This window comes from Micropterus salmoides, unplaced genomic scaffold, assembly GCF_014851395.1.
Source record: "Micropterus salmoides isolate LMB-PRFRI ecotype aquatic unplaced genomic scaffold, ASM1485139v1 Ms_hic_scaffold_15, whole genome shotgun sequence".
Taxonomy (NCBI): Eukaryota; Metazoa; Chordata; class Actinopteri; order Centrarchiformes; family Centrarchidae; genus Micropterus; species Micropterus salmoides.
In genome coordinates, this window is record NW_024040596.1 from 13,110,737 (window position 1) to 13,182,825 (window position 72,089).

The 72,089-nt window shown below is 40.2% G+C and overlaps 1 protein-coding gene across 1 annotated transcript; it reads right to left on the minus strand.

Moving 5' to 3' along the window:
• Positions 1-27,480: 27,480 nt before the first annotated feature.
• On the minus strand, positions 27,481-32,571 carry nr4a2a (nuclear receptor subfamily 4, group A, member 2a). Its single transcript, XM_038720691.1, has 8 exons — positions 32,418-32,571; positions 31,815-31,916; positions 30,730-31,601; positions 30,095-30,224; positions 29,748-29,911; positions 29,098-29,300; positions 28,754-28,932; positions 27,481-28,637 (listed from the first exon to the last, which is right to left on the minus strand). The coding sequence occupies exons 3-8, from the start codon at positions 31,597-31,599 to the stop codon at positions 28,381-28,383; spliced, it is 1,803 nt and encodes a 600-aa protein (XP_038576619.1). The 5' UTR covers positions 31,600-31,601; positions 31,815-31,916; positions 32,418-32,571; the 3' UTR covers positions 27,481-28,380.
• Positions 32,572-72,089: the final 39,518 nt, after the last annotated feature.

Genomic DNA, 72,089 nt, shown 5'->3' on the forward strand with positions numbered 1-72,089 from the left:
TGCTTGAAACCATAGCCTGCAATCAATACACTAATTCTGTAATTTATACTCGCAGCAATTCAGGAGGAAGGAAGCTCTGATATGGTATTTCTTGGCTCACTGACCAACTTTGACCTTCAATAGAAGTGAGAGTGGGATTATTGTGTTGTTCGGCTCAAAGAAATCACCTACAAGAGTTGAGAGGCAATGTCTGACATTTTATGTTCAGGACCAAAACCTAAACTGATTAATTCTTGGTAAGCACCAGCTCTTGAGCTTTCACTATCTTTATGACAGCAAATCCCTGACACTCAGCTGACAGAGTGAAACATAAAAGCTGGCCAGTGATTTTCTCTAACTTATTTCTTTTATCCTTTCTCTTTTATGGAGGGGGAGGTACCTTTCTTTTTCACCCTAGTGCAAGAAAATTTTTTCACCATTGCCAGAACTCATTATCAGTTCTTCATTCTGTCTGTTTCACTTTCCAGCAGTTGCCAATCACAGGCGACCCATTTTCTATTAATTATATCTTCCTATGGGTCATTCCGGCCTGCACTTTATGGCTAAGGCTGTGTGCAGAGCAGTACTTAAATAGCTCTTGTAGATACTGACAATATTTATCTGTATATCCTCAGACATGTTTCAACAGATCCCTTCTCAGTGGCCAACAACGCTGTTGCTGTTGTTGTTAGTTAGGGATCCATGAAGCCCCCCGTGAAATCCATGAAGAGCAGAATACCGGAAGGCATCAGAAGTTTCTCTGAAAGGAGAAATTGATTGCAATTAGCAGAGAGATTTTTTCGAAGTGTTTTTCTGCCCCCTCTTGTGATGCTAATAACTTAATGATCCCTAAAAATGCATGCAATTTACCTCAATTGGATTTAACCATATTGTATACTTATGTGCTACAGATTTCCAATCACTGAAGGTCTGATTGAACGTCAGACATTGTATTGTTGATAATGGCATCAACAGACAGGAAATACTACAGCTATTCTACAGTACATCCTCAGATTTCTGTAAATATTATATATATTATATCTTTTCATGTGACAACACTGCAGAAATGACATTTTGCTACAATGTAAAGTAGTGAGTGTACAGCTTGTATAACAGTGTAAAATGTCCCCTCAAAATAAAACATCACACAGCCATTAATGTTTAAACCGCTGGCAACAAAAGTGAGACACCACTAAGTGAAAATGTCCAAATTGGGCCCAAAATGTCAATATTTTGTGTGGCCACCATTATTTTCCAGCACTGCCTTAACCCTCTTGGGCATGGAGTTCACCAGAGCTTCACAAGTTGCCACTGGAGTCCTCTTCCACTCCGCCATGATGACATCACAGAGCTGGTGGATGTTAGAGACCTTGCGCTCCTCCACCTTCAGTTCGTCCGTGGGATGCCCCACAGATGCTCAGTTGGGTTTAGGTCTGGAGACATGCTGAGCCAGTCCATCACCTTTACCCTCACCTTCTTTAGCGAGGCAGTGGTGTTCTTGGAGGAGTGTTTGGGGTCGTTGTTGTTGTTGGAATACTGCCCTTGGGCCCTGTCTAATGGAGGGGATTGTGCTCTGCTTCAGTATGTCACAGTACATGTTGGCATTCATGGTTCCCTCAGTGAACTGTAGCTCCTCAGTGCCTGCAGCACCCAGACCATGACACTCCCACCACCATGCTTGACTATAGGCAAGACACACTTGTCTTTGTACTCCTCATCTGGTTGCCACCACACACGCTTGACACCATTTGAATCAAATAAGTTTATCTTGGTCTCATCAAAGGACTTAGTCTGCTTGTCTTCAACAAACTGCTTGTGGGCTTTCTTGTACAATGACTTTTTAATGTCTGCTGATGAAGGTGTGTGCTCAGTCCTGGTACTCCTGGACCTTAGCGCTGCTTTTGACACCATTGATCACAACATCATGTTAGACAGACTGAGACACTGGGTGGGGATCTCTGGTACTGCCCTAGAATGGTTTTCATCCTACCTGTCAATTAGGAAGTTCTGTGTGTCTGTAAACAACTCTGGCCATGTCTCTTCGTTCTATCCAGATAAATATGGTGTGCCCCAGGGGTCGGTCTTAGGACCCATTTTGTTTTCCTTGTATCTGCTTCCCCTTGGACATATTATCCATAAACATGTTATTTCTTTTCATATTTATGCTGATGACACACAAATGTACTTGCCCGTCAGATGCACAGACCCTGGAATGCTGAGTTCACTTAACAACTGCCTTTGGGAAGTTAAAAAATGGATGTCAAATAATGAACTCAGACAAAACAGAAATCCTGGTCATTGGGTCCCAGCAGATGGCAAAGCTTGTTCAATCATGTTTTTATCAACTTAGAAATATAGCAAAAATCCGATCAATTTTAACTTTTAAGGACACCGAGACCATTTTACACACCTTCATCTCATCACGCCTGGATTACTGCAACAGCCTTTTCACTTGTTTAACCCAAAAATCTACTGATCAACTCCAGACTGTCCAGAACTCAGCTGCCAGGCTTTTAACCAGAACAAAGAAATATGACCACATTACCCCTATTTTAGCTTCACTACACTGGCTCCCAGTATGTTTTAGAATTGACTTTAAAATTTTATTGATCACTTTTAAAGCTCTTCATGGCCTCTCGCCTTGTTATATTTCTGACCTTTTAGTCCCACCAACACGTACCTTGAGATCTTCGGGCAGAGGTCTGTTGTCTGTTCCAGAGTCTCGTCGAAAACTAAAGGGGACAGAGCGTTTGCTGTCAGGGCCCTGAGGCTCTGGAACAGCCTGCCCGAGGAAATCAGGTCGGTGGAGTCAGTGAACTCTTTTAAGTCCCTTCTTAAAACATACTTTTATAGGAGAGCCTTTCCCGATTTTATTTGACTTTATTTTATCCCTTTTATTTTATTCTATTTTACTTATTTTATATTTATCTTAAACATGTATTTTAGTCTTTTCAGTGTTTTCTGCTTTTATCATGTATTGTTTTTGTATTATTGTCTTTACACTTGTTAAAGCACTTTGTAACTTGTTTTTGAAAAGTGCTCTACAAATAAAGATTATTATTATATTATTACATTATCTTTAGAAGTGGCTTCCTTCTAGGACGACAGCCATACAGACCAATTTGATGCAGTGTGCGCACGGTCTGAGCACTGGCAGGGTGACCCCCCACCCCTTCAACCTCTGCAGCAATGCTGGCAGCACTCATACGTCTATTTCCCAAAGACAACCTCTGGATATCATGCTGAGCATGTGCACTCAACTTCTTTGGTCAACCATGGTGAGGCCTGTTCTGAGTGGAACCTGTCCTGTTGAATGGTCTTCGCCACCTTGCTGCAGGTCAGTTTCAGGGTCTTGGCAATCTTCTTATAGCCTAGGCCGTCTTTATGTACAGCAACAATTCTTTTTTTAAGATCCTCAGAGAGTTCTTTGCCATGAGGTGCCATGTTGAACTTCCAGTGACCAGTATGAAGGAGTGTGAGAGCGATAACACCAAATTTAACACACCTGCTCCCCATTCACACCTGGGACCTGAGACCTAGTAACACTAGCGAGTCACATGACACCGGGGAGGAGAAATGGCCAATTGGGACTAATTTGGAGATTTTCACTTAGGGGTGTATTCACTTTTGTTGGCAGATGCTGTTTAGACATTAATGGCTGTGTGATGTGTTATTTTGAGGGGACTGCAAATTTACACTGTTATACAAGCTGTACACTCACTACTTTACATTGTAGCAAAGGGTAATTTCTTCAGTGTTGTCACATGAAAATATATAATAAAATATTTACAAAAAAATTTGAGGGGTGTAATCACTTTTATGAGATACTGTATAATGGTTCAATATTATGTCATAAAACTGAAGCTACAAGCAACATAAGGGCTCTTAGCCTTCAGCCAAACTTTTCTGTCCTGTCACTGCAGGTGTCTCAGGTTTAGTTCCGCTCATTGTCATGCTACAGAAATCAGAATCGGAATCACTTTTATTGGCCAGGTATGTTTACACATACGAGGAACATGCAGTGCTCTCAATGTATGTACACAGACCAAGCATAAACGGGACAACTAGCTCAACAAACACAAACTACCATGTATAGACACATGCAAACATAAACAAAAACAACATATAAAGGTACTGTAGTTCTCTTTAACCCATATAAATCTCTGAAGGCTTATATTAACCCTTCATACTTTGACTCACTTTACAGCATCAGATAATATATGTGAAGCGCTTACTCGCCCTTTATTTCTGCAGTGATCTGTCTGCAAGATATACACGCTGTCGGCTCATGCTAAATAATAGGTGAAGTCCTTCATTTGTCCAAATTTCACTTCTCTTTTTACTTCTAATAAAACCAGACGAATGCTCAGACACAGTAAATTATTATTATTTCCTCTTCTTCTTCTTCCTACGCATTCAAAGTAGTGACAAGCGTTTACTGGCGTCTACACTGCCGGAATTATACAAGCAGAAGAACACCATGGTGATGAAACGCGCTATGCAGCGCTGTTTGTCCGTTTTTGGCTACAGTAGAAACATAGCGATGCAACAGGGTGATCTCCATGAAATGGGTGACTCACGGTTATTTAGATATAAATGGCTCATTCTAAGGTAATAAAAGGTCTTGGTCTTCTTTTGGTGTAAAAACTGTGGATAGACTTGCAAGGATCTCACAAAGATCTTTCTACAGGATGGGCTTGGTAACAGTGACTCCCTTGATCTCAAAAACAAATACTTCTAATAGTTATAATGACATCTAACTTTTCCATTTCCTTCCAATCCTAATTGTGTAATGATTAACAGTTGGCATTTATTAAGAGTTTTAGTGACAGTTTGTGATCTACCAAGGCACTAAGAAACCAGGAAATTCCTTAATCTTCAAGATCAACCTTGGCAATCTCAACTCAACAATTATCAACAGCCCTTCTCGGCCAAACCCGAGCGTGGTGTCACTGCACCCTCATCAATCTAATAATCCAACCTAATAATCCAACCCAATGCAACCCACACAAACAGTAACTGTGCAGTCTGTATCACAGACAGACAGTGGTCTAACCCAGTAGGGGGTGGCAGTGGTCAGTGAGACCCCTGCCAAGCTATTCAGGACAGAAGGAACCGGAGGTGTCATAATGATCACTAAATATGTGTGGTGTTCAGTTATAGCAGGAGATTGGCAAGGAGGTGCATGACCTTTACTATATTGACCTACTAGCTGACTCCTAGTCGTGTGCTGCAACAACACAAAAAACAACATTCAAGAGAAAAAACGGCAAACAAAAATTTCAGTGGACAGATAAACTAGGTAAGCAGACTTATTAATACACTTGGTATAAATAAGTGCATTTTTGTGGGATGTATGCATGCATTTGATCATTTTATCTGTGCATGTGTGCATCCAAGCACAAGCCCATAAAATGTGTGTGGTTGTGTGGTTTTGGGGCAACGTGGTGTGGGGCAGCGGGGGGGAGGGTTGAGAGATTGTGACAGACAGGGGTCTCACCTCGCACATCACGTCCCAAATAGATTAAAGGAATTTTTCCCAGATTCTGCCTTTCCCACTGCTGCCTGAAGCAGAATGAGCACTTGTGAGGATAATTAAAATTGATGATATAGAATGACAGAGACATGATTTCTGCCTGCAGCAAGAGGTCTCTGAAGACAATGTAACCAAACTGTCATGCCACCGCTATTCTGTTTTACATGACTGTTTCACCTTACTAAATTGATCGCAAGTAAATACTCTCTACTGAATTAAAGTGTGATATATCAGTCTGAGGACTCGAGGTTACTTTCTTTTGATGGAAGTTGTCCTTTCATGACCCTTTATCATGGTTAGCTTAATGCAAGGGATTTCTATTGGACTATTGTGGATTTTAGCCTCTATTTTAAAGAGCTCACCAGTCTAGAGGTGAGTCAAGACTTCTCGAAAGAAGGCAACACTTTATTTTAACCCATTTAACCGCATTTATAAGCACCATGTAAAAATCTAATAAATAATTTTTTTAATGTATTCATGTGGATAAATGATATTAACATATGCCATATAACCCGCTAAGGATTAGGGATGTGTGTAATTATATATCATCAAATATGATAGCAGTTTTGTTATACTGTAGCTGTTTATACGCTAATTATGACTGCTTCATAGGAAGAAGGGAAATAAATACCTAAAAATGTTCTCAACTACATGTTGTGTGTTATGAACAATTTATATACTGCTGTTTAAATATTGCTTATAATTGTTCAATAGGTAGGCTAAGATTAAGAGTTAACCAAAAGGTTACAAATTTATTCCAGCTATTTAAAATGATTTGTATCCTGAATATCTGCTTTCAATTTTTTATGAATGTAGAACTTTAGATTTTTTTCCTACTTCTTGTGCACAGGTGAGAAGATAATGTCAAACTAATTATCTGACTGCAGTGTATCAAAACAGGAGAGTGCTCAGCTTTTGATTATTCATGAGTTTTGAAAGTTTCATAATATCTAAATGTGTTAGTTTGTGAGAAAAATTATGGATGTGCTGTTTTAGAATTATAGTTAATTATTGCACAATAAAGGGCAAGTTATCCCTCTATAGATAAGACTCCCCAGCAAATTGATGTATTATAGTCAACTAAACTTCTTCAGCAGGTTTAGTACTGGATCATATATTATGGTCATTTGATTATTCAGGACACATGTCATTTCAGTCCTGAGTGGGAACAGCTTGCTCTTGTTTCTGGTTTATTTGAAGGAGCTGAACAGCTGTCAGTGAGAAGAGCAGGGGGACACAGGGCTAGACATGGGCCAGGGTGGGGGGATGGTCACTAAATCCCCACCAGGGTCCGTCTAAAGATAAATATTGATTGCAGACAGTTTTAATTACTTCCTTAAATTGAGCAATTTCGGTTTTCCCAGTTGGCTCCCTGTGAAAAATCCATGTAGGATTTCACATTGAGGGAGAGGAAGAGGGTTGAGCATGGCGCACCATAAATCACTGCAGATACATAATTCATTGGAAGCATGTGAAAAGGACAAGACAAGATGCTTTGGATCATTGAAAACAGCATTTCCACAGGTCTTTCCATGTAGTGAGATCTCTCTCTTTGTTTGTGTTGGCCTCAGAAATTTGTTACCTTGTTCAACTTGGACTCTAATCTTAATGATGAATGTGTAATTTGAAAAGATCTTTGAATCGAGCAAATATTACCATTATGCACAGGGAACGGCAACAGTAAAAAGATTTTAATCAGGAATACTATCACTGCACTAGTGTGGGTTACTATTTCTGACATGCCCTATGTCCACTCCTCTTCAGAAAGCCAAGGTCAATTCTTATCTCTACTATTGTGAAGACTACTCTGATTTTGAGTCATCATTTGGCATGCCATTTGTATTACAGCATAGGGGAAACACTCACTTGGACACTGTTTCAGTATCTCCCAAATGCAGAGCAGGGATCACATCTTGTCAAGTCCTTGACTTGTCGGTAGCATTATTGCTCAGCTATTCAATAGATGGCTGGTAATAGGTTTGGTGTCAGCCTGACAGATACCATTCCTTTCAATAAAGATATGCATCATGGGATGAAATTACTGTTTAAGCCATGATTAGAATTTCATATTAGGGTTTATCTGATTCATTCCATGTCAGGAAATGTGCACTATTCAGCGCAGAACCGCAGCCCTTTACTGAGACTTTATATTATGGTATGGTAGTGCCTTCATCATATGTGATGCCTTGTGTTGATCCTTTTATCCTCCAAGAAGTTGGAACTCTGTGGGACAAATTTGATACTTAAATGATTCATGGACCAAAACAAATATTCACTGTAAAAAGGTAAGGTGCATCGACCGGGTCAGTGACCGTTGAGTGACACTCACAACAGCAAAAGCTAAATGATCTTGGGGAGATGTTCATTTCTTAAAAAATTGATCACCAAGGCTAAGAGTCTACTGGGACTCTGTGAGGCTGTATTAAGCACGGCAGTGCTTTGAGCTAAATGCAAATGCCAACATGATAACATCCTCACAATGACAACACTAAAATGCTTGTGTTTTGCAGGTATGTTTATCATGTTCACCATCGTAATTTAGCGTGTTAGCATGCTAAAACTTGCTAATCAGCAGAAAGCACAGGTGAGGCCGATGGTAATGTCATCATTTTTGCGGGTATTTTGGTTAATTTAACCTGATGCTGCTGGTATAAGAAAAGGGATCATCAACGTTTCAACAGTACATCCTGAGGGGAACATGAATGTCTGTACCAAATATCACCCATCCAATAGTGGTGAAGACATTTTACTGAAAACACAAATGTCAACTTCATGGTGGCACAAAAGGAAAATCAGAGCATCACCAAAGTCAGTAGGATTCATCCTCTGGGGAACATGTATGTATGTGCAAAATATCATGTCAGTCCAAACCAAATCAAAGTGGTGGAACAACTGAACGACAAACATGGCGTTCGTACAACATCTGTCAGCATGGCTGAAAACAATTTCACTATAATGTCCCATTGTAGCTGTTTGTGAGCTTTCGTCTTCAGCAGGTCAAGTCTGCCCAGTTGTTGTGAAAATGGAAATGTTCCAATCCTGTGCCCATTAAGGACTTCTTGTCTATTTTGGCCTACAACTTGAAATAGAGCAGTAGCCCAAGTGATGTGTGTGGCAGCTGCGTGTCTGTGTGACTGCAGCCTGTAAATGGCAGCGGGCGCCTCTTCCTTTCTCAAGACTGACCTGCAGCTTTTCTTTGGCTTACCTGTGGGAGAGACAGCACAGCTTTCACACACATCTGTCCCAAAATCACACAGCCTGACACACTCCCCCTGAGACCCAGCTCTCCATATCACCAACTAGATTGGTCACTGGAATTGCACAATTGAGGTTTCTGAGCATGGCATTACTCTGTTGTATTGTAAAGACCACTTCACTGACCTGTGCATGGAAGCATAGGAAGACACATTTTACACTCTGTTCATCAGAGATGCCACTAGCAATTGGCTTGGAGTTTTTCTCCTCCCTTTCTGGTATTATAGAGAGGAGAGTTAGAGGTAGCTGACTGAAGCACTGACCTTAATCTGAAGGGGTGTTCTGTTATAGGCAGAGGTGAGTCTGGTCAGCTGTACTACACCAGCCCCATAGTCCATCCATATCATGACGGCGGCTGGGGAATGCATACAGAGTGAAGCATTAAATGTAGATACTCAAAGTGTAGCGTCTCACTCACTCTGGAGCCAGTAAAACAGTTCCAGGGTCATGTGGTTTGTTCAAGTATTTCTCAGAGAATACGATTGTTTTCAATGGAGATGCGTGGACGCGGTGTAAAAAATACAGAGCAGATATTGCACAGGCTGCAAGCATACTGAAAGACTAGCGTGAGTGCATTTCGCATGCCTTTTCCTAGATCATTAGAATACTGCAAACAAACTGGAGAGAAATCTTGACTGGTATGTGTCAGTTATTGTTGTTTGATGTGTTGTTTTGTGCTTCCGTGGCTGTTTCACATTCTTATTCATGTGAGTGGATCAGCATATATACCATACATCAATAGTGTAAACACGGCTCAACACTTTGCCTCGCCCTGCAGATGACGAGGATTGTACTTAAACAAACTCAAATGAATAAATAATATGTCAAGGAAGTGCTTATACTCAGATCCATAAATTACCTCTGCAGGCCCCCACACTGTCCTTCATGACATTGGTGTGAATGAAAGTCCTGCCTGTGATTATGTCTCTCTTCTCCTTATGCACCAGACTGACAAGACTTATGTCGAAGAGGGGGCGTGAGGGGGGTGGAGGGGTAGACAAGCTCCTCGCTCTGAGTGGTAATGGATGATTGGAGGCAGGATAGGAGGCTTCAGTTCTCTCTTTCATCCTGGCCTGCTTTTGACCCGGAGAGCCAGCAGTAATCGGCCCGGCAGAGGGGTAATCATTCCCCGCGTGCAGACTCTGATAAGTTGGAACACCTTCCCCCGGCAGCGGAGGGAGCTCCCGCGGCCTCCCCGGTTATCGCTGTCCCCGGCACCCCTTCAAGAGGCTGCGTTGCCTCCTCTCCCAGGCTCAAAGGCTCCATCAGCAGCGGCTCTCTGCTCCGCTTTCATCTGACAGAGCACATAAGCCGGTGAAAGGGAGGAAAAATAAACTGGGTTCTATCTCTCAAATTGTGATCTTATGAATTCGATTTGGTCACTTTTAAAATGTAACTGCACAATTTGTTATTTTCCCCTGTTTCCCTTTCTCTGTTAATATCTGTGGCGATAAATTGCTTCGATTGACAGCCTCATTTTATTTGTTGTGTGCTTCTGTATTTGTGATAAGGCAGCAAACCATGGTCATCTGAAGAGGCTGGCAAGTTCTCTGAGGCTCGAGTGCTGTTGCTCAACACCTTTCATGTAAGCCACTGTGAAAATTGTTTGGCTTATTTTGTTGAGAAAAATCCCCATGTTTTGCTTGATTACATTTTGTTATGGTTTTCCTCCCATTTTTCAGAGAACTTCTTAAGCCTGCCGAGATTACTGTTTAATAGGGATGATATTGTGCTGGCTTTATTGGCTATTTGCAGCTGCACCGCCGGTTCATTTAATAGCCCCGTCGGTTGTTAAAGGGATTACACAGCTGCCACACTCTAATGTGTACAGTGGGCCTCTGGTGGAAAAAGACTATTGCCTGAAATGGGAAGACAGAAAGGAAAAGAAATGTGAAAGAAATGTGTGATCATACATGCAAAGTTTGCCGGCCACATTCAAATTACCTGCTGGCCCCATTGTGATCTGACTCTGATGATTTCCCATTCCATATCTAAGTGACCTTTAGAAGGCCAGAGGCACTACCCAACATTGATTAAATAAATTGATCCCCACACATTCAAAGGATATTAATTAGACATGGAAAACAAGTGAATGAACACAAATAGCTCTTAGTTTAAATGCAATAGCAAATAAAACAATGAGGGGGATTTGAGACAGCCCAATAACATATAAAGAGCTGAGGTCTCTTGATATCATTTGAAAATGGAGAAACTCATTCACAAACTTTCCCTCATCTGAAAATCCAGGTATCAAGGTAGTTTATCATTATACAACACAACGTGGTACAATGAAATGAACATTTGTAATCTCTTCATGCTGCACAAAACTTAAAAGGTAACTACATTTATATTAGCATATGGTATAACATATACAATATATATAAAAAACAATCTATACACGTATTTATATACATATATACATAGATGTATACACCCCAGAAATAATTCTGCAGTGCATTTTTTGAATTTGCATCTGGGGGGAAGTAAACAGAAGCAACAAAATAGTGATGATAATGTCCTTTCATCTGCACATAAAAATCTAGTTGGACTTCCCATAAAATCATTTTTAGAATGGTATTGTTTTCTCAATTAAAATTATTATTTTATGGCTTCATCAGTATGTTCTTATTAAATAGTTTATGTCCACAGCTATACAAATCAGCATGATTACTGACTTCGAGCCTTAAGATCAATACATAGCCTCACTGAATCTGTCAACGTGTGCTGAGATGTTGCACTACTTGTCCATGTCAGCAGCAGCTGCCAAATAGGTTTCAATCGAGAGGGCAGAGTCATACAATATGTGCCAAAGCTAACAGCTGTTAACTACGCAACCTGCAGGCTATGAACTGCAGCTCTGTCCATTGTCAGTCTTTCCACAGTTAAATATTCCTGGAGGAATTTGTTACAACAAGGCCATACATAACAGGTGAAAACCCTTTACACCAATATTGCTCTCAAAATTGGCAGCATGAGAGGGAGGGACATGAGGGATGCTTGAGAGCGGTACCCTATCCCTCTCAACCCCCTGGGAGCCACACGGCCAGCTTTCATCCACATAATTATAATAAATTTGACATTTCATAGATAATATTGATTTCTTTATTTTAGCATTTCACCATAGGTGACAGTCTAGTGTCAAGAATGAAATTTCTATTGATCTTCTGCGCATTAATCCCTCATGTGTATGTGATCATTTTTATAAGACCTTTTACTGCACATAAATCAATATTTCATATTTCCAGCCATGGCAGAGGAGATGTCATATTTGTAAACTGTGTCTTGACACTAGCAATTCCTTTCTTGTTCAGCTGCAACTGTGCAAGACCAGTCAATTTGGGGTGGTGGGAGCAGAGGCACAAGGGAAGAGGGGAAGGAGGGGTGGAGGACGAGGGAAGAGAATTTGCAGTCTGCGGCTTTGGTCTGGCTGGGAGGAGCTGAGCCCATCTTGAGATACTACTGCAGCACTGATGATGAAATATCATTTTTAGAATTAATTAGCTTCCAAAGTGATGGGGGACTGTTAATAATGGAAATAAACTGGTAAATCATTCAAATTGATTAGCTCAGTGCTAGGAACAGGATTTTCAACCCACTTTGTCTGTTAATTTCTCTAATTTCTGGTTACATTTTTCTCAGATTTTAAAGAGTATGCTTAACATCTTGACACTAATCAATCAGGAAAGAAAACAAACAGTAGATCTGATTGTACTTAACTTCTGACGAGTTAGTCTTTGCCCACATGCCTTTGCATGTATGTATTGTTGGACTTTTGTTGTAGCATTTTCACTGGAATTAATGATATTTTTCTGAAGTAGCCACATTTACTGGTGTGCTTGAACGATAAGATTAGTGCATTGTGATCAAATTATTTTTAAACAAAACATAGCAATATGGAATATTTTAAACACCGCAAATATTTTCAAGAGCTATGTGTCCTGTATCTTGGAAGTGTCAGAATGAGTGACTTGCATTCTGCAGTGATTCAAAATAAAATTTCCCCGCATATGCAATGTTGCTATCAGCTGCAGTGGAACATGACAATAGCCATGGAGAATGCACAACTGTTTGGTGAAAAATATGATCACCTGAATGGTGCAGACACCTGACCTTTTCTCAGTCTCCCTTAACATGTCCCTTCCATACAATCAGTGTGAGAGCGCTGCACAAGAAAGGCCAGTCCATTAAGCGAATATGCTAATTTTGCCATCCGCTCCTAATTGATGCCATTTTACCAAGTAAACAAGACTTCTGTCTACAATGGATGTGTTTCTGCCAGTTAAAAGGATATTTCAGATCGGCTTTTTCCTGTAATTTTCTCTCCGAGAGCTACTGGTGCACCATTATTGCAAATTATAAGTCTCTCCTTTTGAGGAGAAGTGCTATTCTTGTAGTGTCTTTTTCCCCTCCTTAAAGGCCATCCACTATTTTTTGTCAGCCACTGGAGAATCTTCATTCACGTGAAAAGGTGTCAGTGCCTGACCGTTTGAGCATGATGACAGACACCCAGTAGAAGTGTGAGTGACTGCCTGACACCATAGAGGTTTGTCAATGATGTCAACGGCACTCTGGCAGCTAACACAGTATTGTCCCAGACACTCTACAGGACAGCATCATAATATGGGACGTAGACAGGGCGTGATGTGTTATCTCCACAACCGCTCTCCCATCCTTCAGTCTTTACCACAGGCTATGACTGAAGGTCTAGGAGGATCCCCGATGCACAGAGTTGCCTAGATTCATCTTCCCTGTCAGCTACGTAATGCTGTATGAGCTTGTTCCTCCATTCAAGTAATGCTGATGAATCTTCTGTCCAGATGCCTTTAGCTCCACTTTGTTGAAACAGGGGGATAGACCCGTTACAATGTACCTTTTGGTCTAACCATACATGATCATTTCTCGTCTCCTGCCAAATTGTTCTTTATCAAAGAGGCTATCAAAGTGTCTGTGTGTGTGTGTGTGTTTGTGTGTGTGTGTGTGTGTGTGTGCGTGTGTGTGTGTGTGTGTGTGTGTGCATGGCCGGGCAGGCGAGGTTGACTGGCACTCAGTGCTAAGCTGTCTCTCTGAGGAAAGGGCTGTTTAAAAGGCAGGAGCTGGCAGCGGAGCACACCTCTCAGCTCCCTGTCTAAATACTGCTTCTGTGTGACTGACAGCAAGGCAACAGCACACTGGCATTCTCCTTTCAGCCACTCAGCAACCCTTTAACAAAAAACACAGGATTTAACATAAAACTCAGACCAGAGTGTCACCTAATGCAGCATTGCTGCCTTCACGGCTCTTTCAATTATTTAACATGACAGGCTGTCCTTTTGTTGTTATTCTTGTGTATGTGATATGGAGGCATTCAAGAAAAGTGCTGGTGTAACATATGAATTCATTAGGATGCTTTGAGTACTCATTATAATGTGTAATTACAAAATACCTATCCTTCACATAGCAAGATATAGTGTTTTTCTGTTTCTAATGAAATGAGCTTATGAAAACTATTCCTGTGCTTTGAATTCCTCTCCATAGAAATGATACAAGTTAGCTTCATCTTTGATTTATTGTTATTTGTTTAGAGATTGACCTTTCTAAATTAAATTTTTAGATATATAAAATGTTCTTTTCCCATATAAGGGGACAAACAAGGGTCATCAACAGGCAGAAAGAAGACATTGTAAATGTTGCAAAAGCTTAATAGCACAAAATTAACAATCTATGTGGTTTTGTTGGATTCAATTAGAGGGCTATCTTGCAATTTCATGATGCACTTAGGAATGACAAAGCACAGATATAAGTATTGATTTTTTTGTGCCTGTAACCAGATAAACAATATGTATATGTATGTATTTGCAGGGCAAATTGAATCAAAATGCACATATTACATTGAGGGCCCTGGAAGACTGACAGCAATTGAATTTGTCAGTCAAGAATTTAGTTAAAGAGTTAAAGACCTTTGATCTACCGGTGGGCAAAATGATGCGAACCATCTAGAGTAAGAGATATTAATGGCATCTTGCCTTTTCCCTGCTGCTTTTTACGCATGACTTTTTTTAAGATCCTCATTTTCACTCAGTTCTGCACTATGCATGTCTGTTTCTGTATTTTCTTATTTCAACTCGTGAATATGTGTGTGTGTGTGTGTGTGTGTGTGTGTGTGTGTGTGTGTGTGTGTGTGTGGGTGGGTGTGTGTTTGTGCATTTATGTTTGCATCTGTGTGTCTGTAGGTGTGCATGTTTGTGCTCATGTTCAAAAAAGTGTGCATTTATTCTTTATGCTGGTATGCGTATGTATGTCTGCATGCAGTGGAAGTGTGCGTGACCATGTGCAAGTGTGTGGCAGGGCAAGTGTGAAAGGGACTGTCTCAGAGGTAGCAGAGAGAACGAATGTTTGTGGATTAATAACTATTAATTCTCCTTTTGACTGTAATTGATGCTTGAATCTTCGCTCTCCGCCTCCTCTCGGCAGACCTCTTGTCCCCCCCGTCAATTCTGTCCTTCTAATAAGGGCATAATTCCAAGGGATTTCATGCATTCTGATAAATCAAATTAGAAGGCCAGTGACTTAGATAGATTGCAGCAAGTAATTAGAGAATCCTCAGTGCCTTCCTCGCTGCCATTCATTTACAAGAGTCTTTGTTATCTACCTATCTTGGCGCAGCATGAGGTGGTGTGTGTTTGCATCACTTTTCCCTCTTAAAATTCCTTCCTTATGTCACTGGAGAGACAGATCCCAGACCATATCTTGTCACCCAGGCTAGCACACCGCACAACGGACAGCGCAGTGGGACAGCCATTAATTGGAGCAACTTGGGTTGGTAAGTACCCACGTGTGTGTCAGTGACATGCACGAACAAGGAGATGGGCTGACACATGGAGACAAGGGACACCCTGGGCTGGGTTGCACCCCCACCCCCTACCCACCCATACACACACATACACACACATACACACACACACACACACACACACACACACACACACACACACACACACACACACACACACACACACACACACACACACACACACACGAACACACACATGTACATACACACACACCTCCACATGCCTCTCCTCCTTTGCCCCTCGTTCTCTCTCCTTGCCCTCTGGAAACAACACCATGTTCCTGATACTGAGTCAGTGGTCACTGTCCATGTCAGCTGAGCGGCCTTGTTCACATGCCATAAATGTTGTGCGTGTGTGTGTGTGTGTGAGAGAGAGAGAGAGAGAGTATCTTTTTGTAATATGAATATAGTAATTGTGGTTACAACGATGGAATAAGCTACCTCATTGGTAAATGTATTCTTTATGTTGTATTTTAAACCAGTGTTGTACATTTAATCAAGTAAATACAAATTTCAGGTACTTGTGCTTTACTTGAGTATTTCCATTTCATACTTAAGAGGGAAATAATATACTTCTACTTTACAGCTGCAACATTAATATGCCTCAGTAACTATAATCCAATAAAATAATATATCATAATATACCACTCAAATTTTTTTGCTTTATGAGATAATTTAGGTGCATTTTGCTAATAATACTTGTCTACTTTTACTTAATATTTCAAATGCGGGATTTTTACTGGTAATGGAGTGTTTTCACTGTGTGGTTTTGCTGCTGTTATGTGAAAGATAAGAATATTTCTTCCACCACTCAAAAAGAAATATTTGTCAAAGCAAAAACAGAAATCGCTCAATAGACATGACTACCTGTGTACCTCACAATCGTCTTGCAGTCCAAAGTCCTGACAGCTGCACTTCCTCCTGATCTACTGTGTCCCCTCTGTGACATTTTTCTTCCTTTCTTTTCCACTTCCCGTGCACCCCTATCACAAACCAGTCTGACAGAGCTCACTTTTCTCCTTTTAAGAGGATGAATGAAGATAAAAAGCAAAGCAAAATGGAGCGTGAGGGGCATCACTTGCTTTGATTCATGATGGCTGGGAGTTTGGCGGTTCTCTGCAGCCTGCCTGCTTGGCTGCCCACCTACCCGTCTGCTCCTTCCCAAGCGCTCTAATGGAGAGCTGCAGTCTGCTCGCAGTGACACCGTGAAACCATCAAGAATGGCTGATTATGGTGCTAAATATTGATCTCTGCCTCACATGTGTCAAATTTCCCCCACCCTTTAATTAGAATTTCCCCTCCGCGCCATACAGGAACTAACTGAATATATTAGAGGACTTCATGAGGAGGAGGGGGGTGCAGCTAGCGGGGCATAATTGTGACCTCTTGTCTTGCCTCTTCCCTCCTGAGTTTTGAGATGACTCCCAACTGTCTGTCTAATGCTCCCGGCCTCTGTGATAATCAGACTTATTTTCCTCATTTTATCACAGGATGATCGGTCTGGGTCTCCTGTTCTCAATTCCCCTCTCCCCTGTCTTGTCCCTTCTCCTCCTACCCTTTTTACCTCGTCCTGTCCAGCTTGTATTTTTGCATGGACTGAAACACAATTATGTTTAGATTTGGCAAAGACAGTACACTGTCCTTCTTTTATGCACATCTTCATTTATGTTGTATTTAATTAAATAAAGGTTCTTACAACATTACTCTGGCAATTTAGCCTTGCACTTTTATAGCATTGGACGATGGACAGTTTTTAAAAAGAATCAAAATCGATGAAGCAGAATCAGAGATATCATCTTTTTTATGCCACACATTCTTCTTCCTTGTCAAACCTGGCGACTACATTTCCCACATGCAACTTCATTGCCGACAATTCGGTCAGGGTTATGCTAGTAGTGGCTAATGTATCCTCAAGCCACTAACCTAAAGCAGAGATGAGGAGTGAGCTACGGCATTTTTTTCTCTGCACACCCCCAGATTCTTTTTCTTTTTCAGCTTGTATTCTTCAACCCCAACCGATGCTGACTCAAGTGACATCACTTGAGGGAAGTTGTCAGATTTCACACAGCTCTCTCTGGAGCCACAAAAGGCTTTATACAACTTTTTTACACATGCAGTAGTACTCCCCAACACCTGTACTTACATGTGTAAAATCAGTGGAGTTCCCGAGTAATGTATTTTTAAATTGGCAGTATGTGTATCTTTGTACAGTATCTCACAAAGTACACCCCTCACATTTTTGTAAATATTTGATTATATCTTTTCATGTGACAACACTGAAGAAGTGAAACTTTGCTATAATGTAAAGTAGTGAGTGTACAGCTTGTATAATAGTGTAAATTTGCCATTTTCCCACCCTGGTGTCATGTGACTCGTTACTAGTGTTACAAGGTCTCAGGTGTGTTAAATTTGGTGTTATCGCTCTCACACTCCTTCATACTGGTCACTGGAAGTTCAACATGGCACCTCATGGCAAAGAACTCTGAGGATCTGAAAAAAAGAATGGCTGCTCTACATAAAGATGGCCTAGGCTATAAGAAGATTGCCAAGACCCTGAAACTGAGCTGCAGCACAATGGTCAACAGGACAGGTTCCACTCAGATCAGGCCTCACAATGGTCGACCAAAAAAGTTGAGTGCGTGTGCTCAACTTTCAGTGGTTGTCTTTGGGAAATAGACATATGAGTGCTGCCAGCATTGCTGCAGAGGTTGAAGGGGTGGGGGGTCAGCCTGTCAGTGCTCAGACCATACGCCGCACACTGCATCAAATTGGTCTGCATGGCTGTCGTCCCAGAAGGAAACAGACAAGCAGACTAAGGACATGGATTACTGGAACCATGTTCTGTCGTCTGATGAGACCAAGATAAACTAATTTGGTTCAGATGTGTCAAGCGTGTGTGGCGGCAACCAGATGAGAAGTACAAAGACAAGAGTGTCTTGCCTATAGTCAAGCATGGTGGTGGGAGTGTCATGGTCTGGGGCTGGATGAGTGCTGCCGGCACTGGGGAGCTACAGTTCACTGAGGGAACCATGAATGCCAACATTTACTGTGACATACTGAAGCAGAGCACAATCCCCTTCCTTTGGAGACTGGGCCGCAGGGCAATATTCCAACATGGTAACGACCCCAAACACACCTCCAAGATGTCCACTGCCTTGCTAAAGAAGCTGAGGGTAAAGGTAATGGACTGGCCAAGCATGTCTCCGGACCTAAACCCTATTGAGTATCTGTGGGGCATCCTCAAATGGTAGGTGGAGGAGCGCATGGTCTCTAACATCCATCAGCTCTGTGATGTCGTCATGGAGAGGAATGGAAGAGGACTCCAGTGGCAACTTGTGAAGCTCTGGTGAACTCCATGCCAAAGAGGGTTAAGGCAGTGCTGGAAAATAATGGTGGCCATACAAAATATTGACACTTTGGGCCCAATTTTCACTTAGGGGTGTATTCACTTTTGTTTCCAGTGGCTGTGTGATGTGTTATTTTGAGGGAACAGCAAATTTACACCTTTTTTGTAATATTTTACACAATATTTTAGCTGTACACTCACTACTTTACATTGTACCAAAGTGTCATTTCTACAGTGTTCTCACATGAAAAGATATAATCAAATATTTACAAAAATGTGAGGGGTGTACTCACTTTTGTGAGAATACTGTATGTATCTGCTTTATGTATATTGCTGATTAGTATTAAATAAATGTAGTATTCAAGCTGCTCAGATGCCTTACAGTAGATAATCCAAGTTTAATTAGGTTAGGTTAGGTTACACACTGCCAGTTGCTGCATCCGCCCAAGAGACTGGTTTCAGACAGGTTACAACCAGCATCATAAAGTTGCCCCTTAAGGAAAGACAATTCATAGAGTCACACTAATGCACGATCATGCACTGTTAGTAGATAGAACAACACATATTAAGGTTTTGTGGTGTTTCAAACCTTTCTGTGCTAAAATATCAGACCTTTTGTAAAGCTTCTCCTCTTTCATGATTCATTATTTATATTTCTCCTTTCTACATACTGTTGCATACATTTTCTGTTCATTTTAAAATCTATTTTTCATCTGATCAGGTGTCACCACTTCCTGGATTTCAGAGCTCTAAGATGCTACCTTCTTTGCCAAGCCTTTTCTCAATCTCTCTCTGTCCTCCTCCCCTTTCTCCAGCTCTAAATCCATCTTTTCCCCCTTTGCCAGCTCTCTTTCCTCTCTTCCCTCCACCCCTTCTCTCCTCTCTCTCCCATAATTTTGGTTAGGAGGCACTGGTCGTTATTAAAGGACGCTGGCAGGCTTGCCGTCAGTTGCATTCTGGCGAGAGTCAAGTGCCACAAGGTGCCTTTTTCTATTTGTTTGTTTCATGCTACACTGCACCAGCCACTGACCTGTGGTAGCCATGTCGTGCAAGAGGGAGGCAGGTTCATCCAATCAAAGAATGGCTGAAAATTAACAGTGATCTTTCCATTCCTGAAGAGGGACTGTGGCAAAAGGCAATTTCATGACCATAGTGTGGATTCTGAATTCTTATCACACTTTTTATTAATATCTGCTACATCTTTTCATCTATCTAACATTTTATATGATTGAAACGTTTACACAATTTTACAAAACAGGATTTAAAACCATTGTTCTCCCACTGTTTGCAGTTGAAAATGTTTTACTCAAATTTTTGAGACTCAATCTAAAAATACAATATTCTAATATGGCAGATTTGTTTTTGTTGTTTTTTTCCACAGTGAATCCAATCTGATCCCCTGCAAAACAATACATGCAATATTCATAGTTGATCCATTGACTTCTATTCAAGCGGGAACTATTTGAAGAGGGAAAGTTCATGTGCATTTTTGATGGATTGTGCATGTCTTCCCCTACTCTATATGGATAGAGAGCTTGTTTGAAGGTCAGTGATTCTCTTCAGTCAGAGTCTTCCCTCTGCACTCCTTTTTGGAGGAAAGAATATCTACAGTCTTCACTCCATATTTTTCAAGTGCTTCTAGGATGACTAGGTTGAATGACCTTGAATCCTGGGTGGAGATGAATCTCTTTGAGCCTGCCTTTCTTTCCTTTTCTCGGGGAACTCTGTCATGAAACAACCTCTCCCCGTCAGGCTTTTCATGTAAAATATCCACTTTTCTCACATGCCAACCTTTTCACGTCTTTGATATTTTGTGGTCTTCACTGTACGTGTGGAAAACGAAACGTTTTCTTTAACATACTTCAGTGCTCACGTTGCTTTTGATTTGTTCCTCGTTTGTGTGACACGTTAACATGCTCAGTGCTGTTTCCAGTGAATTTGTTTTCCACTGATCTCAAATATTATCATTCAGTTTCTATTTGGGCACTAAAGAAGTATTCAGTATTTATATATAAATAAATATAAATATCAGTATTTAAAAATTTGGAACATTGATTTGTATGTACGTGTGTGTGTGTGTGTGTGTGTGTGTGTGTGTGTGTGTGTCTGCGCGCGCACACCTTTGTGTTAGCACGTAGGAACAAGGGGTTGAACAGGGTTTGAGTGGATCTTGAGAGCTGGCAGGTGCATTATTGCAGCAGGCTCTGCCTAGCTTGACATGTGTGTGTTCCTAATCTCCTAGTGATATGACAAAGCTGTGTGGGAGCCCGGGCTGGGTGTCTTCTGTCTGTTGTGACATACACACACACATGCATGCCCCTCACCCCCTTCTCCCTTCCCTTTTGTCCAACACACACACGCACACACACGCACACACACACACACACACACACACACACACACACACATCATCTTCCCCTCTTGACCCTTCAAGAGTCCACCACTCTGCCATCTACAGGCACCTTCATCCTGTAGATGTGCACTGGTATGTGCTTTGAGTGCTGTGTAAAACCATCACTACATGCACCTGTTTGTGTTGTCACTCGGCCTGTAGTGTACGTATTCATGCACACAGAAATTCATGCATACACTAGCACCAAACAAGAGCAGAGGCCTGACGCCCTGTAGATGCAGACAAGTGAGTGAATTTCATGTTTGTTTACCTCCTGTTAGTCAGCACAGGGTGAAGTTTGAGGGAAAATAAGTGGTGAAGTTGTTGTTGGTGAAATGTTTGGAAAAACACTCAAGCTCTTGTTTGTTTGGAAAAACACTCAAGCTCTTTTATTTCCTTTTCTGAATTTCATTTGATCACTTCTGGGATTCTGCTTGGAAGCAAAAATACACTGAGGGGATGACTTTGTAGCTGCAAAACCTTAGCAACCTTGTTCCAAGTCTGCTTGTTTAATCAAGGGCGGTGGGGGCACGGCTGGGGTCTTAGGTTAGGTGCTTGTGAGAACTCATTTTCTGGTTGAACCTTCAAAAATCCTTCAATAGACCTATCCTTTCAAGTATTTTTGGAGACATTTATGTCTTTATTAGAGAAGTAGACAGTAGAGACAAACAAGAAATCAGGGGAGAGAGAATTGGGTGAATGACACAGTTCCCCGGCTGGAATCAAACCAGGGACGTTGCAATTACACACATTGCTTTAATTCAACAAGACAAAATGTATGTGAAGAGGGCTGCAAAAGACTAAAAGGAACTCAAACACTTAGCAGATGATAGAAGACCAGACACACACACTCACACACACACACACACACACACACACACACAATTTGATTCAAAGACATGAGCAGATTACATGTGCATGGGTGTGTTTAATATGTTTCACTTCACATGGAGCGGCGGCACAAACCATAACACAGGATGAGGGCATATTCTTGCAGGAACTGAGCCAGTGCATCTGACCATGTTGACATTTTACACACTGACATCGGGTGGGGAGGGGGTCAGTTTGCAGCCCTGTATTCAGTCACATTGTCACAGTGAAAGGTGTAAATTAGGGAAAATACAAAAAGCAGGTAATGATCAGCATTTTTTTTTACTTTAGAAATGAAAATTAACAATATTACAAAATAATATCAATCTAAGAATAAATTGATTTGTAGGTTAGACTGCTTTGATACAATTATGTAGATTTTATTTTAGAAGGGCATGATTGTAGTGTCTGCTCGGTGATACCCCGCATTTGTCATCAAAACCACATTCTTCTCTCGTGTGTTTTTTACAGTTTGCTCCTTGGTCTCCTCCAGCCTCGCCCAGAGACCTAATGCATCATTTGAGGCTCATACAATTCACTGCTTCCCAAGCCACTGGCTCCTACCAGCCTGATGGAGGCATTTTTTCGCCACTTAGAAACACTCGCTGTGTGTCCGATCCCTTCCTCCTTAATATGTCCTCTATTACCATCAGGCATTTATGCCTGTTTTTTCTACTTCAGTAACCACTGAGCACCGGCTTCATTAAAACTAATTGAATCGGAAACATGTCTGCCTGAGGAAACATTAACTCTTTCTATTAAGGAAATTTCCGATTTCATTTTGTCAATAAGGTCAAAGGACTGAGCCTGTGTGTTCAATACTAATATATGCTTTGCCCATAAACCTAAACTGTAGGGCTATTTAATTTGGGCAGACAGTGTACCATCTATCCACACTGACTGTATGATTCAAACTGTTGTGGGTTTGGGTGATATATATATATAATAATTTGTCACCCTACTTTTTTTCTCCAAATCTATAGTTTCCTGAAGAAACCTCTCTCTAACATGATGTCCCGTCAATTTCATTGCATTATTAATTTCTTGTGGTTAGCATAATTGAGTCAAGCATTGCATTAATTCTTTTTACTGACCACACTTGTAACAATAATTTGATGGCATCCGTCAGATATCGATGTGCAATAACAGAGCATACACAGCTGTTTAATATGAAGTAAATATTTATGAGTGATCTGACTAGGCATCAAGTCCAGTCAATCTTCTTTGAAAGGATCTGTGCAAATGATTAACCTCATTTTACTGGTGCTGTCTGGGCTGGTAATGGCCATTAGAGCTAAGAAGGAGTGAGGCCTTTGATTTTTGGCTCCTCATCATTCACAGCTTGTCGCATCCCTTCATCCTTCATACATGGCTGCTGAATTGATTGTCTGTTTAGTCCTATGAATGATAAAGCTGCTCTGGGCCACAGGCTGAGAGGGACAGACACGGCTCACTTCCATCTATATGCAAGGTGGATTCCTTTTCCTGCCTGGCCACTTGGAAATCAGCTTTTTGCATTATTTATTGGACAATCATCAGCATTTCAATATGGCAAATCAAATAGTCACAGTAATATAACTATAGGCAGTCGTATGCAAAGGGCCATCATTCAACTCATTATTCATTCATTTTGTTTAGAGCTATAGTCGGCAGGACTCATGAGATTCATAAGTTGTGTAATCAACATGTTTTACTGCAGGCTCGCACAGCCGCCTGCCTGAACAGAGGGAAAGGTAACATGAAAGGAAGTGATTCTGAATGTAGACTGAATGCGCTGAATGAATGAAAAGTAGCAGAATTATTGAAAAGTGGTACATAACCAAGGACCGCTGACGAGACAGGTGGAATATAACCTCTACGGGAAATAGCAACATGAAAACCAGAGTGTGCTGACACACTGAAAAAGCCAGATGAGTTGTTTAAATCACTTTCATTTGATAGAAAGTCAAGTAATAAAGAGCATGTTATGGGGTTTTAGTCATAAAGCAATACGATGCGGATCTATTTCAGATCTTTGCTCACAAGCTTTCTAATAAGATTCTCACTCTCTACCTGAAAATAAGCTTTAATGCCACTCACATTAAATGTAAAGAAAGATAACACTTGATTGTAATTTACTCTAGGCTTAATCTTATCCAAGTCAGAGAAAATTACATGTCATGTCCAAAACTCATATGCTGTATAGAGAGAACATAGATCATCAACGGGGCTGCATCTAAAAGCAAGTAATTTTGCACAACGTAGCACAGAAGTTTGTAGCAAGCGCATGTGTGCATTTTTATAATCATTCTTCCACAATATCTTTCACTGACTGCTGCTGAAATCTGTTTCATCTAAATGTAATTCCAGTAGCCGTTTGAAATGTCTGTAGTTCTCATATAGTGGAAAGGTGAAAGGTCAAGTGCTCTCCCACCATGGGAATCAGAAGAAGCAAAGGTCTGGCTTATCTTGGCCTCCCAACATGATAATTCACACATTAGACCTCTGGACTAAACCAAAGTCACATGTAAACCTTTCAGCAAAAAAGTGAAAGAAAGTATATCCTTGTTCAGTTTTGTTGTTGGGGAAAGGCTCCTTCAGCTCAAACGAACCACTGCATGCAGTCACCAGACTAAACACACCAACAGCAGAGCTACAGCTCTTCAACTCCACCAAGCGCCACACATGTGAACCTGTCAACTTGCATCACAGAAATGGACAGCAGTGCAGCTGTGCATGCAACATAATCCATGACGGCCAGTGTGCACAGTGCGTGTGTGTGGTAGCATCTAATAGTGGCCCTGTAAATGTGAGGCAGCATTCTCAGAAGCCGGGATTCTGCCTTATAATTTGATTCCTTTCTCACTTTGTGTACAAGCACTTAGCAGCAGATACATAGGCTCTGTTCTCGGCCCCAGCTGGCCACCTTCACGCACTGTTTGGTTTCTGTGCAGTAGCTGAACACAAGGCTAAACAACTGGAAAATGATTTCTTTTACTTTCTTCTAGCCCAACTTGTGCTGACACGATCATGTCTTAACCTCCCACTGATGTCAAGTGTGGGGAGGAAATTAAGTCATAGGCTGTTAATGAATTTAGACTCAAAGTCCTCTAGCATGCACAAACACTGACAGAAGTATTAGCTACTTGTGTCATGTTTTATTGTGTTGAGAGAGACATGTTTAAAATCTAACTGTACTTTGAGTCAATAGAGAGAACTTGTGACATTGTAATGCACCCTTTCAACAGATCTGCTAAATGTCAGCAAACTGGTTCTGAATGTAATCCCAATTTGCCTTGGAATTAGCACTTTACAGTGACGATCCAATTATTTAGACAATTTATTGCCTGCTGCTAATATCTCTCAAAATAAGCTGTTCCCTTCTACTTGATCATGTGATAAATGTGGAATCACTGAGGATAAGTCCCAGACATGCCTCAGAGCCTGGCGTCACTTCTCTCCTCTGATAGATTAAAGGAAAGGGTTTGTGACAGAGGCACTGCTGCAGTTCCTGCAGGCCAAGCACTGCTGTTTTATATAGGCTACGTTTCCAAATTACTTTCATCTCTGCAATTACAGAACACAACATGCAGATTTAATGCGCAGCATCATGTCAACGTGGCTAAGTTGAATTGTAGTGTGAGGGCAATCAGTAAATGGGATTAAAGGACATTCAGTGGGACTTTTTACCTGTCTGAAAACAGAAGCGCAGCCGGACTCTGCGGGAGTGTTTTTTTTGGGAGGTTGGCGGGAAAAACATTCTTACTATCAAACTACAATAAAATAACTAGTTTCTTTGTATCAATATCCGGTAAAAAAAAAAAAAAAAAAAAAAAAAAGACAGAAAAAGACAGAAAAAGAAAAGAAAAAAAGAAAAAGAAAAACTTTAAACCGTAGCCGTGCATGTGTGGCATCAGCAATTTTCTTCTTCACTTGAAATTCAAAATGATACCGACAAGCACAGCGCTGTGCCGCACAATGTAAAGCTGCTGCTGTGCGCAACCAGGTTTCACGTTCCACAATAAATGTGTTCTTTTCAGCTGCACGCTGGATGCGTTGTCTTCTTATTTATAATAGCAGGTAGTCGGCTTTTTATTGTCGGAACACTGTTCGGTTCGGTTCAGGTCTGACTTGTCTGCAGGTAAAATAAGTTAACAGTCTGCGTTTAGATAATAAAAGTGAGGGCAAATGAAGCAGTTTGAAGAAGCGGAAAAATAATCTCATATACACATTAAAATAATCTTAAATTCACACGTTGTTTTTATCATTTGACTCTTGGGCAACAACGAAAGTCTGTCCAGAAAGAAAATCTTAAACTTTTATTTGTATCCCCTTTCCCACCAGCAAAGAACATCTAAAGGATGAGACTGAAATATAAGAACCGATGTTCTATTTGAAATTGTTCACTCAAAAGTGTTACTTTATTTGAGATTCAAATGAAAAACAAAGACGCCTATATTTAATCCTTTGTCAGATTATATTTCCTTTTCAAACACAAAGAGACATTAGAAACTGAAACGAGATTTTACCAGCCTGGGATGAGCGTCTTTTTTAACAACTCAAATATAGGAAATATAGACACGCATGCAGGAGAAAACTTTATGGTGTTCCCCAACTTCGACGTTTATTAAAATGTAAATTTGATGAATAAAATATTCGCTCAGTATAGGCTTTAATAAAACTATTAAAATTATCAAATAATAAATATGCACAACATATTTATGAGTAAACAAAGTAGAGACTTGAATCTTAAAATAAAATATGAAGTAGGCCTGCCTGTTATTTGCGATATACTCATAGTCTAAATGCAATAACTTACTTTAGGAACTAAATAAAGTCTACACAATTTCACATTTAAGATACTAAAAGAAAAACCTTATTATTAATAAAATGTTCACGCAAAAAGCCCAGTAATCGCTGGTCACAATGCTTAAATTAGAATAAAAAGTTTGAGCTCGAAAATCATAATTTCGCTTTTGTGCTATAAAAGTAACTCACTCCGATCAGAGAGGTCTGAATTTAAAGAATAAATTAATTTGAGAGAAATTATTTAGCAATGAATTGATTTAAAAGTTTTATTTGTAAACATTAAATATTTCTTTCTCTCTAAAGTTTTTTAAATCCGGCACCAAATGCGTTACAGAAGAAAGTACATCATGAAGTCAAAGATGTGGGCCTATATCACACACTCATGAACCTCTTGATATGGAGCTTTCCACTTCCAAACGTGTTAAATCATAGTTACCTAGACGTTTATAAGACATAAAAACATAGACAACGTGCTCAGCATGAACTTGGATGGTTTGAAATCGTTTAAATTGCACCATGCTTAGTGTAGCTCTTGGCAATAGAAATAATAAATATATAGAAACGTTTATATTCAACAGCAACAATACTTACAGCACATACAAACAAGGAATGTCTGACAGTTTTACAAACACCATGGGTCCCTCATTTTCTATACAGATGAGATATTATTCCACATGTGCGTCATACATAAAAGGAGTGCCATAACTACGAATCTGTATCAAATCTAGCAGACTACATAGTGTCCGGTATATATTATATATAGACATCACCTCAGCAAGTGCCTATAAAAGAAAAAGAAAAATGACAAAAAGAAAACTAGAACATGCGTTGTCTTTTCTGGATACTTTTGGGATCCTGTCAGAAACACATAGGCACGAGTCAGAAAAGAAAAGAAAATTAAATCTTCTCATTATAACAAACTTTGTACACATGTTATAAACCGATGCATTTGGAGGCATCCCATAATCTATCATAATATACAGTATCGTGTGTGCGCCTGTGTGTTCATATATATAAATGGAATATATTACATCTGAGTATGCTGAATCGGTAGAACCGTGTTAAATAAACAGTAAGTGATTGCAAGACCGGATTATGTTTGTTGACAATTTGCCCACTGGAGAGAAATTCCCCCTGATGATTCACTCGTTTGGCACTCAATAAAACAATTTCAAGGAATTAAAAAGGCCCTATACAGCAATCAAACCTTCTGTCTCTTCCTCCAGTTATTCTTTTTTTCATGAATCCTTACTCATAATAGTGTACTGTTGTTCTATTAGCCTACCAGCTTGCAAATTTTCAGAAACAATAACGTTAAAAAATCTGTCAAGTTTGACTCAAACAGTCTTTTGGAAGTTCTTTGAGGTCTCTCCATCGAGTCAGGCTCAGAAAGGTAGGGTGTCGAGGAAAAGTTTGTCAATTATTGCTGGCGGTGGGACTAGGTCTTCTAATTTTAGGTAAAAGATACGCTGCAGACCTTGGGTACATAGTGTGCGCAGTTCAGGGAGCTTTCCCAAGAGTTTTGACAAGTAGTTGGGACGATTCAATCCACCGCCATTGAATGTCACTTGATCTTTGAGGCAGTTGACTATCTTGTTTTGGAGATCCTCGACTCTTTTGGGTTCTTTAAGCCCGTGCCGCTCTGAAATGTACAAAAAATGACACAGATGAATTATTGCCGATCCATTAACTCGCTCTGTTTTGCATTTGAATTGTAACGCAGGCAGAGTTTCCACAGGAGCAGCCGCCTTTACGCACCTGTTACCATGGCCAGAGCTGCGATGCAGGAGAAAGCTGAGATGTCTATGTTCATGCTCTGCAAGTTGGAAGAAAACTCCACGATAGCGTCCACCCACTCTCCAAATCCACGGACGCACTGTAGCCTGTGTAACACCACTCCATTACAAAAAATAAGTTTGCCTTCCACTGGGTTGGACCTGCAATTAATAAGAAAATGCCATTAATTACGCTTGGTAATAAATGGGAATTTAAGAGACTTCTTATTATTGGGCAGCTAATAAACCCAAAGCAATGAAGCTTGAAGGAGGTGCTGATGATTATCTAAAGCCTATATTGTTTTGTTAAATAATTACGTAGCTTACCTGTATGCCAGCCGCAGGACAAAAAGTTCAAGGAAGGCAGATTCAAAGAGGAGATCTTGATCTTGCTTCGGTAGATCAGAAAAGCCAGGGATCTTCTCCGCCCAGCCCCGGATGATCTCCATGGAGCCCGTCAGGAGATCATAGAATTGCTGGATGTGCTGAGTGTTGTCTCCAGTCATTTGGTAGTCAGGGTTAGCCTGGAACTGGAATTTAATTTAAACAGCGCCTTAATGAGGTCCTTTAAAATATATAATCCGTGAAATTGCAAATGCCCATTTCCAAGAGGGAGAGGGTGCTTTTTGCTATTAAATTCATGTCCACTTTTTATTAAGATCTCTATTTCAACGCAATTTACTTAGGAAAAAATATGCCACATTAAAAGCCTGACAAAGTCAGGAATTCAGTATTAGAGAAAACTTTCAAGGCAGTAAATTGTTACCAAAAGCAGGACTAAATTAAATAGGCCGTCAATCTTGGTGTTACTTCTGTTTTCACCCAGATTAATAGCTATTAACTTTTTTCCTTAAGTGTGTGTGTGTGTGTCTGTGTCTGTGTGTGTGTGTGTGTGTGTGTGTGTGTGTGTGTGTGTGTGTGTGTGTGTGTGTGTGTGTGTGTGTGTTTTGTTTCTGGGATTGTGGTGTTTGACTTACTCTAGAGTAGTCCAAAGCAGACATAGAGGGGTTGGAGTCCACATGGGCCCGAACAAGTGCGCTTATGAGGCTCACCGGCGGAGAGGGTGGGGAGGGCTCCTGGGGACTTTTGGGTTTGGATGGTAGGCGTCCTCTCCGACCTTTGAGATTATCCGTTCGGACAACTGCATTGGAAGAAATGTGTGACATAAACGCCATTAAAACGCACTCCTCTTGTTGTCCGTAAATACTTAAATGTGGTTTATGAACAATCCAACACACACTGTTACGCAAATGTCTTCCCAGTCTATCAGTGGGAAAATATAAACTTCTGGTCTAAAAGAATTCAATGCATGGCCTAAACATACCTTCTCTCACCATTCCGACGACAATGCACTTCTGGAAACGGCAGAACTGGCAACGATTTCTTCGGCGTTTGTCAACAGGACAGTTTTTATTTGCTAAACACACGTATTTTGCATTTTTCTGGACGGTGCGCTGGAAAGAAAGGGCAACATAATGTCACTGTGCAGGCCTATTTCTGAGGCTGTATAACATGTAGAACAGGACTTTGGATTTTGCACAAGTGACACCAACATAAAAAATGAAAAGATCAAAACGATATAATATCTGTCTAATCTTGTATTTGGGACTGCGCTGTATGAACCAACAAGAGGGAATAGACAGTCAGTAAATACACGTCCGTGTTCTTTCATATTTTACTTATTCCTTTGAGATCAACTGTGTGTGGATACATATGATTGAAAGTTATTTTACGCACGCACTTTAGTGTTGTTTGATAACATGTAGTGTGTGTAGTAATATGTAGTGTATCTCGCTTTGAAAATGTGATTATATCACATGTTTAGGCTGAGTTGTTATAATTTTTTAAGACATTTGGCAGATTTTAACTCACGGGAGCTGTGAATAATAAGGTACACACTGCATACATTTCGTGTAACAACAGTAACACCGATTCATGGTTGCTGTCATGTCAGCCCACCTTGAAAAATCCTTTGCAGCCCTCGCAGGTTCTCACTCCATAATGCTGGCAGGCTGCGTTGTCCCCACATACAGCACACAGACCCTCGTTTGACGGAGATCCTCGGGACGGGGGCGATGGCACTTGGCTGTCCACCAGCTGGTGCCCGTGGCCAAGCTGCAGGGAGTGAGGAAAGGCCAGACCAGCCTGTTTCCGTATGGCGCTAGGGACCGCAAAACTCTGTCCGTCCAGGCCGCGGTGCAAGCCCGGGTTGTCATGGTTCATGGACACGTGCAGCGGCCCGTCGAACCGCATCTGACAGCTGGAAACAGGAGTACCGGGCGGGGACTGCTTGAAGGAGAAGAGCGAAAGCCTTGACACCGGGTTCTTGCGCTGGTCCATCATATGAGACGTGGCCGCAACATAGTTCTGGTGGAAACTGTGGAGGGAGCCAGGGTCCTCCCACATGTGATTAGGCTGAACCTGGAAGTTTGGTGTACTCGGGGCATGAGGTGAGGAGGGTTTGAAGTACATAGGCCCAGAGTGAGCCATCATTTCTTCCGACTGAGGTGGCAGGTGGCTCTGCTGATGGTAGTTGTGCATCTGGACGTCCTCCACCTTGATAGAGGACTGCTCTCCAGAGTGGGGCATCTGATACAGACAGGGCGGTTTAACGTCGTAACTTGTGTTGTAGTTGTCCATGAATGTACTGAAACTTGGGAGAGAAGTAGTAGCTGTGATCTCGGTGTTGGTCAAGTCCATGCTAAACTTAACAAACTCAGGTGTTAAGAAGTCGCAGCTGTATTCTCCTGCGGTGTGGTAGCTGTAGCTCTGGGAAGCAGGACTAGCTCCTTGAGGTGATGATCCATACTGAGCCTGAACGCAGGGCATGGCTGAAAACCAAACCGGTGAAAACACATCAGAATTTCTCCAATACATGTTCAAACCGTGGAAAAAAAGTTTTACAGTTTAGTGTTTTAAATCGTATTTTACTCTAAACAAAAATATTAACAGTGCTTTACATTAATAAGTAATTTCAGCATAACATAACATGAAACAATAATACATCTGTGTATTTTATTTGTAAATCATTTTCTATATCGTACCTCAAGTCTTCTGACAGTTTTTCGGTGACACTTGAAATGGGTAATGTCAGGAGTGGTATGGGTGTCAGGATTCAAGATAGCGGCTCTGTTCTGGATCTTCCCCTAATAAAACACATCACTTTGACATTTACTGGATTATAAAATAATACAATGTCTAAAAAATGACCACGATATCCCAGTTGAAAACAAATTTAAATTACACAAGATTGCGCACAAACTGTAAACAATTTCTAATTACGCACAGCGTTTTGGAAAATGTCATTAAAATGTGGAATGGATACAGACAAAATACGTGCATATGGAAATAAAACAGCATAAATCGCCTTTTTCTTTAGTTACTATAAAGTGCGGGGTTGTTCGTGATGAACAGACCAACTTCACACACTTGGCATTAGTGACAACTTGTCTAGAAAGCAGAAAGCCAAATATTATATATAATGAAATATCAGAAACACCCACAGATCTGAACTGTCTGCCTCGGTCAGTTTAACAGTGAAAAAAGACAAAGTGAGAGAAAAAAAGATTTAAATGCCTCAGAGAAAGGGGTGCGAGTAACGCGCGGACACAGATTATGTTGCAAAGAAAGAGATGAGTGAATCTTACCTCATTCACATCAGGATCGTGGCTTTCAATCCATGCGATAAGCATGCAGGGGGTATTCATCAATTTCGGTAAAAGCTCCAAATCATGAGCGTCGGTAGCCAACAATGCCAGGCAGGAAAACCGTCTGACTCCGCGCACTGACAGCAACACGAGCTTCGACTACCCAGTCTGGCCAATGTGGCTTTGTTTATGTGAGCTCTGGATACCATGGCCCACGTGTTTCACAGCGCGACGTCATCGGCATCGACACCAACATGCACCAATCCGCTCGGGGACTTTCTCAAGCCCTAATTTTTCTGGCGAGTATGTTTGTCTTGTGGTATGTGTTCTGTGTTGCTTCCCACATGGACATTAGCAGAGACGTAGTGGAGGGTAAACCCTTCTATGCTCAGTTCAGACACCTTTGTGTTTGCAGAGGACTTCAGTCGCGCTTGTTTTGAGCTGACTTTAATCCATATGCTAGATGATTTCATTACATTTATCACCGGTCTGCTAAGTACACGAGGCATGTTATGATGAGATTGTAGTTTCTGCACATACAATTAACTTTTTTTAGTAATGATGCATAGATTTCTCCAGGTCATGGTGTAATCATCTTTGTTTTCTCCATCACATCAACACAGGACTATTATTACTTGTAACCAGAGCGAATTAATGTAAAATCAGTGATATAATAAATGTAATGTGTTATCCCACCCAGGTTTTTATTGTCATAATCAGGTAACGCACACAGTTTACAGTTTAAAACAACCCCACTGACTTGTATTGAGTTTATTTATTGCATATTTCAGTGTAAAAATGGAGATGAGTGTACATTGGCACATGGGCACAGTTATGTCACAATGAGGCTGACAGGCCAGACTCACTACACTTGGATGAAATAGGCCTAATGAAGCGGGTGGGGGTCAATATTATTCTTCGTTATCTTCTGACAGGATTACTGTATTTCAATTGTGTTCCAAATTTAGACCTCTGATGGGGTGGGGTTTGTGGGGTGGGGTGCCTATTCATAGAGCTGGTATAGTGTATGTGAGCTCCTCATGGAGGAAGGGGTGTGTGTGTGTGTGTGGGGGGGGGGTAATTAGTGGGCCTGTAGCCCGTTGTCATGGGGGAACCAATTTAGTCCCCAGAGAGGGAAACGTGATAGGAGCGGGCAGAATGGAGAGTGACGCAGAAAACGCTCAAGTTGATGCAGTTGCCAAAATAATCTTTTGGCCTTATTGTTCTGCGATGGAATAACTGATCTCAGTGTAATCTTACACCAACACCTTGTAGCCAATCAAGTTGGCCATTTTTTTTTTCTGGATGCATACTTGCCTAGGCAGCAAGTCAATATGATGAGGAGGCGAACACATAAGGTGCAAAAGGCATGTAGAGGTGCCCGCATACATGCATACAGCAGCCAGCGTCACATAGCACGAGGCATCATATTACTTCTAGTGGAATGATGTTTTATTATAAGAGCCACGGAACAGCCATCAATCTCAGAGCAGTTTTTCTGACTGCCCTGTACTCAGTGCACACAAGGACAGAGTTTGCAAGAGGGGGTGGTGGGGTGGGTATATCATGGTTACTCACCTCTAGAGGACACTATTGTTCACCAGCCATACATCAACCAGCTCCTGTTTCATACAATTAACCTTTTAATTAACCCAACCCCATTAAGGCTGTGTGGTCACGCCCAGTCGTTTCAGGTGGGCTATACGGCAGGATTTGTAAATTACAAATTCTCCACACTGCACTGTGAATATTCAGAAGCTGAATAGTGTAGTAAAAGTTCTGGTGCTTTTTAAGAAGTTGTAATTATCTTGACCTCCTTCCCTTAGCTCTGCTAATTACACCAGTTTCGCTTGCATCTTTTACAGGAGGCTTAGCCTATATTCATAGTAGTTTGTCAACACTTGCAAAAACCTTTCACTCTGCGCAGAAATCTACTGACCATGTATTTACATAGGAATGTGATGCACTTCTGCTTAAAGCCTTCAAATGGTGTTGTCTGAAAAACATCCATGACAAGCTTTCACGCCACTGCATGGTCACACTGTGTTTCTGTTATCCATTTAACGTTTAGAATTTGGAATGAAAACACAATTAGCAGTTTAATTGGCCATTTTACTGAAGAATAATTAACTTTCCATTTATATGCGCAATTAATTGTCAGTGAGGAGTTAGGTTAAATCACACACAAGTTATTTTCTGAGATTATATTTTTAACTTTGAAGAAATGTGTGTGGGCGCGCGACCGTGCACGCTTATGCTGTACTGAGAGAGAGAGAGAGAGAGAGAGAGAGAGAGAGAGATCTGCTTATAGACGGTCACAGCTCTCAATTATTTGCAGGTACAATTTGGAAATATGCAGGAAATGCACTTAATTAGTGGAGCAGATCCTCATCTCAAGGTCACAAGATGCTTATGGATCCGTGTTACAGTCAGACCAGAGGCTGTCTGCTGCCTGCAGGGTTGACCCAGGGTGAAAGCAGGCAACACCTTCTCGCTCCCAAGTTGTCACATGGAGTCTTCATCAAAACCCCTGGGCGTCACTTTTCAACGCATCTGGTACTTATATGCGTCATTTCGGGACGCGCAGGGCTCCACAGTCAAGTTAACAACAATAAATATGCTACGTCTGGTTAGACTTTCAAAATATAAAACGTGGTCAGCGTTGTGAAACGGTCATAGTTTGGTTAGGGTTACACACCACTTGGTTTACTTGGTATGGTTTGGGCTAAAATAAGTATTTTAATTAAGTTAGTTACGTAATTACGTACATTAGCTATCTAAACTTAAATTAAAAAGAAGTCAACTTTGACTGATTTCTCCGCAAACACCGGTCTCCTGGGTGAAAGTCCGGTGTTTGTTGAGGACTATGTCACTCTTCATACTACTTCATCTGACATTGACCTGACATCTAGCATAATGCTTGTAGCATTCAAAAATGATGCTAAAGGGGTAGGCTAACCAGTGCGTTCAAAAGTGACGCCAAGGGGTCTTGATCAAGTGTCCATGTGTGACAACTTGGGAGTGAGACAGCTGGGTTGGAGCAGGAAAGTGAACAGAGATCACCACTTAATTTGCTAAATAAATTCTTGATTCCATTATGAAGCAACTAAATTTGGCTCCAGAGGGATGGCAGTTAAAAGCAAATGTGCACCCTATGCAAAAGTAATTTCCAAATCCAGATTTTTTTTTTTGTGATTGCAACATGGATCCAGCTTACTTGAGCACTTTACTTCACTATAACTCCAGTTATTTTTCTGTTGTCATCTGGATACAAAGAGATCATGATAGGAATTATAAGATTATTATCAAAGTATCTCACTCACACAGACCACATGCCTACCCAATACCTGCAGCATTTTTAGATGCGGCACAGCTTCATTTAGCTCACCTAACTTATTAAAGTTTGATATGACTGTATTTTAGTACGAACCGGTATAACATAAGATGTGAAAAGATGTAAGTAGTAATACCACAATGAAAAATACTTTTCGAAAACATTTAAAGGAGTGGATGTGATGGCATTTAGGAGGAATGTAATAAAGTATATTTACTCAACTCATTTTTTTACTTAAATTTGAGTATTTAGAGTTTCTGCTACTTTACACTTGTACTCCACTGCAGCACAGAAGGAAATATTGTATTTTTTTATCCACAACATTTATTTAGCATAAATTATTATTAAGATTTCACATACATATCATTACCAGCTTATAAAATATAATGATTTGTTACAGAATTAACAGCCAAAGACAATATAAAGTTGATCAGCTGCCATGATCAGCTGCACCATCAAAATACTGCTGACATCTTCATGCATCACTAATTATAATCCAATAAAAATGCACCATTCGGCTGCAGAATGAGTACTTGGACTTTTGGTACATCAAGCACATTTTGCTTATAATATGTACCTTTACTTAATTAAAATTTCAAAAGCAGGGCATTTACTTGTAAGAGTATACTTTATTTAAATGCTTATTTTATTTAAGTCTAGTATCTGAATATTTTCTCCACCACTGTTGTTGTGTAAGTAGTACTTTAATGTTGTAGCTGGTAGTGCAATACGTATTCTACTGTTTTAACCTATAGGCATTTCTTCATTTGTATCAGTTCACAGCATGTTTTGCATGCCATCTCTTACCTGTGAAGTAACTTTAGAGAAAGAGGAATAGTGTAGTGCAGCGGGTGTATAAAGCTGTTGAAAATGGAAATTTTCTGTGAAGCACCACTTTCTAAAAATTAAATTTTTATGTAAGATGTGTTTTTTTTGTGTAACTTGGCGCACCTACAGTTTCATAGCATAATTCACCATGTGCATTTGTTAAAATTATACTATGAACTAAAACTTTTGTGCGAAAGGAATTAAAGGCCAGTCTCATTTAGGCACCTGTCACAAATATAAGCAGCGTGAGTTCAGAAATTGATGTAAATAAAAGGCCAGGATATTAAGTGAAGTTTTACTGTCCATTGTACATTCTATATTTTTTGCTTCTTCTTATAGCTTGCTTGCTGTGTCATGGTGTCGTAAAAATCCTGTCCAGGATTTCAGTCCTACATAGTGCCAGACAAAGCTTGCACAGGCCGAATCAGCAATGATAGTGACGTCATTCACCATGATTGCAAGTCAGTGTACCTTCAAATGATTTTGATGATGTTATTTTAAGATAAAAATAGTACATAATGTTGCTTTAAAGGTTCAGTGTGTAAGTTTAGTGGCATCTAGTGGTGAGGGTTGCAAATTGCAACCAACGGCTCATCATGCAGACTTCCATGAAAGGGGACCCGCAATGTATGTAGGTAGAAATGGCTCATTATAAGGTAATAAAAATATAACAGTTCATTATGTAAGGTCTTTAATCACCACTGAAAACATATTTATGGATATTATACTGCATTTCTGTCAATAGATCCTCCTAAATATTACACCCTGGACCTTTAAAGTTTCCATATCTGAGATTATGAACATTAATATAGCAGCATACAACTATTTGCTATGTAAAGATGTAGTGGACATCTGAGCAGAGAATGATATCACACTTCCTGTGTGCGTTGTTATCCAAGCTTCTCTGTGCCTTGTTTTGCTGCATGTTAGTGCATGTTAATGTCTGAGTCCCCCCTCCCTGTGAAACTGTTCGTCTATGAGGAGAGCGAAATAACAGCTGTTTCTTTATTAATGTAACGCTGTGAATTAAGGGTTTATTTCCACCTTGCCAGACTTAGTGATTGCTGAAACAGTGGAAAGATTAACATATATGGTTTTGGTTTTTCTCAATGGAGTCTGGTGGACCGTAGCGACCATTTGTTTTGGTCTGAGATGCTGTTGCTCTAGTGCGACGTTCGGTGCCAGTGAATAGTGCATACAGTTATCTTTAAGCAGATTGCTTGACAAAAGTATGAAAACACTTGAGAACGTGTTTCACTAATGGGCTTTCTACTTTTTTCAATTTCTTAATCACTCATTAAATCTACTTACTTGTAATTGTATGAAACAGGAGCTGGTTGATGCTTTACTGTAGTTAGCCCCAAAATTTGCTGGCCCCTCACACAAACCCCATTTAATACCTAAGCCCCAGCAGGTATCAAACTTTCTTTGAGAATTGAACAGCCCGACCCTGAAGGCATCCCTTTGCTCAGTGTCTTCTTTCCATTTCTAGAATCCCACTTTACAAGCTTAAACGTCTACTTAATATGCTTTAATGCCTGCTCTTTAGAGCCAGGGAGCACTTCATCACTTTTATACACCTTTATATAACACACTGTTAACTAGCAATGCCTTATGGAACAGCTTGTCTTGCAGCTGGAAGGCGCCTCCATGGCATGATGGAGGTACCTGTTCACCATTCACAATGAGATAGTAAAATGGGAATAGAGGCCGCTGCATACTGCTGCTGTCTATATCAGTCAACGATGAATATTCATGAATCACAGTGTCATGACATGCTCTGTAATTGGCAGCAACATTAGTAATGACACTGCTGGTATCAAGTCCCTGCATATTCATGTGGTGGGGCAATATTTCCTCGTGGTGCTGTTTTTTTCTCTTCTCCTGAAAGTGAAAATGTATTCTGAAGCTGCAGGTGTCCCTGGTGCCACAATCAATTGCTGGCTGGATTATGCCCTGGTGAAAATCAGACAAACCATTAGTTTCTTTTTCAATCTCTTTGATTAATAATATATCTGAATTATAAAAGTGAATCTCTTTGTAATGGTTATGAATGCAGGCCTTAAGGACTCCTATATACCATGACATTGCCACTCGCTATTGGGCATTAAAAAGATCAGTGGTAAAATGTATTGATGACTTTTGCCTAAAAAGTAACACACCAAATTATTGAATTATTTTAGTCACACAAAATGTACTTTTGCTCTCTTATAATGCTACATGCAGTTAAATCGCTTACCCAACTTGTTTGAGGTGTGAGTAGATTTAGCAGCTTGCAAAGCCTGCTCATCGAAGTTATACGCTGATAGTGGGCACACTGTGGCAGATTTCTTTTTGTACTGGAATTTGCTGCGACTCCATTTCGGCCCCACTAAAGTGTCCTAGAATGGATAATGAGGGAACTGGATAAAGCTTTGCCTAAGCTGCCAGGCTTTCTCCTCTAAGCAGCTGGGATGGGATTTTTCTCCTTGTGGCTTCAGTTTAGTGCAGTGCAACATTCGAACTGTGGTGTAAGGAGGCAGACCTGGTTCTAGACCAGTAGAAAGGGCATGGTGAGATGGAGACATTGTTTACAACAAAGTAAAGTTCATAGGCACAGCCTTAATCATTCTTCCAGTGGTGGAAGAAGTGTTCATATCATTTATTGAAGTAAATGTACAAATACAACCATGTTTAAATACTTCATTACAAGTAAAATTCCTACGTTCAAAATTCTACCTAATATAAAGTGAAAAAATATCACCAGCAAAATGTCCTTAAAGTATCAAAGTAAAAGTACTCATTCTGCAGTAAGATCCCAGTCACGTCACCTGTAACTGATATATTAGATATGACATATTGAGTTTGCTAATACAAATGCTGTTGTAGCTGGTTGTGGTGGAGCTAGTTTAACTACATTATATACAGTTAGGTAGTTTAGTCTAGTGGTTCCCAACCGATTGGTCGGCCCCTCCAAAGGGCCACATGATAAATCTGAGATGTCGTGATATGATTAATGAAAAAGGAAACAGTTCTGAAATGCAAATTTTCCTTTATTTTGGGGACTTTTTTCCCATCTTTAGTTTTTGAGAAGTATTGGGTTTGAGCTTTTGGGCCTGAAAAAGTTATTTAAATGAATCCGTGAGAGAAGTTTATAGGGGAGATGTCTCTTTTGTGGAACTGCGAACATCTATCGATATCTGAATATAGATATCCAGAGATATCTGAATCATGATATCTGAGCCCCAACTAGATATTGTTTTTTTCAGAGGTCAAAAGTCAAAAAGGTTGGGAACCACTAGTTTAATCTTTCATTGTATTTTAATATTCCAGTAAAGTACAGGTAATTTAAATTTGTACTCAAGTACTTGAGTAAATATACTTTCCACCAATAGATGTTTCTTTGATAAAGGCCTGCAAACTCTGGGAAACCTTAAATCCATGAACTCTGAATGCAGCTCAACAGCTACACTAGGCCTACTCTTTAGTTTGTTTCAGCAATGAATTACCTGCACTGCAATCTTTGCTGTTCTTTTTCTTCTTTTTTGCTGTTGATCACCAACTGAGCTACATCTGCATATTGCAGGAGGAGGAATGACATTCCACACGGCAGTAATGGGGACTGCTGTCACTGCTATAGGAAGTTTGATTGCATTTTATAGCCTTACAGTTAAGTGTTGCTGAGCAATACTCAGTGTGGTGTGTTGGTAACAAAGTAATAGTAATATAATTAGGAGGCCTCAGATTACGTTTGCTGAATAAAAAAGTGATACTGATGATACTTGTACACAATTCATTCTACATGTATTACATTATGGGATGAATAATAAGGAGCTACTTAGGGACTAATTTTAGTTTAATCCTTTTCACTATTGCCTCTCAGTTCTAACAGATGGTAGTGAGTATAACTAACAATTGCAGTGAATTTGAGAATAGCTGTCATTTGTTTCTTTCAATTTTTGCTTATTTTAGATAATCCTTTCCCATCATATTCTTTACTAAGTACGTGTCTTGCAATTAGTCAAGTTTGTTTGTTAACATGTCTCAGTGCAGCCCGTCTGCGTGCCACATGCAGATTTTGTGATTAATCTAGAAAGATAATATTTTGAAATGTTATTGGGAGTGGAATATAAATAAGCATGTGATATATTGTTTTTTATTGCTTGATGGTGTTTGGCAGCTTTGTCACAGAAAATACATGGCTTCTTTTTTCTTAAATCCATCATGAGGACTATAAAGACATATGCATACAAATGAAACACATTTATTAATGTGTACTGTCCCCTGGAGTCACATGACAATGAAATGGATGACTGGTTTTCTTTTGCATGGATGTTATAGGCCTGTGTATTGCATGTAGAGGCAGCTGAACAGGTAAATACAAACGGGTATGCGTATGTGTGGTTAGTAGGCCTTATGGATGAGCTCCCATCCAGAGGAGCTCAAATAGTGGCCTTACAAAGGTCTCACTGTGGTTTGATGGGTTCATCGGTGGAGGAGGAGCCACTTACTCAATTTAGTTGCACTCAGTTGTAAGTTGCTTTTGTCCTCTGGTTTGAAAATAAAAAAGAGCTGGAGTACTGTATTGCTCATCCGAGCAGTAGGGGTTATTTAGTTTGAGTCCACCACTGGTTTCTGGGACCTGGGGAACTGTTCAGGACAACCTCATACACGTACTAACAGGGACAACAGGCTCTTTTTGATTTGCACTGTTGATTTTGCCAGCTTATATAGATATTGTGAATGTATATAGAAGCAAACATTCTCTAACCCTTAAATCAGGTGATGTATATATTTTTAACAAATCTCATGAAAAGACGAAAACCAGCAACAAATTGATCTTAATGTGTGGCCAAATCCTGAGAAATCTTAGTCCGCTGTTCCATACACTTCCATTGTTGTCCAAACCATTACACTGGGTGACATGTTCCTTTACACCATCCTGCTGCCTTTAATACTCATTAGAGCACCAAATGTGTATTAATCTTCAGCTGAAAATAGTCCCCAAAAATGCACATTTACTCCTTTTTGTGTAATATTTGCTGAAAAGTATAGTGCCATGCTGTTTAAGGAAATTTCCAAGCATTACACAAAAAAGAAGCTATAAATTTGTGACCCGTTTGTAGGAACCGGTGGTCTTGGGCATAATTTGAGTCCCAAATGGTGAAGAAGTCAGACGAACTAATACAAATTTGGTTTTGGTCTTTTACATAGAATAACACCAGCCATTAAGCTACAGCCTGTTCCCAATGATATGTGGTCCATGTTTTTTTTTAATACCAAATTAGGACTTAAAAAACAAATCTCAACTCGTGTACTAGGAATGTCTTGGGGTTTCATGAGCAATAGAGCTAATAAATCCCTAATTTTCCTTCAGCATCAGCTTTTTGGAGCAGCTTTTTGAGAGGATTTCTCATGGCAGACTCTTATTCAGCCCCTACTTGCAACCACAAATGGGCATACTCCACCCTGATATTGCATAACCTCCTTGCCATTGTGATGGAGTTGCTTCCAAGCCATGTCTCTGGGGTTTGATTTGTAAGGCGGTTCGCACGTCTGCTGTGAAGTCTAGAGCAGCAGCATGTTTAGACTGGGAGCATTTCTCCCCTTAACAAGTCTATGGGCTTTAGTCCAATCACCCAAAAAAAAAGAATGATAACTCTTTTGTTCTCTTCCAATGAGTGAGAGTATCCTCTTGTGGTTACCATTACATACCAAATCAATTATCTATGCTGCTGGTTGTAGGCTTCTTAAATATGTTTTTCCCCTTTATTTACCCGGGTTGTCTAATGGCAGACTAGAGGGGGTGTCCAAACCCTTTCTTCTAATCCTCAGTTATTCTTCCTTTCTTCTTTTCAAAACTGGGATTTACAGACCATCTGGGACAGCAAATAAGCTTCTAATAGGCAAAGTAAAGAGCAATTTCAGTGTTAAAAATATTATGAAAGTTAGATGATTTGTCTCAAATACATGTATAAAAACTGTTCAGAAGAAAAAAAACGATGTTTCTAGATTTCTTCTCTAGGGTTTCTATAACTGTGTTTTCAAAACATGCAGTCCCTCCTTGAGGTTCTTGCTGTCATACTGGTGGAAATGATTGTTGTTTTTAACCAATGGAATATGTATGGCCTCACAATATTGTTCTCGTCATGAATATTACAGTGGAAAGTTGTGCATATGTGAATATCATCTTGATCCATTCTAAAGATTTGGGACAATAAGTATCCAAATGTTGATGTGTTTGCTTGGCTCCTATTGTCAGATCTCAAAACTGCCCTTGTGCATGGAGACAATTTCTCATCAGGCTCCAGCAGCCGGAGCACCAAGCTCATTCACGGAGGAGTCCGATATCTACAGAAAGCCATCATGAAATTGGATTACAAACAGGTAAATGCTTCATTTTTTCTCCGCAGCTGACACTTATCCGCAGAATTCCTGGTCCCTCTGGTCATATTGCTTTATTTACCCTCCCATGTTCATTTTTCATTCACGGGAAGCACTGACATGTTTGCCTTGAATGACTGCCTGCCTGGAATTTTCTGAAGTTGTTTTAAAGAATTCTTACAACTTAGCAGACCTATGTTGTTATCATATTGTGAATTAATTCATAAAATTATCTTTCAGTAATAGGTGGAATGAAGTCTATGTCTCCTCCTATGTGAATTGTTTAAGACGAGTCACCAAGGTTCAAACTGAAATGTCACCATTTTCTGTTACACTTCAGAGTATATGGAAAATCTCATTATTATTCTCAGCTTGTGTTTTCTTTAGGACCCTTATTTCACTATCTGTATGAACATATGAGGGTCCTGGAGGTGAGCAGCAGAAGAGACCAATTAGTGTGATTGCAGAAAACACAACTGCCTAGTCAGCAGCTTGACAGTAAAATGTAGGCTGTACTACATGTCTTGGATCAAACAGAGGGCAAATTAAAGTAACAGTTTTGGGGACTGGGAACTGAAGACTAGTCTAGTCGCAATAATATTTTCCCCCAAAAGCTCAACTCTAATTCAGGAATTAACTAACTAACAAACATGCGGGAAATACAATTTTAGTCTAATTTCATCCTTCATTAGAGAAATAAAATGTTCTGATACCAGCAGGGCAAGGTAAACTGTAATCTGCCATTTCTGTCAATGAAATATGCGCACAGATCATGTTTGATTTATTACTTTAAGAATCCACACAAAGGCTGAATTAAAGTTAGAATTATGAGCTGAAACAATTGGTGGATTAAGTCTTCAAAGCAAAAACAGCAGAAATTCACTTGTTCCAATTTCCCATAAGTTAATGATTGGTGATTTTCTTTGTTTTATATCATAGTAAATGCAATATGTTTATGTTTGAAGTATTGGTTGGACAGAAAAAAAGGCTTGAACCCTTGGACTCTGGGAAACTGTCAAGGGCAATTTTCATGGTTGTATGTCATGGAACAATTCATTGAATAATCAAAAAGAACATTAATTCTATTATTCAATAATTCATAATAATTAGAAGAGATTTTATCTCTGACAAATGGTCCTTTTTGACTCTCCTCTCCAGTCATTACATCGTTAAATGAGCCCCTGTCCAGCACATGTCCAGTCCAGTTGGTCAACTATCACACTTATTTGTCAGCTCCCAAATCCATAACGCTTCAGGTGTATAAGTAAAATCTCATTTCACCTAGTCTCTGATCATTTTTCACCTCATATACCAGAAAAAGCAGTAAACCTTTGCCTTGATAAAGGCATGAAGTTGGGAAGATGGAGAAGTTCAGCCGGATGGTAGTAAACTTTACAATCACCTTTGGGCTGAGAGGCCCATTGAAGTGTAAGGTAAAGGAAGAGTGGTCCATGGCATCTCTGCACCATCTCGCCTCTGCTCTCTCAGACTTGGGTGAACTCAAGGGCCTTGATTTGATTTGTGCAGCCTTGAATCATAAGCTTTAATTGCACCTGACATTTAAAGCTTCTCTCTGGTATTTAAAGCAGTGTACAGGTGTGGCTCATTACTGAGAGGGGGATAGGAGATTTTCTGATTTCTCTCTCATTGCTGGGCCGTGGCAGCGTCTTAACTCATCATGCAGCCTGTCACCATCCCAGAACCCCTCTTTCACCCGCACAAAGCCTTATCTGACCCAACTATCATCAGTCAAACCCGAGTTCAGGCCTATCATAAAATGAAGTCCTTTTCAGTGCTGCAAACACTGTCATAGAGAAGAAAGCTGCTGACAGCATCATAGAGAATAAAAAAGTGTGACTCTGTGGGAACATGTGATCCACAGCACATATTACCAACCTCGCAGATGTCATATTTGTCCTGGTATTGCGAGGTGGTGATTCGTGTACTCTTCCAGTGTGGTGGGAGCCAGTGTTTATTATGATGCTCGGTGCTCTGAACAGTACATAGTGTGCTGTACACATTACTCTGCACCATGAAAGTGTATGAATCACTTTGCACAATGTTAAATTATAGCACTTATCACAGCTGGAGATGCTGGTAGCAGCAATCTGACTGCAAATTGTAGAAATCTAAATCTATCCTCTTATCTGTTTTGAGTGATTGCAAAACTTCTCTTGTCTTACATGAACAACAAGTGTGAGGAGAGCATGTTTAGGGATTTGACTTTTAGAACAACAGATATTTCATCTGCAGCGATAAAAGATTTCTTAGAATGTCTCACCAAATATAACATCACATAACAGCTGTGTGCACATTGGAAGTCATTACCGGTTACACCCCAACATAAACCCTTATAAACCTTTACATAAATTAGGTAGTATTAAAAGGAGAGCAGCGCAGACAAGATGTCTGTTTGGCAACAGGAGCGAAAATATTATTAAATGAGTTTTAATCATTATTTGTCAGCAATCATTCCAGATCATACCTTAAATACCTTAGTAAAATGTCTTGTGTCCCACATAGCCGTCTAATTCCTGTGTATGCGAGCGTAAACAAATTAAAAACAGCATTTTTAAAAACATAAAATAGCCAGTAGGCATTGCGTTCCACCAGTCCCAGGATCCATCTTTCTCCAGGCTATATGTGCCTCGTGTTGGCATCAGAAAAACAAAGCATATGTTGATTGTTAGCCAGGGTGTACGTAGCATGTCCTGTTCACTCAGGGTCTCCCTTGTAGCTGCAAACTCCCAACTTTGTTTCTCTAGGCTATCTGTCAGACTTCATTTAGCATTTGAGGATATGTGGATTCCCATGTACTGCAAAAAGGCAACACACTTGTGAGGGAATACGGCCACTATCTGAGCAGTGATCTGTCAACCTTATTCATTTAGCAGAAGTAAGTAGGAGAGGGGGGTATTTTACATGAGCTATTTATATTTTTCAGTTTTATAATAACAGTCTTTTGTACTTCTAGAAAGCAGCAACATTTGGAAAGGAAATATGAAAAGCAATGTGTAGAGTTTTATAATATTAATAGGATTTGATTCATCTATCCTAATTAGTGTAGAAGGGAAGAATGAGAAAATTACACTTAATTTTTCCTCAAGCTGTCTTTTCCACCCCTTTTCCCATACGCAACTGGGTACATTATGGCAGTGACATTTTCTGTCCTGACCTTCTTTACTGGGGATCGGGCTTTGACTGCTCGGGTTCATCTCCTCAGGATTTTTCAAACCATCATGGTCAGATAGTTTCAACATGTAGACATCCTTTAGCCTTAGAAAACGCAGTCTTTGCAAACATCCAATTTTGTAAGAAATGACAAACAGATTGTCAAACTCCATACCCATAAATCACACAGACAAACTTAAAATATCCACGCACAGCAGACATCCTCTAAACATTCTGTAAAATGAAATCTGTTATAAATACTAAACCACAATTCTGAACTCTTTTTTTAAACTTTTATACTTTTAAGGAAATATTGCCTCTTGTTGTGTGTTCAGCTGTGCCCTTATTCTTTGTGCTAGAGGAGTAATTGACAAAAGCATCGGGAATAATAACTTCATCTCCCACTGTACCTGTAACAATTTAATTGGACAAGTCAGCCCAGCCAAGCATCTCTGGCTCTATGACTGGGAGACATGAAATTCATTGTCATTAATTGTGCCTGTCATTTTGCAGTATTTTGTCCAGTTCCTCTCACTCCACTGAGTTTCGTACCTCCAGGAGGCTGGAACGAGTGGTGGTGTGAGCTGAGCGGAGGTAGGGGTAGGATGGGAGGGAAGGAGGGGAGGAGGGAGGGAGGGCTCCTGTTCCTCCAGGGAGCTTTGATGCTCATTTAGCTCTGCTCTGTCATTCGGCCATTTTGGCTTTTAATTGCTGATGATAATTATCATCATCATTATAGTTATCTTCATCAGTGTGTCAGGTTGTTATAGCTGTGCTATGCTGTTCATTCATAAATCCTGGTACCACAATCTGACTAATCCTTGAATTCCTGACATTTAATGTAGTATTAATGCTCCTGTTCTTTGCCCAGTGCCAATCTGTGACAGACTCACAACAGAGAGCTGTGGATCACTGGGTCAAAGGTCATTAGGAGGCTCAGCAATCACCAAGGATCAGACACTGCCTACTGGTGTGTGTGTGTGTGTGTGTGTGTGTGTGTGTGTATCACCGGTGGTGTGTATGCACACCCACAACACCAGTGGCATAAGTTTGCTAACCACATACTATAATGGTCACATTCACCCTACAGAGATGAAGAAGTGGATTCCATGTTCTTCCTAATATATCATGGCAGGGTGCATACTCTTGTATGTAATTCATTCTAAAATGTGGCCTTTAAATCTGTTGTTTTCTTGTTTTTTCACTTTTTGCTTTCAATTTATTTATTTATTTCCCGTAGTGGGGGAATTGCTTCCAGCATGCCGTAGCATTAAGCAGACCCCACCAGCTAGCTAGCCTCAAGTCGCTCAAATGTAAAATAAATCAGGGCACAAAGGACCCTGCTCATTCCTGCAAAGTAGCAACATTTTCCCTGGCCAACAATGAGGACTTGAACTTACTTGGCAATAACAAATAGAAAGAAAGTCACCCGAGACACCAACATTAAAAGTGATTAATCATCTCGATTCTCTCTTTACTTTTGAACCAAGGGATTGTCCAGCAATAAATCTTCAAAGATGTACATAAGAATCACTTCCTAATGAAATTGGGCTTTGTTCATTTGTCACCTTTTAGACCCTTTCATTTAAATTACAAAACTTGTGACCTTGTGACTCTGAATATAGATCCCCGGTATTTTAGAGCTAAAGAGGAATTAATCCATAAATCTTGATATTAGATTTCTCTGTTCATTAAAATGACTCTGCCAAGGGATCTTGAAAAGCAGATCAGCCGCTGTCAAGAGCTGTTTACTGTCATATTGACACACTGAAAAATGTGATCATCAGAAGTGGAAGTCATTGTTTTTAATGCTCCTTTGATGTGGTTTTCATTTTAGTTTCTCCCCTGCATTTAACTTTGTAAATTGTGTCAAAATCAGTGGGGTAAGTGGAAGCACATTCAAAAAAGGTGATAAAATAAATTGACAGTAACTGAGCACCCTCCAAAGGCAGGAATAACATACTATCATGTGTTACACACGAGGGCAAAAAAACACTGTCAAACAACAGGTTCGTCAGCTCCTACATTTGCACTGGTATATTTAGGCTTTGATGCATCTACTCCTTATCCCCGCGTTCCCTGCCTTTTCCCGAAGAGCAGTTCCCCTTCCCACTGCAGGAGAGGGGAGGGGAGGGGAGGGGAGGGGAGGTGAGGGGAGGGGTGGTCGGGGCCCACTCTCAGGCCAAAGGGCCACTGTGGCTTTAAGTGTGCTCCTTGTGTGGCCAGAGCAGCCATCGCACTGATGCAAAGTGACAGGGACAGATGTGACATATCGGTTCCGACACACTTCCATACCACCAGTCACAGGCTTGGGGTGACTCACATCCCCCTGCTCTGGTCCTGTCCCCCCGCTGCAGGACAACACAACGATGCTCGAATGAACCTCACCATCGCCCTCACTGCTGCCAGGTATGGGGCTGCCATAGCCAATTACACTGAAGTGGTGCACCTACTGAAGAGGGCAGACCCTCAGACGGGGAAGGAGAGGGTCTGCGGAGCGCACTGCAGGGATGTGATCACAGGTAAATCCAACAAAAGCCGCTTCCTTCCTGCCTGCCTCACTCTATTCCCACTCTCTCTTGCTCTCACAACAGGGACCCTCCCAGCACTTCTTAGTGCTAGTTTGCACATAGTCATTGCACATCTAATGCAGGGGCTTTTAATATTTTATAAGCGTTTTATGGTGTAGAGGGCTGCTTCAGATCTTGTAGGGAGGAACATAAGACGGAATTAGCGTACTCCAAATGGCCTTACTTACCTTTTAAATGTCATGCATAGGGCCGGCTTTGGAAGAATAAAGCAGTTAAGGGTAAAAGATGGTATTCTGAAACATTTCATGAATAACCAAGATTTGAGGATCTCAACACATGACCACCCCCTGATGTTTTAAAAGATGGAAGTGTGCTCTTGGAGGAGATGTCTCACTTTAATAATGTGAGAGGAGGGCCTCACATAGGGAGGGCTTAGACTGAAAGAATAATAGAAACAGTTTTGTCATCAGTTCTTTTTTTCTTTGTCTTTTTTCTCTTTTTTTTTTAATTCTTCCTTGAAAAAATATGAATTTCAGGCTTATGACTCTCGTCATTCCATTTCTCCTCTTCCTCTCTCTGTTAGCAGTGGCAGCATCACATGTCAAATTAGAAAGGGTAGTCTGTCATTCATCTTGTTGTCAAAACAGATCATTTGCTATCCTCATGGTATCTTTTGATATGCGTCCCATTATATACTGTAGCTCGTCAACATCAAGCATCACATTAACAAACATTTCCCTTCCACAATTTCAAAAGGCTCCCTCAGTCACTGCCACTGAGCTACTCTGTGACACAAAGAGGCAAGAGGGAAATTAGGTATGTCTGTTTCCTATTAATTACAATCCTGGGAAGTCTCCCATGGACACACTCAAGCCACTCTATTACGGAGAGAGGGGGGCGTTCGCTGATAAATTAATAATCCGGCTTGTCACCAGCCACAGATGAATAGCCCCTGGTGATTGATGCTGTTTTCTTTCATAGGGCAGGAATTTGATGTCAGAGCCAAATGTGTTATCAATGCCACGGGACCTTTTACAGACATGCTGCGGAAAATGGATGATCAGACGAACCCCGACATCTGTCAGCCCAGTGCTGGGGTGCACATCGTCATGCCGGGCTATTACAGGTAACTAACGGTGGGCCCCTACGTCTCTGTCACTGTCCTCCTGTATCACCTGCTCCTTAGCGCCGCCGTCTCATCAGTTGATTAGCTAGCACCAGCCTCTGGCCACACCACCAGGCGCTGTCTAGCAGCTCTGTTGGAATGGGTGGCTCAGAGCATGTGCTTAGTAGAAATGAGCACCACGGCTGCGGAGTCTCATGGCATCATGTGATCATTTATTTAACTGTAAGAGAAGATTTACATCTCCTGTGTATAATTTAGAGGTCCAGCCTGATCAAACATCATTTCCTCTTGTGGATGTTGAAACTCGGTTCTGGTTGGATTCCTCTCTGCCTCGGCCAGAGCTGGGATTTCTGCTTTCTTGTTGATGCATGTTATTTGTGTTTGCAAGGGAGGAAGGCCACTCCTGTGACCCAGCCTTCCCCCTCAGCTATGCCTTTGCTAAATTGAGTCAGTGCCACGTGCATGTGTTTTAAACAGGACAATATGTGCACCCTGGGTTGAGGCTAGGGGAGCAGCGGCTGGAATTGAAACCAGCTGAATTAATCTCCTGGAAACAGCGCTGACAGGAGCCTGATTATGGGGTGTCCCTTCAACCAGCCCGGCCCGCTCGTGCCCTCCCCTCCCCAGCAGACCAAAGGTTAATGCAGTCTTCTTGTTTGTTCCCCTCCCCACCTCTGCTCCCTCCCATGCACATGCACACCTCCAGTCCCGACAACATGAGCGCCTGGATCCTATCGCGTCATCTTCTTACCAGGAAAGGATGCCCAAACACACCCACACACAGCAAGCCATCCTAGTGGAGGAGAGCATCAATTTCATCCTGACTGGTCCAGAACTACCCAACTACCTTCGCCAGGACATAAATGGTGATTATCTCACTGATTTTTATACTAATTTTACCAATTACCTGATCATGACCTCTATGTGGGTGTGTGTCTTTTTTTTAGTTATTTGCAAATCTTCACAGAAGAAACTGTCAAGTTGTTCTATGACTGTGTGTCTGCAGTCTTACAGTACAATGTTGGCATATGCAGAGAACAGTTGTGAAGCTAAGGTATAACTAGCACAACAATGTCAACATAACATTTCTTCCAGGGAAAAAAAAAAAATTAGTCATCACTGTGCACTTACACTTGCGGCACTATAGCCTGGACGTTTGAATCAGACCTAATTCATAACAGCCATTTATGATAATAAATACACGTCCAACAATCTCAACACCCCTCTTATCCACCCACCCACCCACCCTGTCTGATTTACAAATAGCTGATAGAGCAAGCAGCTGACAGAAATAAATGAGCTAATCTGATGGCTGTGTAGGACTTCCACCAGATATTAATTCATCAGGAGGCCAGAGAGTGCAGACAGATACAAATTCCTGCTTTAATTATGTATGGGAGCTATGCTGGAAACAGGAGACACCTCTACTACCAGGACTATTTCTCAGAGCAACTTTATGAACCCCTTTGATTCCATCGTTATTTTGTTTTCCTTTAGATATAATACATGTCCCTCCTGTTTTCCCCAAACACTCAAGACAAAATAGATTTTTCCTCTTTATAGCAATGCTTTCACATGAGACATTTGATAATGAACAAGTGGAAAAATAACCTTTGCCACATTAAATTATATTGTTTTCGATTTGCAATTTTTATGAGGCCTTTCTGGAGCCTGTTTGATGTATTTTGTTCCCACTTGGAGCCTCAAATGGCTCTTTCCGACTGGCAGGCTTATCAAAACCCATGGAAGCTTTATTGAATGAGTGACCACTGGGTATCTAAACAGAATGCAGAGCTATTGATTTTGGAGAAGTGGTCTAATTGTTTCTAGTAGACAAGGGCTTGTCCCGATTATTTGATTGATTAGCTTGATACTGGTCTGCCTCCTCATCCTCGTCCCCTGGCCAGTTAATAGCACTGTAATCCCAATACACTGCAGTATTTCTAATCCATCATCATTATCATGGCTGTACTCAGCACAAGATTAGTCCATGAGGGTTTTTTCCCTTTTTTTGCATTCCTCAATATCAGCTCTGCCTTCTATATGCTATAAGGAAAAGAATTTAGAGAAAGTCGGCTTACACAATCCATTTGATCTGCTGTTAAGTGCAAGGAAATGATTGTAAGCTATCAGTGCTGTGAAGTAAGTAAGTGCAAGTACAGCACTTAAGCACAATTTTGAGGTACCTGTACTTTACTTGAGAATTTCCATTTGATGCTCCTTTACAGTTCTACTCCACTACATTTCAGAGGGAAATATTGTACATTTTACTCCTCTACATTTAGCCTATCTGAAAGCCATAATTGTTACTTTTCAGATTAAGATTTTACATTAAAAAAATATGATGAGCTTGTAAAATACAGTGAGTTGTACAGAGTGTTGCTCTCACTTCTGGCTTGTTATCCCTTGCAAAAAAGCAGCGTGTAGTTGGGGGCCTCACATTTCAGACAGATGTGAGATCTTGTTTCCACATTTCACTTGCATAAAAAGCAAAGATTAGAGATTCATGGCTTTCCATGAAATGTTGTACAGACATTCATGTTTCCTAAACAATGTCTCCTCCTGAATTGTCCTCTAGCACCATCAAGATGTTGACACTTGCAGTTTTGAGTGAAATGTCTCAAACACTATTGGATCTGAGGGCATGAAATTTGGCACATTAATGTCCCCCTCAGGATGACTGTTAATCACTTTGGTGAGCCTTTAACTTGCATCTAGAGCCACCAAAATGTCAAATATTTAATTTGTCCAATACTTGAACAAATACCAAAACCAGAAACCTATCAACCTCAACTTACTTCAAGCTTTATGATAATTATCAAATGTTAGTATGCTAAACTAAGGTGGTGACCATGGTAAACATTGTACCTGCTTAGCATCAGCATGTTAGCATTGTCATTGTGAATGTGTTAGCATGCTAACATTAGCATTTAGCTCAAAGCACAGATTTGCTGGTGTACAGCCTCAATGAGTTGCTATGACTTTAGACTTAGTGTTGTTTCTTCTTTAATACCTCAGTAATCATCTCAAGACCCTTCAGATTTATCTTGTGACCCTTTGGTGTTGGTTCAACTCCGAGGTTAGGAACCATTGTACTATACCTACAATAACTGTATATATAAAGGAAGTAAAACTAGCTACAAATCATCCAAATACTGCAGACTACTTACACAATGATGCATTTATGACACCTAATAATCTAATAATAATAAACCTGGTAATATATATAATAAATTTAATGATATATAATAATATGCCTCTACCTTACTACAGATGTGTGTACTATTACTGAAAAAGAATTTTGAAGGCAGGACCTTTACTGGGAGATTTTTAAATTCTTGCATTGATGCTTTTACTCAAATAAAGTGAGTGCTTCTTCCATCACTGGAATAGATAGAAAATAAGATAGAGAAAGGGTTGCTGGGGATGTGTCACAGTGGTTCTCCAAATCAAGCCTCAGACTACATCTGGCTTCAGGCAGTGTGGCCACGGATGGCAGGGTGACATGTGGCGTATGTCTGGGCGAGACCCTGGTAAAAGTCCTGTAGTCACAAAATGAGCAGAGCCTGAAGCCTGAGAAAAAAAGGGAAAGGAAGCGGACTGAGGGGAGCATGGGGGATATAAGTGTGAAGTGATGGAGCGAGAAGCCTTGACTGGCGGAGTCCACGCGGTCTCCGTCCTTGCCTGTGGTACTGCCCTGGCCGTGGTCTTCACTCATTTGTCTAAGAACGTGGAAAGAAGGGGATGGGGGAGTGTGAAGAAGGGTCACACCAGAGGGGTTTGTCACATTGTGTGGAGGTGACACCTCAGAAGACCTACTGGCCCCCATAGTGGACAGCAAGTGTCTCCCCCAGTACTCCCCTTAAGGGAGAAGGGTCTCCATGACTTCTCACAGTCACACCAGAGTCTTTGCATGTCTAGCAGCAGATCTCTACTCCACTGTACTCAGTTTTACTCTACTGGAGTCTCCACTGACTGGATTGGCATGTTTAAAGACTCTCTTTGTTCAGTTCCTGCAGCCTGAAGTGGACTCTCTTTTCTGTTTTTGTGGTGAAATCTTTCCACAGAACACAACAGTTCCATTCCCCAACCATGAGTCAGCCGAACAAAGGAGGCATCAGTGTCGCTCACTCTGCCTCTGGAATTAAAGAATGAAAAACTTTTTTTCACTGAATATTTTCAGTCCAATCTTTTAGCCCTCACATCCAAAGGAACGTATTCCCTTTGTTCACTGTGATAATTCTTTTGGAGCTGTACATTGTACTGACATGTTTACCTTCAGTAGAAGTGTTAGTTGAACCTTTTCACCCATCAAAATAATCAATTGGACTGTTGAATCCATTGTGCCAGGTCTTACAAGGTTAATACAGCTCAAGAGACATTGTTTATCATGCATAACTTTCATTTTGAACAAGTATAAATGGGTATTGTCTTCATCTGCATGCTTTTTATTGCCCAAGTGAGGCTTTCTGCTCCACAGCTACTCTGCTGTCATAAATGTTTAAAAAATGCCCTTTGATAACGAGTTTGTCATTGTTTTATTCAGAAATATCAACGAGCCCATTATAGTGGCAGGTATTTTTTCAATCGATACACAATAGCGCATTAATATTTAATTCTTTATATGTCACTACGATATAAGAAAAAGTGGATTGTTGAGAAGCAGCAGCTGGAGCTTGTTTATTTTCCTGCTGTAGCAGTGAAATAGGGAGAATAGACAACTCACTTAAGGGGGCTGCGTGTGCACACAGAGGCACACAAGTTACATATATCTGCGGGATGTGTGTGTCATACCACAGGTGTCCATATGTTTATGTTCGCCAACACGCCTGTCTCTGTTGTCTTTGTCTAAGACAGAAGAGGAGATGTCTCATCACCCTGGAGTGTTTTTTGTCCTCTAGTCTTAAAGCCTTACTCCAAGGACATGCTGAAGGAACACCAATCTCCATATTACTGACAATGAACTGGTGACCAGCATGTGAAATTAACTTTTTTCACTGCCTGTCACTGTGGCAAGCAAGTTTTTTCATTCTTCATTTATTTCGTTAAGCCATCATTTAATGTAAATAATGGTATCATTAAATATAATTACACATATATTTACACAAAAACATTTCATGCATGTTTGCATATAAAAAGGACTCATGTATTTAGTACATAACAACCCCTTCACCTTACTTAGAAGAAAAAGATACTTTTATTGTCACATACATGTTGAGAAATTCGTTCTCTGCACTTTAACCCATCCCCTCAAGGGACCAGGGACCAACTCCAGGTTTTTTTTCAGTGCCCAGTCAATTGCACTGACTGAAGAACTAACATGTTTTTGATGGTGGGGATAACCGGAGCACCCGGAGGAAGCCCACGCAGACACGGGGAGAACCCGCGACCTTCCAGTGCTATCCACTGGAATACTGGAACACTGTGCCTTAACAAACAGACGACAAGAAACACAAATTCAACGCAGTGTATTGAGAGTCAGTGCACAATACAAAACCACAGTTCAACCACCAATGAATGTGTAAGTCTTTATCTCAGTTCAAAACAACAGTCCATATATAAACAAAAAAACCCTCTTCTGGATCCCAACAAGCAAACAAAAAATATTTAGTTATTATATTATATACAAAAGTTGGCCTACGAAAATAAAACCAAGCTTAGTCATTCTCCGACAACACTGGAGTTACCTCCCATAGTTCAGCATGTGCTGCTGGCAAGCAACACACTGGTTGTCACTCAGGAAGGATTGTGCCTCTTCCAATGGTGAGTTTGGTTTGAAACGCTGCCATATATATTCCCTGAGCTGAGTGCTGGCTAGTGTGCAGTTGGTGACTCAGGCGCTTGTGCTGATCACCACAATAAACTAACGTTACTAAATGTGTCTTTCTGTTGTGCATTTTCCTTATCTGCCAAAGTGGTGGATGGCCTGATGATTTTACCCGCCTTTGCCAACAATTTACTCAGATTCGGAAGGAGACGGGTGCTAATTCCAGACCCTGCTGGTGACCATCTAGTGTCACATGATCACAAATATTTTACAGACCACTTTTGTTTCAAATCCAGTAATACTAATAATAGAAAGCTATTTCTGTGTAGTGGCTGTGAATGTAAGGTACACAATATTGGCTGAGAAACTGTTTTTTCCGACCTCTTACACAATGACACAGCTCACAATGATTGTTGGTGAACTTACAGTGCATTGAAACAATTTTGGCTTACTCCAAAGAAAATTTCCTAACCTCCTGACCTGGGGACCATTTAAGACACACTCACTAAGTGTCATGGTTTTGGATTTAACAATTATTTCCTGTTTAATTTGGTTATATATGTTTTTTATATAAAGCCCCGGATCCAAGCCCTGGCTGAGAACTGCATTACCTGTGTGGGTCACGGATTTTCTCGACCATGGTTCTCAGCTTGATTCCCGGACTACATAGTATTCAACCAGCTAGCTGGCATCAATCTACCTGCATCTTGGCATACTAGCCAACTCAAGATCCAGAATTCACCTTTTGAGGGGACCTACCTGGCCATTTTCTCTGGGTCCTGTGGAAGTCACAAGAGGAGACATGGTCAGGGAGACAAAACAGCCCTGCTGTACAGATACAGAGCCACAGAGCAGCCCTGAGACTCAGCTGGTCAATGCTCCTGTGACTGCACTGGCTAGCTACACCATATTACACAATATACACAATATTGCCCAGTGCCACGGAGGTGACCCCTGTCCTGTCTAGTTCTCCGTCTGTGGCCCAACCGACTCCTGCTCACTGTGACAAGTCGATGGTCCAGCCAACAACTGCTCCTGGAGCTAATCCCTGCACCTGATAAACAGTTCCCATAGCCAGAAAGACTAAGACTCTTTACGTGTGTAAAGAAGTACTTTTTACCACAGATACCCAGCTTATACCAAATCCAATCAAACACAAATGTGGCTGGGAAGTCAGTGAGGGATCCTGATCTTCTATACCAGCAACTCCTATTGTGCAGAAGGAAGTGGGATAGCATTAAAAATGTCACTAAATGTGTGTGTTCATGCTTTTCAGAGTCAAGCTGTACTTATATCAATAAATTTTCTATTCATTATTTTTCTTGTCAACAAATCCCATCAAAAGACTGAAGATCAATGTGATCATTACTTTCTGACTTCCCCTCCGTGTCTGTGGCACTCAAACTCAGACCTTTTAAGTCTTCAGTAGGAACGGAAAACTTTAATCCCAAATATATTCTTTCATTTTGAAAAGGTTATTTTCTAAAACACCTGGGCACTAGTTTTTAGCAAACAATTTTTAAACAGAAAGAATGTGCATAGTGCAAGACTCAGATTAACATGTGATACGCAATTGAATAAATAGACCAGCAGGTCAATGAGCAACAGTGTGGCTCATTGATGTGTTGATGTCATCATTTTTGTATAACAATGGAGGTTTAGGGCACAGATGAAAAAGATATATCAGGCTTTGGCTACATAAGCAATACTTATTAGTGGGATCAATTCATTGCTGATTATGGTCCATGAACTATTAAAACATGAAAGAGGTTGTTTAATATTCTACAGTAGATAACAAACCAGCCACTGCAAAACTTTAGAAAACTTTCTAGAAGAGGCAAAAGTTGAACCATAACAAAGAACAGGGATTTGTCCTGCAACAGTGTGTGTGCAGCTAAAACAAGATTCAAAGACATAAAAATGTTTGGCAGGTTTCGGAGACTACGAAACATGGACAGTGATGTATGGACATCTGTAGGTGATGGACTGTGAGTGAATAAGCCTAAGTAGGTGAGCAGTGAACAGATGTGCTCAAATAGTAACAGAGCCTGCTGTCATCCTGCACAGTGTCTCTGTCCTCCTGACAATACACACATATCATCAAGACAGTCCATGCCATGTTAGACTTCAAATGAACTGTACAGTGACCTGCAAATGACAAGCACGGAGAGTTGCAGCCCCCTGCGACTTTGGTGTGAATGAGTTTTAACCCTTTGTTAGCGAGAAAGAGGGGAAGAAAGCATAATCTATGATCCCAATGTTTCTGGAATGTTTAAAAAGGTCAATATGCTGATATTTTTGACAGCGCTTGACCTTTTATGAAAAAAAGTAACAAAACCATTGGAATTGAAATAACTTCTTTGTTTAGTTCTGGCACATAATGTATCACAGTCAAAGCATGCTGTCTCCCCCCAGCATCTGCCCATGAGTGACTTGACTGTTAATCCGTCGTATTGATCTAATATCAAAAGGTGCTATTTAAATGCAGCATAACTCCCTAGGAGCCATGATCTGTCAGTAGGCGCTGTTTGGAGTCTGGCTGAATAACTAATGCCTGTTTTGTCTGTCGGTGTGTCCAGGTGGCCCAACATCTGGCCTCTATCTACAGAGGCAGGGCCCTACAAAGTGGTCAGGAGGGCTCAAAGAGTAAGTCAGTTAATTTGTAATATAATATATAATATATATAATCACAAAGTACTTTGCAATAAAAAAAACAAAGCAACAGACATTAGAAGAGTAAAGGATCATAGTAGTAAAAAATGGATCCAAAGTCCAGAGAGAGAAAAGTAAGTTTCCTTCAGTTTTGAGGCTGGAGCAATAAAAAACCTCAGATATCTGCTGGTGATTCGGGGCTGCAGACAGTACTGTAGCTCTCTAATGTAGGAAGGCGCCTGACCATGCAGAGCTGGAAGTGATAACAAGAATCGTGAATTAAGAAATCAAGAACTCAAGATCAGTGTCCTAAGAGACCTTTTTAGAAGACCTGGTCAAAAGCCTTGAAGTGATCCAGTGATGTCTTGCTAAGGGCAGGTGAAAAGGTGCCCAGCTGCTGACAGCTTGGATCGAAACTTCCTTTCAAAGAGCAAGTGGTGGCATATTGATAATGGCATCAGATTACATATTGATAATATGAGTGATCTTTGTACCTTCTGACTAATCATACCTTCTTTGAGGTTCTCTAAGGCCCCTTTTCTACTGTAGGAACTTAATAACCTGTGACTTACCATGTAGCCACAGTCCTGTAACTTCCTGTAACTTCGACACTGAGCAAGGAGGTGCTCTAATTGCGTGTTCCAGATACTCTCTGGGATGGGGGGGGTTTGTAGTGCTGACCGTGCCGTTATTGGTCCTGCAGATGTGTTGTAACTCTAATTGTTTGCCACAAGTTATACTACTGATTTGTGCATACATAAGTAGAAAAACGATGATGGGCACTTGTTACCAATGCAACAGCTCATATGCAGATTCAACCAACATTCATAAAGCAGGTTGTGTGACTCTTTGATCCTTTCTGTTCTCTTACTCCAGATGGGGCAGTGCAGTGGAAGCCGGGCTTATGCTGTTAAAGACTGTGTACAGCCATTGTGGCAGACACTGCTGGGCTTCCTGTGCATGCAGGCAGCAAAAGAGGCTCTTCCTTGAATTGTGAAGCTTATGGCAAGGCTTGCAAAACGAAGTCAGCAGATGCCTGAGGTTTCATATTCAAAATGTCTAAACGTCAAAAAACCGTGTCTGTTATATTTGCCTTCTGTTTAGCTCACCATACTTTATAAAGACTGATGATTTAGTGTACAAATGTGTTCACAATGTGTAATGTTACTGTGTCAAATTAAGCCTGACAACAGCTTGTGCATTACTGTCTATTTAGAATGGATGTTTTTGACAGCACCATTCACACTGGCAGTAATCCCAGCACACATCTCCCCAACTAGCTACTTCAATTCCAGCACTGCTGTTCCCGCACATGCATTAGATTGACCTCACATTAACCCAGATACATTTGATCTTTAAGAGCCATAAATTGGCTTTTGTCATTACCATAGGTTAATTACTGAGATTTGCTCTGTACCGTTGCTACACTGAGATTGCAATAATAAGCACCACACAAAAGCCATTCACACCGCCTGCATGAGCACTAAATAGGCATTGTTTTGATCTTTCTGTTCCTGTTGGGAGTTTTGTTTGTATTGGTCTATTATTAGCACTCCAGCTAGCAGTACTTTTGATACACTTTGATTCTGCTGAGCTTAGTTAGAAACCTTGCCCTTCCTGTCATTCTCTCCTTAATAAGTCATCTGACGTGCAGCCCTGATGTGGATCTGATTGCTGTCCTTGCATTCCTCACAGCACCTTTATGAGACCTTTGTTCAAGAACTTTCAAATGCAAATGATATTTCTAACAGTTCACACAGTTTTGTATTAGATTTTTAAAATCTGATTTCCACTGATTTTTCATTCATTCATTTGCTTGAATTATCTAAAATAATAATGGGCCCTATTTCTGGCATGTTACTTAACATTGCTCATTGCATAATGTCTCAGTTTCCACAGAATCCACCGGTACTACAAATGCACTCACAGTACTAAAGCGATCTTCTTATATAAATGCATGTCAAATTGAATGACCACAATGGTCTTTCTCCTTCCATGAGTCCAAGCAGGAAGCCATGGCAGCAGTCAAGTGGTACCTTCTTAAGAAGAACTAACTGACACATGTGCGTTCACCTTCTTTCCTTTTTAGAGATACAGGTGAGGTTCTATTAAAACAATTATTATTATTAAATTAAATTAAAACAAAATAAATTAGCAACTATTTTGATAATTAATTGTTGTTAAATAAATGTTTAAGTCACTTCCAAATATTTGAGTAAATTACAATTTGATGGTTCCAGGTTCTCAGATGTAAGGATGTGTTGGTTTACCATGTCTTACATTATAGTAAATTTAGAAAGTTGCTGAGACAAAATACCTAGAAAATTGGCATTTTATAAAATGTTTTCAGATGTTTTATAAACCACACTATCTGCTAGAAATCTATTAATTAAGTATTAAGTAATAATCATCAAATTAATAAATAATGAAAATAATTGTTAGTTACAGTCGTAAGTTCAAAGTCCAATTATTTTGGATTGTGCAAACAGTGGAAAGTAACATTGTTTTCACATACTGTGTGCACAGTGTACAGCCTTTATTCTTTTAATTATGTACCTGCACATTGCTTTTAATGATTTTTATTGTCACAACAACCTTACTGGATATAGATATCAAGTTCTGTATTGTCAAATGCGGAACAATTACAGTGAAGCAGTAGTTGGCAATGAAATTCTTTCATCTCACTTCAAAAAAGTTACGTAAGTGAAATCTAATTAAAAAGTGCAGCAGTTAAAATATAAGAATAAAATATAACATAAATTTGAAGTATTTATTATATACTGTGATGCTTACAGGAAAAAACAGTAAGTAACCAGGTAAGTAAGCAGGATATTTATGTACAGTACCAGTAAGTATAAGTAGTATTTAGTCTCTTAATTATTCATTCTTTCTTTCTTTATTGTTAATTGGGTTGTATCGCTGTATGAGTATACAGTTTTCTTTATTGATTAGAGGCTGCTTTCATTGTAACCTGACCAATCCTGTCAGAGTGTCAAGAGATTTAAATAATGAATGGAGTTATGCAGTTCTGCCTTGTGCGTAAATGCACAAAGCATCTCTCTTAACGGGGAGCATCTTACTATCTGAATGATGTGCCCTTTAAATAGCATGAAAATCCTGCTCCATCAACTTTAGACCAGGTTGGTCAATGATGCAATCTTTTTCTGCTGCCTCAAGATAGCAATGCGCCAACAATGCACCTGGCCACACCTCATTTTAACACCAACACTCCCGTGAGCGCACAGATGGCCGCAAGTACATTTGCTATTACACAACGTGGACGTTGGATGTAAAAATGACAAGTGCATCAACTGCAAACTAGCAATGACAGTGGCTTTGTGCTGGTTGGAAGATAGGACCATAATAATAATAATAATAAAACAGGCAAGCAAATATGTAACACTCACTATATGCACTATGTGCACTATGTGCAATATTGTTGATGTACAGTACTAATTTTACAGTACTTTTAACCTTTACAATGCCCACTCTGCAATCATACAGCTATCTAGAGTTGTCCAGCCATGCTCACAAGTGGTAAACATGGTAAACTTTCACATCTCTGCAAATCATCCCATATGACATGAATGCAGCATAATGTGTCATGTGTTCCTCGGTTCTCTTTTGACTAGTAAATGAAAAGGTTCTATTTTTTTTTTTAAAGAAATCAAAGGTTTGATCAATCATAGATGTTCAAAAATTATTAGAGGTAAAGATCAGTGTGTGTGTGTGTGTGTGTGTATGTGTGTGTGTGTGAACTGATTACCAGTGGCCGTTGTTTCTCTGGTGTGCCTTCATTAGAAGTGGAGAGGTTTTAGATTTCTCTCCTTCCACAGAAGCCCTGTGCTGATGATCCTCTTTTAGCTCAGTAACCATGACACTCATGCTATCTGATATGCAGGATCAGTAACAACACTCCAGATGTAACCAGAACAGCACATCCATGTTGTTTTTCCCTGTGATGTCTCCACTGAACGCTGTGATCATAACCAGTGAAAGTTATGGATATCATGCAGCATATATTTCAATATATTCAAAAAGTATAAAAATGTTATGAGGACACTGTAATGTTTTCTCCAAAAATTTACTTTACTTTACTGACAAAAATTGTTCACGGAATTTACACTTGATGTCATGAAAAAGTCATTACACTGTTAGTGCCCTGCGCTTTTGAAGTGCTCAAACAACTTTCAGTGGAAACATTCAATCAGTGGTGTTCCCAAGCCACTAGGGTTTAACACTATATTTTGATCCTGTCCTTACTTCAAGCCAGTTTACCTCAGTTTGAGGAAAAGTATGGATTACCTGTAAACAGAGATTCAGGTAGTGACTCTCTAAGTGAACCTTGCTGCACTACTAATTGAGCTGTGGGTTTGCTGTAGGGGCTTGTGTGGGAGTTTCTGTTAACACATTTTCTAAATTAAACCCCTTTCAGTAACAGCAAATACTGAAGAGACATTTTCATAAGAATTTTTCATCATTTCTAATGTGAAATGCCTATATTATTCTGTATTTAACCTGCTCTGAAAGGTTTTTGGACACTAGGCAGCATCTCATCTCATATACACTTTTCCAGTCGTTGTCTCTGGAGTTTTCTTGGAGTTGGTTAGATCATTTGCGGTAATCAAACAACAATCGATAAGTTGTATTGTCAGGGGTTATGTGAAAAGACATTCAGCAGTGTTTGTAAATACCTGAAATCTTTCTGTGGGAATGGCATGGCTGTAAATGAGAGCAAAACAAAGTTCATGGTAATTACAGATTTTAATAAAGATCATCACAAAGTGACCATGGCTCCTTATTACTTAAGCAATTTGACGATCATACCATACATTGGTGTTACCTTTAATCCACAAACCTCATTGAACCTACATGTAGAGGGACGAAAGTGAAACACGTAAATACACTTTAATCATGCCCCATTTGAGTTTTGAAGCTGAGACCCTTTACATGGCCTTTGCTTGAAGTGAGGGCTGTTTAACCCAACCTGACCTGTCATTAGAGGCTGTACATTAGTACATTACTGATTCTTGAGATAAGGGACAAAACCAGTTTTGGATCTTCATTTTTTATTTTAAATACTACATTCCTTTGAAATTGATGTATTTAAAGACAAAGGTCTTAAGAAAACTAACAAATTAAGTTTTTAAGATATTTAACTGTAACTGTGTAACTCTAACGTTTCATGTAGTTTCTAGATTCCTTTCAGTGGTTTTCCTTACTGGAAGATCAAAGAAAACTATAAGAGAATAATAATATATCAATAAGTCTCAGTAAAGCTGTTTAAATGTTCAGTCTTTTGGTTTTTGTGGCATCTATTGATGAGGGTTGCGAATTGCAACCTGACTGCAGCCAAATGGCTCGGCTACCGCTCGCTCTTTGCAAGCGCAGAGGAGAAGCTACGGTGGGCGACATGCTCTGTCAGCCCTTTTGCTAAACACGTGTGGTCCTCCATTTGTCCAAATTCTAACAAGCCCGATGACTACTACTACTTCTTCTTTTTCGTACATATTCTTCCACTCCTATGCTGATGATACTCAGCTCTCAGTACCAAACCACCCACTGCCTCTGCTCTCTTGCTCCCAAATCTCCTATTTCAATCTTTGTCTTTCCTTCTCTATCTTCTGCAGTCTGGGCCACTGTTTGATTTCTCTCTGTTCTTTTTTTTAATACTCCCTATTTCACTTTGTCTGCTCTTCCACTGACAGCTTTTGTCCTGTCATGCTTCCCTACAAAACAGATAAAAGTTTTACATACGACTTTGTCTTTATTGGGAGATTAACAGGGAATGTTAGCTAGCTAACTGGCATGTGTGGTTGTTTAAATAAAAAAAAGTGCTATCTATGAACTACTTTTCACCCCTGAACCACACTTCTGTAGCACATCCATGTTGTGTTGTAATGTTCTCATGAATTACTTGGTCATACCGCTTTATTCCATACATATAAACAGTTTTTGGGAGCACTTGTCAACCCCACCAGCTTGAACGTCAACTTCGTCAGACATAAAACCTGACCTATTCCATAATTTTTCACTAGGATTATCATAATGGGAAGATGGTGTTGACATATTAAAGCTGTGACTGTAGTGATATCAACACTGATTGTTTAAAATATCATAAAATTGAAAACTTATAAGTCCTAGTGTTCTACGGTTGCATCCAACTAGAGCAGGAAGTGGAAAAGGGGTCCTCAGGGTAATAGCTCACCATGACATTTCCTGATTTTTGTCAGGATAATAAAAAATCTGACGGAGTTGACAAAAAGTGAGGACCCAACTTTGAATGGCAGTTAAGTTCACTTTATTTATTGTGTGATATCTTATTTAACCAGTAATTTCACTTGATATTCATGTTTATGCATTTGTAGCATTTTTAAACACTTTATTTGGCAGTTTGACATTGTTAAGTCTTGCTGAGGACAGGTTAATTTACATGTACTTTCCAAGTATGAAGCCTGCATTTGAACAAATTCTAATGAAATTATTTATTAAAAGTATGAAAATAATTTCATGAGTATACACAGGTCTTTTAAATGTAACTTTTGAAGTATTTTTATTATTATTCATTTCTTGATTTTTAACGCAAATTAGACTGTTCACAGTTCAGAAAATCCATATTTATCTAATAGTGGCCCCTCATGCAGCTCTTCAGTTCTTCCTCTGTCCGAAACAAGCCCTTTCAGCTCCTTTCTCTTTGAGCCCGCCCTCCCTAAAGCTCAGTTTCTTAAAATTCGCCAACCCAGTAGCTTACCAGGGAAGTTTCTCTTAACTTAAGCAAGGACTTGATGAAAATGCAAATGAGAAATCCATGTCTGATCCTAGTATTTTGTCACCCTATGCATGTCACACAGCTCTGTGAAGCTAGGAGGCTCAGCCAGAATGTCAAACCAACCATTTTTATCCATACTAAATACACATCAAACACCAAGCATCTAAATGAGCTTATATCACAACATAAATCGCTCTGTAATCACTGTACATGGCTGCATTTATTGCCATCCATTTATCTCTCATCTCATCCTACACCACCATCCAACCACTCTAAACAAAGCTCATCTCCAGCTCTGACCAGCTGTGTAACTCATATCACTCAAATCACCAAACTCACAGACTTGTTAGCCGGATAACAATTAAAACAAACACACAAATATACATATACAGTTACAACCGCTGACTCACTTTTGCTGTTCTCACTGTTCTCAGTCCAAAAACAGCTGTTGTTTGTGAGTATAAAATAGCTCCTCGGCCGTCATCTTGGTATTGCGCAATCCCTGAGCTCCAAATCCATCCCTGACATCCAATATATCAAACGATTCGTCTGCTCAATACGAAGAGATAGAGACCACTACAGCCCTGTAGGTGGTTCTGTTCTCAAGTTGTGGGCTTGTAAAGCATGGGAGCGCTTTTGGTCAAAGGCATGTTAATCAATATTCACTGTTTTTATCAATATTTCAACATTTTGGAAGCTTTATGTTATTTGGAATGTGGTTGTGTGAACAGAAATAGTGTTTTGAAGAAAACTCCCAATAAAAGTGAACATGTAAACAGTAAATATGGCCAAAACATGGACATTCGCCTGGTAAGTTTTTGAAAATTTGTGGAATAACAGGTGATATTCAGTTGTATTATAATCAGTTGGATGATTGTTTTAATGGTGATATTGCTATTAAAATATAGATTTTATACCAGGGGAGGATGAAAATATCATATTTTCCTTTATTGCATCTCCATTTACTATTTAACATCAAAATAAATAGGTTCATTCAGAGTTTATTCATATTCCCTAGCTTCTGACTTATCAAAGAAGACCAGAATTATGCATCTAGTACCTAATTGTTGAGGAGTTATTCCTGATTCATTTTGGGTATGTTATTTTAAGCATTTTTCCTGTAAATAGGTTAGAAAGAAACAGAAGCATCTATAGCCTCTTTTCAACCCGGTATCATGACAAAGCGGGTTGTTATTTTAGACAGAGGCTGAAAGGAGGGCCTCCAGGAAGGGCCAGTATAAGATAGAAAATTATTAAAGTCCAGCAAAAGCTACAGTAGAAGCAGTAAGCAACTCTTTCCTCGCAACAATTGATTTAGAAATGAATGACGTCCAATTGTTGAATTTCTTCCCTTGATCTGGGACGTGCCATGTCTATGGACAAACCACCAGCCTTGTCTAGCTAATTTGCATGTTGAGCTTGCCCAGTGAATTGAACTTAGAATTTTATTATTATTTGTCAGTGTTGTGTTTACAGTTTGTTTTTGCTGCCCCAAGGTAGCCAGAAATTTAGTTGAAAAGTCTGTGGAAAAATAACCAGGCAAAAAACAGGCCTGATTCTTACAACACATTAAACATGGGCTTTAGGATTTATTTTATTAATTTAACTTTATACATGGTATGTTGGCTTAGCATATGCTTTTTTATGCCATCATCTAGTTAACAAGTAAGTAGAGCAACAAAAACAAAATAACTATTTATATAACAGAAAACAGGTAATTTGTCAATCCTGGTTAAGACTGGAATATTGACATACATTTTGATTAATGTGCATTGTCTGTAATATAGATACATACAAATACATATGATGATTTGCATGAACACACTTGCACATTCAGGTAAAATAAAAGACGTATGAATCATGTCATGAACTCTCAGCTTGCTCAAGTGAAGGTGGTGACAGATCACATCAGAAGTGACCAAAAAGGAATAATGCAAAGAGGACAAGTGAAGGAAAGAAGCAGGTATGAGACAAACTGTGAACTAAACACTGAATTAGCTGTCCATGTGCTGTAACAGTCGACCCTATATTAAGGTTTCACTAGAGAATTACATTTACAAGTTTTCACTTATCATCACACAGGTTGCATCTTGAACTAGGAAGGTGGAGTTATGCACTGCCAGAACAACACCTGTTCTATTATCTCACAAGATTTATGTGAAATGTGAGTATAACTCAATTTATTTTAATTCACTATTCATATGCGCAGACACGAATGTTGCATGCTTGCCTGAAAATATGAAACACAACTATTTGTTAAATAATTAGTATAGTAATATAATGTATAATAATATAATAATTGTAGAAAAGTGTTTGGACAGTATTATGTGAGAATATTGGACTATTTTGTTTCATCAGTGATTTGTGTTGAAAAGAGAATAGGAGAATAAGTACAGCATACACAGACCAAATGTTTTTCAGATAAACCAGCAGCACAGCTGTGAATTCACTGATACATTTTCTTTTACAGAGGATTTCGTCGTTATTTTTTGGCTTCAGGCTTAAATTTGTACAAACAGCATCAGTTTCAGATAGTAAAAAACACACGGGTACACACGGGTACAAATAGAAAGGTGTTGGTAAGTACATTTTTAAAGAGGTGGTATTATGCTAATTTTCAGGTTCAAAATCTTAATTAGCGGTTGTACCAGAACAGGTTTACATGGTTTAATTTTCAAAATTCAAAAATATTTTTCTCATACTGCACATTGCTGCAGCTCCTCTTTTCACCCTATGTGTTGTACGCTCCGCTATTGAGCTACAGAGTGATGCATCTTACTTGTACAAAATCTTTGTTGGGAGTTGCACATGCGCAGTTCCCAGGTAAGGACTACTAGCCAATCAGAAGCAGAGAAGGGCGGGTCGTAAGAAACAAGGTAGTGTGATCCAAATCAAAGCCGCTTCAGACTGTGACCGTAACCTAGCAGGTGGTATAAGTTACTCTCAATTCATTGTTCCTCATCTTACCATCAGGACTAAACGTTGAACTGTTGCCGGTGTTCTGACGATATATGCTGCCTTGCCGAAAAATGCTACCATAGCGCAAATCGATCGACTCGACTCTACTCGGCCCTGCTCCGTTTTCCATTGCAGATGGTACCCAGAGATAGTACGCAGTCGTCATAGCGACGCCACACACAACTGCCTCGACGTAATGTTCAATGCGACACACACACCAGCGAACCACACAGCTTTCTCTTTTTTAAGTTAAAACGTTTCAACATTACTCAGAATGTAAAGACAGATGAGCGGTATGAAAACCTTCCAGCTGTGTTTTGCTCTGCCGTTGTTGCTGCAGCGGTCTGTGTGATGGCGGGAGCAGAGGGCTCTGTGAGCGGCTGGCCGGCCTCACGCGCTCCTCCCGCAAGGTTGGTACAGGCTTCCCCCACAGGCAATTTGCGGAGCTCCTCAACTCCGACAATATTCAAGCACATTTTTGTTCCACCATCACTTCTCATAAAACTGTCCATATTCGAAATCTACACAGCTGATTTCTCACCTCAAAACTTCTCAGAAGTGGATTTAGTGATGAAATTACATACGAAAACTGTAAAATATAAAACTTTCTGTTGGTGGCCTCTGTCTGGCGCACAATGATGATGCAGTGAATAGTGACGATTCTCTCTGAACAATCAGCAGTCTGTCGTGTTTTCACGTTACATTTTAGTATCGTCTCAGCTCGCTTAGAACCTTGATGGAGGTTCAGTGATACGAAAAAAAGTACCTGGAAAAAAGTACCTGAAAGCAGGAACCAAACAAAGGCCAGTCGAGCCAAAGGGCCTCCGCTCAGACTAGCTTGGTTTGAGGGCGTGCCTGACCCCGCTAGCCGCTTGGCAAGCTTTATGATGCGTTTTCATTACATCACAAGTAAAGGAAGTGAAGGGCTGGACTACAAACGAGCTGTTTTCAAGCGGTTCAGAGCAGAGCTTTCTGTGGGAGATGGGAACTCCCTTTGGGCTGGACTTTGGGCTTTTTCACTTTGCAAACCTGTTACATGCACAAAAAAGATATATAACTCAATAAAGGAGAGGGGGAAAGCCAAAAAGCATAATACCACCTCTTTAAAAGGAAAAAAAGAAAGAAAGATTTATTTTTTTGGTATTGAAGCTAAAATACGTATCATGCTCTCACCTCACTATCAAAGACACATATATTTCTCTCCTACTGTCTCTCTATACCACACACACACACAAACACACCTCTTTCCTGTCTTCCTGTGACACGGGGCGGTCTTCTCCGGCTCGATGACAATGATGAATGCAATACATGAAACACATTAATGCAGCGGATTCTGGTCAATGTCAGGCCTTTCTTCACTGTGTCAAGTTAAACAAACAAGATCGAGCTAAAGCGCATGGTAATGGACCCTGCAGAGAGATAAGGCCCTTGCTACTGAAGCAGGAGGTCATGGGAATCTCAAGCTATTCTCAAACCTGAGATTGACACTCACTTAAAAATATACTCGACTCTCTGTCCAAATGGTCACACTTTTATATAATGCTATAGGCTTCTCATTTCCCTTACAAAGTTGAATTATTATGAGAAGGTGCCTTGTGTTATATATTTTCTCTGTACAGTGCTTCATCAGCAATAGGCTGTCATTGTAATAAGTGGATTCTACTTGTAGGAGATGTCTGAAGCCTTAGTGGGACGTGTTTAAAGTGTGGAGGCTTCTGACATTTTGATGACACATTCTGGTGAAATGTAAGTAATTAGGAGAGTTTTTGATTTTTAACTTCTGGTTTTAAATGATGAACCTTGTATACTTACTGTATGTCCGTCAGTGTAAAGTATCACACAGATTCTGTATAATTGGAGGATAGAAAGTGGAGGAGATTTACCACGTTGTGAAAGTGATGAATTTAAGGCCAACACATCAGAGAATTTCATTTTCATACTCATTTTTTATAATATAATTTCAAACCTCTCGACAATGTGGAATTCACAGGAAAAATGTGTGTGTGTGTCTGTGTGTGTGTGTGTGTGTTTGTGTGTAACATATTTTATGTATGTCTGTAAAAATTCTCAAAATGAGCATGATTGGTATCTTTGTTGGGCCATTACAACATAACACTTTTAAATGCATGTATGTTTCTAGTAAGAAGAGTATAATTATAAGAGTATAAAGAAAATGCCAGGTGCTTGATGACTGAAATTAACCTGCTCAGCACTCAGTCACATCTGTTTGGGCTTGATGGGATAAAGTTTTTTTTTACAATGAACAACACATTAAAGCGAGATGTCAGCAGGTGATGAGCATGTATAAATATGGTACATAAAATTGAGATTCCTATATTTGTGTGGCTTCTTAGCCTACATAAAATATACTGCTAAATCAAATGTTGAAATGTGTGACAGCAGGTCTGTCAGAACACATCCCACTGTCTATGTCTGTACACTTCATTTGGCAGGCATGTTTGATTCATTTTTTTCAATAATGCATAGTCTTAACAACAAAGTGGTATTTAAATGATATAGATGTGGTTTAGTCTTAGCCTTTGTTATACTCAAGTGGCAACCTCCAGATCTGAAAAGTAAAGCCAATTTGGATGTGCCTTGTACCTGCATTGTTTCTGGGGGAGACTCCACTGGTGGCAAAAAATTAGTCAGAGTGAGTCACTGACAAAATGACGATACTTCTCACTTGATTTTATTACCTTAGTAAACATTTTCCTAATACAGCATGTAAATTATGGCTCAATTCCGATTTTTTTGTTTGACGGTTCATTATTTCATTATTGTTTAAATGTGGCCCATATCAAACTCCAGAGCGAACTGTCCGAGGCCTGAAAGTGAACCACATGCGCAGAAGAACAACACAATGTCACACGCAGCAAGCTGTGGTACAGAAGTAAACAGAGCCACAGAGGTTAGCTCCGGTTGCTAACCCTCCCAATTTTCACTGGAGACGCCCATATTTCATTGTTCTCTCACGGGTCACATTTTTCCCCAATTATGAGTGTTTACAATTTTCTGTTCTTTTAATTACGGTTTCTCGCACTGTACAACACATCCGTCCAACTCACTAACGTTACACTCTCTCTTTCTCTCTCTCGCTCGACTGCGTCTGCTCGGACTAGTAGCATGTACATAACTTAGAAGAGAGTCCCGGTCCGGTGGATTTTAGGTGTAAGAATGGGAATTTGTGGGCAGATGATAGCAAGGTAGAGAAGAAAGAGAGCCACATATTTAATACTGGCTTTTTGTGAACATAGCCGTAGACCAGTGGTTCCCAACCAGGGGTCCGCGCCCTCCTGTGGGGGGTGCCAGAGATCACAGGGGGTGCCCAAAGCTTTATCTGTTTTGAGGATGTCAAAAAAAATTTGATTTGCACATTTAAAAAAATCGTGATTACTCACTAGATAATTTATACAAAAGTCTGTATACATTTTTTTCCTCACTTAAAATAGTCCATGATCTCGTGTGACGGATCCAAGAGACAGAACCGCGACACACCCGCTCATTGGACTGTTGAGCTCTCATAAAGAAAGTGCAACTGTGGCGTTAAGCGGCTGGGCTCGATAGCGGTGTATATTGTAGGCTATTTGTATTAACAGTAGGTTATTGTATGTCATTTTCCACCTTATAGTTTAGTGTTTATTTACTTGAATCTGCTCCTCTGCACTTCTACCCACACTCACACACACCTAGCATGCACCTCTGGCCTCTCACCGCTGCATGTGGATCAAAACTGAAACTTAACTTTAGTGAGTAACATCTGCAGTGGTGCATTTAATGTCGCTCCGTAATGTAACATTTCCTGCATGTCCGTTAACGTAATACCAGATGAACTCTCCCTTACCGTTTCTCTGCAAAATGCTAAAGTGGTTTACCAAATATACTTGCAACTATACCTGTCGGGTCTGCCCAAGTAAAGTATAGGCCTATTTTGAAAACAGTTAAGTTAGTGCAAGCTGTAGGCCTATATTTTGTAAATATTACGCCTTATAAACCCCTTTTCTTGGTATTAAACAATACCAAGAAACATAACACCAGGAGATTGTTGGTGAAGGCCAACCAAGAGCTGGCACTGATTTACACAGAGCCATGGAGATATCATTTGACTCCATTGGTTCGCTATTAGTAAGTAATTACATAATATTTTTCTGTGTTGGGGCTCAGCTTTTCTTA

Excerpts from the sequence above, each read along its gene's own strand:
- nr4a2a (XM_038720691.1), bottom strand. The coding sequence starts at position 31,599 with ATGCCCTGCGTTCAGGCTCAGTATGGATCATCACCTCAAGGAGCTAGT. Across the intron at positions 30,225-30,729 it reads GCTGCAAAGGATTTTTCAAG|CGCACCGTCCAGAAAAATGC; the intron begins GTGGGCTGACAT and ends CTTTCTTTCCAG. Across the intron at positions 29,301-29,747 it reads CTGCTTTGGACTACTCTAGA|TTCCAGGCTAACCCTGACTA; the intron begins GTAAGTCAAACA and ends ATTAAATTCCAG.